General features: G+C 47.5%; 1 protein-coding gene across 1 annotated transcript; it reads right to left on the bottom strand.

Moving 5' to 3' along the window:
• Positions 1 to 47,147: 47,147 nt before the first annotated feature.
• LOC138295320 (uncharacterized) lies at positions 47,148 to 51,561 on the bottom strand. The gene is made up of 2 exons (XM_069233541.1): positions 49,539 to 51,561; positions 47,148 to 49,013 (listed from the first exon to the last, which is right to left on the bottom strand). Exons 1-2 carry the CDS (start codon positions 50,660 to 50,662, stop codon positions 48,902 to 48,904), a joined length of 1,236 nt encoding a protein of 411 aa, XP_069089642.1. The 5' UTR covers positions 50,663 to 51,561; the 3' UTR covers positions 47,148 to 48,901.
• Between the last annotated feature and the right edge of the window lie 20,528 nt (positions 51,562 to 72,089).

Below are 72,089 nucleotides of genomic sequence, written 5' to 3'. Positions count from 1 at the left end.
ATATTAAAAAAAGGGTCCGCTCCATCAGGCGGACACTACGGAGGGCGAACCTGTAGGACTTTTGCCCTGTAGAACTTTTACCCCTCCCCTCTCTCCTCTTTCCTATTTTCTACTGTTAGTTGGGTTTTGGGGATTAGTATTAGGTAAGTATAGGTAATTAGCTTAGTTAGTGTTAGGGAAGAGGGTGGGGGGTCCTTATTCTTTCTATCTTTATATTTTGTGTGGGTGGGTGGCAATGTTGGGATTCCTGTTAAAAAAAAAAAAATACAAAAAACTTTTTAAAAAAATAAATATATATATATGTTTGTTTAGGATAGTATAGTATGTGTGTAGGTTAGTAAGTGTTGTCCTGCATGTGTCCTGTCTCATAATGGTGGGTGGGGGGTTGATGTTTAGATCGTTTCGTTACATGTGTAGAGTAAGTTTAGCTTAGGTTAGTTAGGGACAGTTGTGGGTTAGTAGTAGTCAGGTTAGATTAGTGTAGGTTTACCTTTCCCTTAGTTGCCTCTTGTGTTACTCCATAGAAATAAATATATAGTTAACCCTTTACATGATGCGTTAGGTGCTACTTTATCATGGCCTTGACATCAGTGTAGCTGAATGTTTTAGTATGACATTTGTGTCCTATGCTCGCCATCCCCAGGAAATTGAGGTTTAACATGCCAGCTACCCGTGTGCTAACTTGGTAAGTATCCACCATTTGGGAGACCCACCATTGGTAGTGTGCATTGATCACCAAGGTTTTGTGTTGGTATGTATCCTACTTCACAAAGAGTGCTTCCAGACTTGTTATTGTGGGTAAATTGATAAGTCGGACAGCAGTGTGAAGTTCAGGGAGATCTTTGTAGATGAGGAGTTGTTCACACTCTTGTCTTGTTGCTTTCATTGCTGACCTACATCATGTGTGTACTGATTCTGCATGACTTCCCTTCATGGAAGTATACTCCGTAAGGGTGATTGATGCAGTGTAATTTGTTAATGTTTCCTTACATTTTGCGGCATTATTTCTTATTTTAGTATTGCATGGTGCCTACATTTCTCAGCCACCATTAGTTGTCTAGAATAGCTATAGATGGTGCATCATTCTGTCCAACACAGCATGATTGTGTGTGGTTAGTCCCTTCATCAGTTATTTACCTCAGTATGGTAAGGCTATGATGCAATCCTGGCCACTGCACAGATGTTTCAGAATACATGAAATCAGGACAGTAGTATTGAGAATCTACATGGTTGCCACACAGGCACTTTGGAGTTAGGTACTGCACAGTTGAAGTGTGAAATAACACAGAGACATATTAGGTGTGCAAGTGCTATTTATTTATAGGTGCTGTAGTGCAAAATGTCCATTCACCATGTTTGCTGAGTCCGTTCTGGTGCATTCTTACATGGTGATCCTACAGAAGGGGTGTGGACGATGCTCCTGACATGCTGGGGTGATGTCACAGACAGTGCAGAGGGACAGGAATTGGCAAATAGTAGGAGAGAGACATTCACTGGCAATGGGGACAAGTCATACAGTGGATTGCCGAACAGTCATTGAGTGTAGTTGTAGTGAGACTGGCATTTGACAAAACGTAGGACCTTGGTCAAAGTAGGCCATGGTGCAGGGACTAGTGCTTCCGGGTACTCTTCCGTGTGAATGTTATCTGTTCCATGTCTTCTTCTTCTGATGTGTGTGTTGCCTGGTTTGTCCTTGTTGTTGTTGGTTGTAAAGGGGCAACACACACCTCAGTGTTAGAAGACATGGAGGCAGACATCCCAGGGGCTGCTCCCTGTGGAGTTATGAAGGGCAGTACTGCAGCAAGGAGGGCCTGCTGGTTTTTGAGAATGGCAGCCACATCACGATGGTAGGCAGCCAGGTCGGCCCTGAGGGGTTCTATGTTGCATTCGTGCACACGTTGACTGGATTGCAGTTGTAGTTGTTGTGTCAACTGGATGACAGCTGTGCAAATTTCCTTCTGTGTTTTGACAAGTTCCTGCAAGAGAGATGTTCGGGCTTGCATAGCAGCTGCCTGATCAGCAGAAGACATCATGCACGAACGCACCCCCTCAAGGCTGGCTGCCATAGTTTGCATCCCCACCCGCACCTCCTTGGCCAGCTCCCGCTGTACCCCAACAATGGTTCTTTCGAAGCTGGTGCCAGTGTCGTCAGAGTCCTCAGCTGTGTTGGAGCTGGCAGGTCTTACAATTGGGGTGGCGGGTGGTTCTCCTGTGGTGGCTGCTTCTTCTGTGCTCCTCCTTGTGACTGAAGGTGGGGTTTGGAGGCTTTCAAGGACCATTTGGATGGTCTCCTGTGGAATGTTTATGGGCTCGTCATCCATGTCATCAGGGAAATCAGGGACAGGCATATCGGCAGGAGATCCATGTTCCTCTGCAATGAAACAGGGTACAATTATTGTGTCTGTGTTGTGACAATTTTGCACTAAGATACAAGCCTTTGGATGCCTTAACTTTGTGCTCTGTTTTTGTCTTGGTATCTGCTGTCCTTCATATGGGCATTGTTGTAGGCCTATGGCCCACCTGTGTGTCACATGTATGATATGGAGCTATCAGACTTGTCTGCCTGATCACCTCTAGGTGTTGCTTTGTAAAAATTTAGGAATAGGCATGTTTTTGTCCTACTCCTCCCTCCGTGTTTAACTATTCTTATGGAGGGACATTTTGTTGGGTGGGCTCTCATTATCCTACATGAGATTACTGGCTTTCTAGGCAGCAGGATAGCTAATGGTGTGGGGGACTAAGTCTGACACACTTGTAATTAACTCTGTCACCCTGATTCTTTCTTTTTGCTCTGGCTAACTAGCAGTGCCTCTGGTCTCCCACAGCAAAGGAATGTTTAGACATCCGAGCGCATGACATCTTTGGAACTTCTCAGGGAAGTCGTGGTCACTCAGATCCTACACAATTCTCTCTTTTCCAGTATGTTCTCATACACAAATGACAAAGACAGTATTTGTTTAATATGATGATTTCATTGTACAACTGACTTGTACATATTTAGGTGTGAGCCACAATAACCAAAACAATACAAACTGTTAGAATTGAAATAGTCAGCAGGAGAGTAAAACATTAGTACAAAGCTATCATGGTGCCTAACTGTTTCTACTATCCCTCTGCTTGTTCTATTTATAGCACAGCATGTTAAGCTTGGAGCTTGCCTGTCTGAATCACTGGGGAGACCTCATCCCTCATATCAGAGCAATGGCCTGTGATCTGCTTCTGCATCTGCAGCAAGGCAGGCAGCGTCTAGTTGTGGTTCTCTGTTTGGAAACTCCCTCTTGCGTGTCTTGGGACAAGGAAGTGATTTTATAAGTCATATGTCATTGTGATGACAAAGTGTCCCTACGCAGGAATGCCAAATCTTAACCCCTACCACGTCTATCGGCAATGTTCCAGACTGTGGGGGTGATTCTAATCCTGGCGGGCGGCGGAGGCCGCCCGCCAGAATTCCGCCCCCATAATACCGCTCCGCGGTCAGAAGACCGCGGAGGGTATTATGAGTTTTTCCCTGGGCTGGCGGGCGGTCTCCAAAAGACCGCCCGCCAGCCCAGGGAAAAACTCCCTTCCCACGAGGATGCCGGCTCGTAATCGAGCCGGCGGAGTGGGAAGGTGCGACGGGTGCAGTAGCACCCGTCGCGTATTTCAGTGTCTGCAAGGCAGACACTGAAATACCTTGCGGGGCCCTCTTACGGGGGCCCCTGCCGTGCCCATGCCATTGGCATGGGCACGGCAGGGGCCCCCCCTACCGCCATCCTGTTCATGGCGGCTTTCCCGCCATGAACAGGATGGCGGTAGGGGGGGTCAGAATCCCCCATGGCGGCGCAGCAAGCTGCGCCGCCATGGGGGATTCTGAGGGCAGCGGTAAACCGGCGGGAGACCGCCGGTTTACCCTTTCTGACCGCGGCCAAAGCGCCGCGGTCAGAATGCCCTGCGGGGCACCGCCGGCCTGATTCCTTGACTGGGGCACAGACTGAATATGTTCTGGCAAACTCCAGTGCTGAAGTAGGCAAAACAGTGTGATTTGACTAATTAACAACACCGTAGGACTGGCTTTTTGCTAAATTAACTGATTGGAAGGCCAATAAAAAGCATTTAGTGCAAAGTGCTCTGAGGCTCTTAGATGTGAGCAAATGAGTAAAAGTACATTCAGGGTAAGGTGCACAAAGGCCTAAAGCCTGAAGCTAATGCGCAAAGTATACGTTACACTTACAACACTACACTTTGACTGACTGTGGGTGTTGTGAATGCCCTGGCAGCACACTTGCCTCTCAGGACCTGCCCCAAACATTTTTTATTCACATTGCCCGAAATGTACATGTGACGTGGCATATCATATGCATATCAATGTTAGGATGTGGTATGGATGTAAACATTGTTGATGTTTGAAGATGATGTTGGGTCATGTGTGTTTAATTGGATTGGCCTGTTTATCATATGAAGGTTCTATTTGGTTGTCAGACTGTGCAGGTGTGTTTCAGTGACCAGTTGCCTGTGTCCCCTCCTCAATGTTGTTGTCTGAGCAGTATGACATTAGTGATGTAGCCTTGTTAGCCAGGCACGTGAGAGACCCTGACGTATGCCACATGTGTGTGTCCTTAGTGCTGTGTGGCTCCTATTGCTGTTTACTTTGGCTTATATATGTGTCAAGTATGGACATTCGGCATTTGAGTGTACTGGTGCCTTTGTCTTATTTCTATGAATAGTTGCAGATGTCATCCTCACCCCCTAATTTAGGCATGTATGTTCCATGGGGAGGTTCCTGCCATTTGGTACTATAGCTGCACAGAGATGAGAGGTGTTATTGTCAACTGTTGTGGCAGTTACATTGCAGTTGTTGTTTTGGCTACTGCATTACTGATAGGGACCTAGTTGATGTAGGATAGATTTTGCAAGACATGTGCCTGGATGTGAGTTTGACGTAGTGGCCTTGCCACCTGTCGCTGCTTTCCCTTGGCTCTATTGTTGTACTTACAGGATGGCCCCATGGGACTGTTGTTGGTGCTGTATTTTGTCGTGCCCCAGATTCAGTCTGTGCTGGCCATGCCCCCCTGCCGTGCCCCTTTACCCATGCCACTTCATATATGTGCTGACTTACATGCATTGTGTAGTAGGTATCCGCCCCCTGCTTACAGTCCCCATTATTGCATTTTAATTCCCCATGCGACTTACCCTGCATGTGCGTCGTGTCATGGTAGTCTGCGCTGTCCTGTCCTTGAATCCCTGTGACAATCTCCTCCGGGATGACGGCTGCGACCATCTCCTCCATGTGGTCCAGGGCCTCCTGTTGTGCTGGACTCCCCCCTCCAGTCTGGATTGCTGCCTTCCTGTTCCTGGCCATTTTTTCTTTTGTCCTACGTTTGCAGTCATGCCAGCGTTTCTTACACTCGGTGACTGTGCGGCGTTCTTCAGCCACACTGTTGATCTTGTCCACAATTTGTTTCCATATGGCCTCTCTCCTACTGATAGGCAATTTAGAGGTGATGAACAATTGGTGCTGGTGTTCCGTCACCTCTTTCACCAGGATTTCCTGCTCCTCTGTACTGAAGCGACACTTTCTTTTTTTTCTAAAAATGTCCTGGTTCCGGTATGGATCCTCCTGGCTGGTTCCTGGTCTGCTGTCATCCTCCTGGGGTCTGTAGTGGCATCTGGGATCCATTTTGGCTCTCCTCTGCTGAAAGGGCAGTTTTCGCGCTAAAATTTGACGCAATAGCGTAAAAAAAACGCTTTCCGGGTTGCGCTGTTGTAAATCGACCCACAGTGATTTGCGTCGCGTTAACGTTGGTTTCCTTTACGACGGAACGCCGCTGTGTGCGTCACGAAATAATGACTCCCACCTGTTGGTTGCGCCGCCGTACGTCAAAGTATAAATTTGACGCCCGCACGGCGCTTCGAAATGGCGTTAGCCGGCGCTAATTTTTGGGACGCAAAACTGCATTAGCGCAGTTTTGCGTCAAAAAGTATAAATATGGCCCAAAGTATTTAGACCAAATATGAAAAAGCACGTTGATTAATCTGACATCTTCATGCACCAAGTAAATAAAGATAGGAGGGAGAAAAGGCAGAACATACCCTTTGTGCCCTGCACCAATCATGCCCCTGGCCTAATGCAAATTGAAACCGCACTAGAGATATCAAAAGCGATCAGGTAAAATAATTGTAAACTGTAACCATAGTTCTAATAACACTTCTACTCTTCTGTGTGATCTTGGGCAGCTCAGCTCCACATCAGTCAAAACTGGGAGCATTTACATTGAAGAAGCTCTTGGTGTTACAGACTATTTAATACATGGGATTCAGTGATACCTGTATAAACAGCAATAAATAATTTCTATATAATCGGCTACTTCTAATGCATCAAGTCACCGATTATAAATAAAAAATGCCAGAACTCAACTTTTATAAGGTTATTACAGTCGAGTTCTGACTCACAATGCCTTCTGACAGAGCCTGCAGCCAAGGTAAAAGGCAGGTCAGGACACAGAGCATAAATAAAGCAGCTATTTAAAGCAACAAATGGAAGATTGCTTTTCTTTCTACCACTTTATTTTAATAGCGTACAGTGACAGAAGCTACATACTAAGGCAGTGGTTCCCAACCTTTTGACTCCTGAACACCCCCAGTGAACCACTACTGGTAGTTGGGGATCCCCACGCAATTTGTACAATTTAAATTTCAAACATTAAAACAGTAATTCACAAAAATACACAAATAAATACTTGAATTACTAAAGATATAGGGGGGTCATTATGACCCTGGCGGTCCTACCCCACCACACCGGCAGTAGCGGCTAGACCACCGACAGAGTAGCGGTGCAGGACCGCCAAATAATGACATTGCAAGTGAACTGGCTGCATCGCAGCCAGTTCAACACCTGTATCGCCTGGGGGGTGGGACCGCCTGGCCGAAGGTTGCCAGCAGCATTTTGAGTATCCTTGCTGCCAGGGATTCTGTGGCAGCAGCCCCGTCACGAAATTCCTGGCGGTAAGGATACTGAAGACAGGAATACTCATGTCTGTCACCAATACTCCTGCCTGTCGCCACTACAGGACACCCCTGTCCCTCCATGTAGGAGCCCCCATTCCCCTGACCCCATCAGAAGCCTCTCACCCCTCCAAGCAGTGATGCCCCCTCCCCGATGCCCGTTCTGTACCCCCCAATCAGCATTCTGAAACCCTTCTCCCCCGATACCCGTTCGTAACCCCCTGCACCCATCCACTCACGCACACACCACACTTGCATACATGCATGAACACATCCACGCTCACTCATTCACACACACACATGCACTCACAGCCACGACCCCCGACCCCCCCACATACACGCACACATACTTGCCCCAGCCCCTTGCATTCACACAAGCACACAGACACTTGCACGCACATAACACTCAACAACCCCCCTCACCTGTCGGTCAAGCACCTTACCTGGTGGTCGCGGTGCTCATCCGGGAGGGAACGGGGTCCATGGCGCATGCTCTGCCACCAGCGCCCCACCAACACAACACCGCCAGGCCGTATACAATGTAGTAATACGGCAGGTGGTGTTGTGGTGACTTAGCCGTGGTGACGGAGCAAGCTCCACTAGACCCCTGACCGCCAGTATGGCTGCTGGTGACTTGCCCACCAAACAGTGGTTTGGTCTTATTGAGGAAAGCTGAATCCTCAGCTCAGATTCTACAAATCACAAGCGATTTCTGTTTTTATTTTTTAGGTACATAAGATCTGAGAAGACTCTCATCTCTCCACAGCCTCTCTGTCACATGTAATTAATTTGTTTTATAGCACCTTTCATACCAGTGTAGGGTGTCAGAGCACTTTACAGGGGACTACAAGGTGTAGGATTCACGTCATCCAAACTGGTAGGAACTTTCTAATAGTACTTGGTCTGGAGAAGCACAAACTCAAGATTCAGAACATAACACAGTAGTTAGTATTGACTTTAATAATAAGAATATATTTCTACACAAGCAAACCTTTTTTAGCAGCATAAAGAAAATGAAAGACAGGGAAAGAAAACATAACTTTCTAATTTGTGGCAAGCAGTTTGAATGCAGCTCTTTGATGGCATTTCATAGCTTACTGTGCTAGATTATGATTCTAACTTATAAACTACACAGTAACAAAAGAATGTCTGTGACAGAATTAGTAACCCACTGTGCTATGCACATAAAATAGTTTTCTTTGCATGATACATGTTCCTTGCAGCAGGCATATTAACCATCTGTGCTACCTTAGATGAGTCAAAACTGCCACTAGATAAAACTCCAAGCTCTCTCCAGCTGGTAAATTAATCCAAGTATCAGGTACTGACATAGAGAGTTATCTTGTCTTTTTTTTATTTTTGCCCGAAAGCTGCTGGATGTACAAGGAACTTTGCAGTGCTTTTAAAACTGCTGCACAAAGGAAGGAATAAATATAAAAATCCATGTGTTTCTAGAAGTGCCTTTCTGCGGGCCCAGGCCTGAGAATCCCCTGGGGATGTGTCACAGACCCCTGGAGAGCCTCAGACCACAGACTGGTAACCACTGCACTAAGGTTTTAAGTGGTTTGTGGGAAAGTTGATGGTGTTACCATATATAAAATGGGCTACCGTACCCCCTCGCATAGATGACAAGGATACTGCAATTCACTTTGAAGTTCCATATTTTATAAACAAACATTGGCAAAGCCAATAGGTCTCGCCTATGCAGAGCTATTGGCTTTGCCAATGTGTTTTAGCCATGTTGTATACTAGCATGGCTACTGTTTAGCATGGCTATAAGTTAATGGCGTATAGAAGAAGGACGTGTCACAGAGTGCCATTGATTGATGTGGTATAGAGTGTTGAGGAGTGAGTAAAGTGTTGTAGAGTGGAGTAGTGTCATAGAGTGGTGTAGAGTGTCATAGAGTGGAGAGGCAAAAAGAAGAGTGGAGTGGCGTAGAGTGGAGTAAAGGGGTGTAGAGAGTTGAATAGAGTGTTGTTGAGCATAGTACATTGTTGTATAGTGGAGTGGCATGGAGTGTCGTAGAGTGGAGTGGCATAGAGTTGAGTAGAGTATCATAGATTGTCTAAAAAGACCGCAAATATGGCTATTGTTCAAATAATAAACAAACCTGAATAAACATATCTAGGCTAAAGTGCAAGGTGGCAGGCCTAGTGTGCTAAAATAATGTGTATGGAGCTATAACTAAAATGGCTACACAACAGCATAGAATGTCGTGGAGTGGAGTAGCATGGAGTAAAGTAGTGTGTCATGAAATAGAGTAGAGTAAAGGGGCATGGAGTGGCATAGAAGCAGTCGTGTAGAGAGTTACAGAGTTTAGTAAAGTATCCTAGAGAGGCACAGAGTGAAGTAGAGTTTAATGGAGCAGAGTGTCAGAGTGGAGTATCATGAGTGTAATGTTGTAGAGTGAAGTGTGGTAGAGTGGCTGAGTGAAGTCGTGCAGAGTACAGTGGGGCTGAGTAGATTTGCATAGAGTGCATTGATTTTCAGTAAAGTGGTATAGAGTGCATTGGTTTGGAATAGAGTGCACTACTCTAGTGGTGAAGAGTAAAGGGGCACAGAGTGGAGTGGCACAGCATAGATTGCAGTGTCATAGAGTGCAGTGGTACAGAGAGCTGTGTCTTAGAGTGATGTGGTGCATGGTAGAGTGGAGTGATGCAGAGTAGAGTGACGAAGAGTGTAGTGGCATAGACTGCATTGATGCAGAGTGCAGTAGAGTGGCATAGAGATGGGCGGCGGCGAGTAGAGTACATCGATACAGAGTATAGTGGCACAGAGTTCAGAGGTGCAGTGTTGCAGGGTAGAATGTCATAAAGGACAGAGGTGTAGAGTAGAGTGTCATAGAGTGCACTGTCCTAGAGTGCAGTGGCATAGAGTGGTGTAGAGCACAGAGGTGCAGAGTAGAATAGAGTGGCGTAATGTGCAGTGTTGCAGAGAAGAGGGGCATAGAGTGCAGTGGTGTAGAGTGATGTAGAGAGCAGTGGTGTAGAGTGCAGTGGTGCAGAGTAGATAGAGTGGTATACAGTGCAGAGGTGTAGAGAAGAGTGCTGCAGCAAAGTACGGTGGTATATGCTAGAGTGGTATAGAGTGCATTGTAATAGACTGCAGTGGTGTAGAGTGGAGTGGCCTAGACTGGAGTGGGGCATTGGCACAGAGTAGAGTGGTACAGAGTAGAGTAGAGAGGTGCAGGATGGAGTGGTACAGAGTAGAGTAGAGTGGAGTTGAGTGACATAAAGGGGTGTATGCATAGTGTGGTATCACACTGCCATTACAGGCAACAAATCTTCAATTGAAATGACCCCCTACATTTTCACAGACATACAGTTTTACTGTTAAAAGTATACAGCACACAGATGTTAATGGCTGGAAAGGTCATTACCAAGTGTATTATTTTGGTTTGATCATCTTATAATATTTGTTTCCCCCACACTTATATTTTTAAGTATCTGCACATTTCATTTACATACATTTAAAGTTTGTTGTGTAGGCAGCATGATTGACATATATGTCCTCTCACTTTGAAGCCAACAAAGAAAGATAAACACCAAGCTCCATGGGAAGACAGAGCCTGTCATTTGACCTTGGTCTTTGAAAGCACGGCAAGTGAAACAAGATAAGAACAAGATTCAAAGGCCTGTTTACAGAAATTGAACACTGGTGGAAGTATAGAATAAACAAGGGATGCTCTACAGGAGGGACAAACTCAAGCTGGACAGCCTAATACAAATAGAGCTAACAAATAGAAACCAAGCAAATGTGAGTGTTACAAACCACAAAGCCAAAAGTAAGGAATGGGTGGAATACATTCCCAGGGAAGCTTTCCAAATGTCCCCTTAATGAATTTAGCAAACCAGATAGATGTGCAGGTGTAGGAAATTAGCCTCTTTCTAGCATGGTTATCCCCCATTTTTGGCCTGTTTGCCAGACTGTGGCGGTCAGTATTAACACAGTGGTAAACTCCGCCGACCGCCATGGCGGCGGTAAACAGAAGACCGCCATTGGCAGTGAATAGAAACCTGCCATATAATGAACCAAAATCCCAACCTCGCCAAATATCATTAGACCACCAGTCACCGCCATGACCTTGTCGGCAGAAATGCTGGACCTTCCACCCCGCCACAGCCGAGCACATTGACATCCTGCCCTCCAAATAATGATGCACAAATCACCTTGGCGGACAGTGGAGGCCGGACGACCATTGGCGGTGCCGACCGTCACGGGTGGCAAGTGGACTTAAAAGCAAGAAGTGTACACATTGGATAAGCTTGAAACCCACCTGACACACATCCATAACCCCATAAAACACTCATAGACACACCCCACAATCCTTTGCGACGAAACCAGGCCAAAGAAGACGGAGAGCACTAGAAGCAGACACCGAATGCCACAATACACGAGACGCACACTGACCCACAGAAGAGCACCCTCACTGCATTTCCAGTCCAACACCATTCACCACACTCACCATGTCACCCCCCAAACATCCACTCTTCACAGTAAGGGAGCTAAGGACCATGGTGGATGAGATCCTGAAGGTGGAGCCACAAATATTTGGGGCTCAGGTGTAGTATACACCCCTCGCAAGGAAGATGGAGCTATGGCAGACCACTGTCAACACGGTCAATGAAGTGGGACCCATCCACGCATCAGAGACGACATCCGCAAGAGATGGAATGACCTGCAGGGCAAGGTCAGGGCCATGGCATCCAGGCACCACATTGCAGTCCAGAAGACTGAGGGAGGACCACCACCAACACCATCCGAATACACCGACTGGGAGGAAAAGGTACTGGCCATCTTGCACCCTGAGGGACTCACTGGAGGAATGGATTTGGGTAAGTCGTCTACATTTACCCCATATACACCATACCTGTAATGCATGCAGCACCCCACCCCACCCACACCCACCAGGACTAATACCCCACCCAGACAACAGCCACTGAGTCCACCCCCTGCATGACCACAAACCCACAAACAGGCCCACATCCCTCCCCCTGTGCACAGCCACCTACCCCTGCAAGGATTCACAATGGAACTACACCCCCCCAATGCAACTCCACACCCTAAGCAAAATGCAGTGAAAACCTCACAACGGCACCCTGGATAGCCACAAAAAGTGACACCAGCACAAAATAGCCCAGTCCTGTGCACCCCAACCGTTCATGCATTTGTAACAGACATGTCTATGTCCCCCAACAGGCATAACCACCCATGCCACCCTCACGGATGGGACAAGGAGTGCCAGTGCCCCCCATGAAGACAGAGGCACCTCACAGGACACTGGGGAAGGATGTCACCATGCAGCAGCCCCACCCAGGATACCCCTGACACCCCTACCACCCAGTCAAGAACAGCAGCCCAGGGCAAGCGTTCCCACACCAGTGTATCCAGGCCACAGACTGGTGAAACACAGGTACAGAGGCCACAGTCTCCCCCTCCCAACATGCAAGAAGGTGAGGGACCCAGTACAAGTGGTACCGCCAGACCTGTGCAGGGGACACAGGCACAGTGGGCTAGGGCAAGTGCTAGGGCCTCAGTGGGCCAGGGGGGAGGCCACAGGATGGATGCAGCAGCCCTGGGCGTGATATCTGAGGTATTGGGGGCCTACCAGCATACCCATGACAGGTTGGCACAGATAGTATCCACCCTGGAGCACAGTCAGAGGATGCAGCAGGAACACCACCAACAGGCCATGGCCAGCATAGCAGGAGCACTGCTGCAGCTGGTACAACCCCAGTCTGAGACCCACACAGGACAGGAGAACCCCACTACAGCACCAGGCACAGGCCAGACAATTACACCATCATCAGCAACGTCCCAGGAACTACCCTTAGAGGAAACCCAAGGGCCAACCATGTCATCCCCTCAAGGTCAACTGCAGGTGCCCAAACGGGCCCTCAGGCCAAGATATGGCACTGGAACCCCTGCAAAAAACAAGGCCCCCTTCAAGAAGTAACTCTGCAACAATCTGCACAGCAACCATCCCACTCAATCAATCACCACACAGTGTGAAGAACTAATGTAGGCATAGATGGACCCATCAATACTACCAACAAGGCTGCCACCATGTTGGCATTGAGGACAACCACCCATGACGCCCTCGCCTCTACGGACTACATCCTCCTTGGAGACCTCAACTTCCACCTGGAGAACAACAACGACGCCAGCACCGCATCACTGACCACCAACCTCTCCAACCTCGGACTCAGACAACTGGTCAACACACCCACCCACATCGCCGGCCACACGCTAGAACCAGTCTTCACTGCAAGCAGCCACATCTCCTTCAGCCACACCACCGAACTCCACTGGACCGACCACCACTGCGTCCACTTCACATTCAAGAAACACACCGAGCACCACCGCACCCCACTACCTCCGCACCACCGCTGGGGCAAAGTCACCGAAGACCAACTAACCAGCGCCCTCGCCCAGAACCCGCCTACCGACCCTACCGACTCGGACACCGCCGCCATCAACCTCCAACAGTGGATTCTCAACTGCGCGAACACCCTTGCACCACTCAAGAGGCCCACAGTCAACAAAGAAAAGAAAAAAGCAGCCTGGTTCACAGACAAACTCATCACCTCCAAACGCACCTGCCAGAAACTTAAGAAAAAATGGCTTCTCGAACGCACACCTGACAGCCTGGCAAACCACAAGGAAGCCACCCGCAAGCTTCACCAACTAATCCGACTCGCCAAACGCTCCCACTTCACAGACCGCCTAAACAACAACGCACACGACAGCAAGGAGCTCTTCTGCATCGTGAAGGAGCTCTCCAACCCAAGCGCCAACGTCAACGACGTCCCACCATCCCAAAAACTCTGCGACGCACTCTCCACCTTCTTCTACCAGAAGATCGCCGCCATCCACGACAGCCTTAACACCACACCTCCGCCAGACCCCACCCCGACAACTCCTCCTACGCCGACCGCCTTACCTCCTGGACCCACGTAGATGACACCAAAACTCGAAAGATCATGAACTCCATCCACTCAGGTTCACAGTAAAACCACACTGACACACACTCACAAATAGGCCAAAAGTGGGGCTAACCATGCTAGAAAGAGGCTACTTCCCTACAGCAATGCATCCAGTTTCCCTAATCTGCAGTTCACATATAATGGCAACCAGGAATGCCATCCTAATCGATAACCAATTTAGATTAGTCTGTTCAAGAGGCTCAAAGGGGAGTTATTGTAACACACGTATGCCTATGGAGAGATCCCATGTTGGAATAGGGTTAGACACCCTTCAATCAATCAATCAGCAATTTATATAGCTTTGCTTATCACCCATGGGCTCTCAAGGCGCTGTCATGGTGGTGCTGATCAGTCGAAGATCCAGGTCTTGAGGTCTTTCTTGAACTAATTCAGCGAGGGGGCCTAACTAAGGTGAATTGGTAGCATGTTCCAGGTCTGCGCTGCGAGGTAGGAGGAGGCTCTGCCTCCCACTGTGCTTTTCCTGATTCTGCAGGTGGCGGCGAGGGCAAGTTGAGAAGATTGGAGTTGTTTAGTGGGGGTGTAGAAAGATAGGCGGTGGTTGAGGTAGGCCAGTCCAATTTTGTACAGGGCCTTGTAGGCGTGTGTCAGGAGCTTGAATGTGATGTGTTTGTTGATGGGGAGCCAGTGCAGGTCACTAAGGTGGGCAGAGATGTGACTGTGGCAGGTGATGTCTAGGATGAGTCTGGCTGCTGCGTTCTGAATTCTCTGGAGTCTTGCTTGGAACTTCATGATTTCAGCATAGAGAGCATTGCTGTAGTCGAGTTTGCTGCTGACAAGTAGATCTTGCCTCGGTGGGGATCCACTTGAAGATCGGAGAGTGTGGAAGCATGACGATGAGACAGTGTTGACTTGGAAGGTCATGGACAGCATGGAGTCCAGGATGATGCCCAGGTTGTTTCCTTTGTTTGTGGGTAACGGGACACTTCCACAGGCAGCTGGCCACCAGGATCTGTCCCAGGCGGAGGGAGTAGAGCCCAGGATGAGGATCTATGTCTTGTCCGAGTTAAGCTTGAGGGAGTTGTTCTTCATGCAGTCGGCGACTGCTCTCATCCCATTGTGGCTGTTGATGGTTTATTGGTGAGGGAGAGAATTAGCTGTGTGTTTTCCACGTAGGAGACTATGTTGAGGCTGTCTGAGGATTTTAGCGAGCGGAGCCATGTAGATTTTGAAGAGGGTTGGGCTCAGGGAGGAGCCCTGGGGTACTCCACAGCAGGTTTCTGTTGGTTCCGAGATGAACGGCAGCAGTCTGACTGACTGGGTCCTTCAAGTGATGAAGGAGTATATCCATTCCAAGGCCTTGCTGCGGATGCTGGCGTCATGATGTCTGTGGCATAGGGTGCTGTGGGATACGGTGTTGAAAGCAGAGAAGAGGTCAAGGAGGATGAGGGCAGCCGTGTCTCCGTGCCCAGTATGGTGCGGATGTCATCCATGGCTGTGAGGAGGGCAGTTTCTGTGCTGTGGTTGCTCCTGAAACCAGATTCGGACGGGTCTAGGATGTGGTTTGACTCGAGGAATTCTGTGGGCTCCGTGTTGATGGCCTTTCCAGTTACCTTGGCTGGGAAGGGGAGAAGGGAAATGGGTGTGTAGTTTTTCATATCGCTAGGATCGGCAGAGGGTTTCATTAGTAGTGGGTTGATCTCTGCCCGTTTCCAGTCATTCGAGAAGGTGGAGGTTTCGATGGAGCTGTTGATTGTCCGGCACAGCTTGGAGGCGATGGTGGCGCTGGCTCGGTTAAAGATGTGGTGTGGGCATGGGTCAGAGGGTGACCTTGAGCGGACAGAGTTCATGAGCTTTCAGGTGTCTATCATTGATATCGGGGTTCATTGGCCCAGAGTCGGCTGTTGGGTGAGGTCTGTGGTGGTGCTGGTGAGCTGTGAAGGTGGGATTTGGCTCTCAAACCCTTTGTATATATCCTGGATTTTACTGTGGAAAAATGTGGTGTGGTTGTCACAGAGGTCTTGAGAGGGGGGGATGTCTGTGGTGTCCGTGCTGGGGCTCGTGAATACCTTGACCATGCTAAAAAGCTCCTTGCTGTTGTGCATATTGGTGCTGATGTGTTTCTGGATGGCAGCCTTTCTAGAGGCTCTGATGCGTTGGTGGTGCATGGTGACTGAGTCTTTGTATGCTGTGCGGTCTGCCATGTTTTTGCTGTTCCTCCGTTTTCAATCGAGTCGTCTGCAGGTCCGTTTAGAATTTTGGAGGTCAGTTGTGAACCAGTTGGGTTTTTTGCAGTGCTGGTTTCCCATGCTTTTTCTTATGGGGGCTACAGTGTTTGCGCAGTCGGTGATCTAGTGGGGGAGGTTGCGAGCCGAGTCATTTGCATCTGTGGTTTCAGGTGGAAGGGAGTGCCTGAATTCATCAGTGAGCTGGGCTTCAGTGACCTTGCTCTATTTCCTACAGGGGGGTGGGGGCATGGTGGCATATGGTGGTCTTGGTGAATGTGAAGTGGACGCAGTGGTGCTCGGTCCAGAGGTGTTCGGAGGTGTGAGAAAGGGAGAAGTTGTTTCCTGCTGAGAAGACAGGGTCAGGGGTGTGTCCTGCTCAGTGAGTGGGGAGGGTGAGCAGTTGCTTGAGTCCGAGGGTGGCGAGGTTGTCCAGGAGGGATGTGGTGTTTGGCTTGTTGCGGTTTTGGAGGTGAAAGTTAAGGTCACCAAGAAGGGTGTAGTCGGTAGAGGATAGGGTGTGGGGGCAATGAGGTCAGCAATAGCTTTGCTGAACTAGGGGTGCAGTCTGGGAGGTCTGTAGACGAGGGTGGTATGGGAAGAGGTGTTTGGGTCGGTCTGGATTTGGGGGTGCAGGTGTTTGGAGGCAGTTGTCTGGATTTGGGCCTGGTGATGGCTGTAAGACGGAGTGTGTTCCTGTAGATGATGGCGATGCCTCCTCCTGGTGTTTGTGGACGATTTGTTTGCCATCTGGGATAGTGGTGGCAATGCCTGGGCTGAAATGGGGGTTACCAAGTCTCAGTGAGGAAGGCAACATCAGAGGCGATTGAGGTCTTTTTTCTAAAACCTCTAAGACCCTCTGTACAAGTGGAACTCTCTGTGCACACCCTTTCCACCATTAAAAGCTTTAATAGCTGACTATTGAGCAGACAAAGTGGTGGGGGATCACCCCAGGAGAAACTCTTTTTTAAGAAACTCAAGTATCTGAAAAGCTTCCAGCAAGCATGGATCTTACTCTTTAGAATCTTTCTGAAAAGAGATTCAATGCTTTATATAAGAAGACGGAGTTAATAGCATTCCTTGGGGCTCGGATGTCTTGGGCCACATCTAAGGAACAATCCACAGACTGTAAGCCTACCCATTAATTTGGGGAGTTGAAGCTGGATCAACAGTAAGCGGGGAAACTGAAAAGGGGAAAGCTGGAGAGACAGACAGAGATAATTTCCCTGTGCCAGTGACATCAAGAGGGAGAACCTTGGACGTCAGAGCCAGAAGGGTACTATCAGCATAACTGATGCCCTCTACTGCCAAATCTTCTGAAACAGTGTTGGAAGGAGGGTAGGTGATGGGAAGGCATAGAGTATGCCCTGGGACCAATGTATCACTAGCACCTCTATTGCTTATGCCTGTGGACCGCCTGTCTCTGAACAGAACACTGGTAGCATTGAATTCTGTTGTGATGCAAATAGGTCTGCCCAGGGTGTGATGAAGTGTTGGTAAATCTGGTTTAGTTCCTGGGCAGGTAAATGATACATCACCAAAGATGGAAGGGTTCTGCTTAAGCTGTCTTTTCGGAAATTTAACTGGCCTTGACTGTACACTGCCCTAAGGACAAGGAGGTTTGTTTCATCCCAAGCAAAGATTTTTGTAGCAAACACACTTAATCCCTCACTCTTGGCTCCCTCTTCGTGATTTAGATAGCATTTAGCTACCTGGTTGTGCGTCTTGACGTCTTGACTATCAGATTGGCTCCCTTCGAAAGTAGAGAATAAGCTTGCAGGGCCTGCAGGCTGCTTCTAATTCTCTTCAGTTGGAGGATTGTAAACTTTCCACCTTTGACCATTGTATTTTTGTCTCCTGATCCCTCAAAGTTGCGCCTCATCCCCACTGGCTGGCGTCTGTCATCAGCTGGACTGCAGGAGAAACCCATAGAGGAACACCCCTGGAAAGATTGTCTTACCATAACCACCATGCCAATGGGTTCCAGATGTGGTTGGTGATCGGAATTAGAGTCTTGAAGTTCAATGAACTCGAGGATAAATGTTGGAGATTGTGGTTCACCAAGGGCTTCACGTGAAAACATGCCCAAGGAACAACTGCTGTTGTTGCAGCCTTTAATTTTTGCACTCTACCTCATCCCTTTGTTGACATAGTGGATATGGTGGCCTGGGCTAACAAATGGGAGAGCTGAGTTTGAATTGTTGCAATCCTGGCATGTGGATCAAAGATTTACCCGAGAATGGTGACGAATTGGGCCCCATAAACTTCTTGCACTGCGTCGGATGGAAATAAGACTTCTGAATGCCTCTACAGCACGCCTGTGACCTTCTGCAAATTGTCTTGCAACAATCACACAACAGACAATCATCCAAATAAAGAAATCATGACAAGCCATTTAGCTGAAGGCATGCAGCATCTGGTTCTAATACCTTGGTATAAACTCTGGGAGACTATCGCTAGTCTGAGCGGAAGTGGTTTAAACTAGAAATGATCTACTTCCTCCATTAGGTGCAGGAACTGTTGGTTGTCTTGGTGAATTGGGACATGAAAAAAGGTGTTTTATAGTTCCAGCATCAGCCTAAAATTGCCTTTGGGAATCAGTGGGATTGAGCGTAGAGAGATAATGCCAAATAAATCAATGGATACATATTTGTTTAAAGCCTTCACATCCAAAACAGGATGAAACTTCCCATCTGGCTATGGAACCAGGAAAAAGGTAAAACAGAACTGTAGGAGGCTGGCCTGGCTTGTAGTGGGTACCAGAGGTACATACACCTTGTGCCAGATCCAGTTATCCCTTATTAGTGTAGAAGAGGTGTTTCTAGCAGCTTAGGCTGATAGAAGGTAGCTATGGCAAAGCAGCTTAGGCTGAACTAGGACACATGTAAAGCTCCTACTATACCACTGGTGTCATTTGCACAATATCATAAGAAAACACAATACACAGTTACTAAAAATAAAGGTACATTTATTTTTATGACAATATGCCAAAAGTATCTCAGTGAGTACCCTCAGTATGAGGATAAGTTATATACATAAGATATATGTACACAAACCAAAATTAGGTAAGTAATAGCAAGAAAAGTAATGGAAACAGTGTAGAATTACAATAGATTGCAATAGGAGCACATAGGTATAGGGGCAACACAAACCATATACTCCAAAAGTGGAATGCGAACCACGAATGGACCCTTAACCTATGTGAGCTTGTAGAGGGTCGCTGGGACTGTAAGAAAACGGTGAGGGTTAGAAAAATAGCCCACCCCCAAGACCCTGAAAGGTAGGTGTAAAGTGCACCTACTACCCCCAGAGAGCACAGAAGTCGTGATAGGGGGATTCTGCAGGAAGAACAAACACCAGCAATGCAACAACAGTGGATTTCCGGACCTGAGTACCTGTAAGACAAGGGGACCAAGTCGAATAGTCGCGACAGTGCCGACAGTGGGCAGGAGCCCAGGAAATGCCAGCTGAGGGTGCAAGGAAGCTGCCACCGGTTGGAAGAAACTTAGAGTTCTGCAAGAAAGAAGAGGACTAGGAACTTCTTCTTTGGAGGATGGATGTCCCACGTCGCGATGAAGCTTGCAGACGTGTTCCCACGTAGAAAGACTGCAAACAAGCCTTGCTAGCTGCAAGAGTCGCGGTAGAGGTTTTTGGGTGCTGCTGTGGCCCAGGAGGGACCAGGATGTCGCCACTTGGAGGAGGAGACAGAGGGGGTGCCCAGCACCAGCAAAAGTACCTGAACAGGCACTTGGAAGGAAAGTGAACCGGAGTCCACGCAAAGTCACAAAAGGGAGTCCCACTACGCCGGAGGACAACTCAGAAGGTTGTGCACTGCAGGAAGGAGTGCCGGGGACACAGGCTTGGCTGTGCACGAAGGAAATCCTGGAAGAGCGCACAGGAGCCAGAGCAGCTGCAAATCACGCGGTACCCAGCAATGCAGTCTAGCGTGGGGAGGCAAGGACTTACCTCCACCAAACTTGGACTGAAGAGTCACTGGACTGTGGGAGTCACTTGGACAGAGTTGCTGAGTTCCAGGGACCACGCTCGTCAGGATGAGAGGGGACTCAGAGGACCAGTGATGCAGTCTTTTGATGCCTGCGTTAGCAGGGGGAAGATTCCGTCGACCCACAGGAGATTTCTTCGGAGCTTCCGGTGCAGGGTGAAGGGAGGCTACTCCCAGAGCATGCACCACCTGAAAACAGTCGAGAAAGCCGGCAGGATGAGGCGCTACAATGTTGCTGGCACTCGTTTGGCTACTTTGTTGCAGTTTTGCAGGCGTCCTGAGCAGTCAGTGGTCGATCCTTTGGTAAAAGGTGAAGAGGAAGATGCAGAAGAACTCTGGTGAGCTCTTGCATTTGTTATCTAAAGAATTCCCCAAAGCAGAGACCCTAAATAGCCAGAAAAGGAGGTTTGGCTACCAAGGAAGGAGGATTGGCTGCCAAGAGAGGTAAGAGCCTATCAGAAGGAGCATCTGACGTCACCTGCTGGAACTGGCCACTCAGAGCAGTCCAGTGTGCCCCCAGCACCTTTGTTTCCAAGATGGCAGAGGTCTGGGACACACTGGAGGAGCTCTGTGCACCTTCCCTGGGAGGTGCAGGTCAGGGGAGTGGTCACTCCCCTTTCCTTTGTCCAGTTTCACGCCAGAGCAGGGCTGGGGGATCCCTGAACCGGTGTAGACTGGCTTATGCAGAGATGGGCACCATCTGTGCCCATCAAAGCATTTCCAGAGGCTGGGGAGGCTACTCCTCTCCAGCCTTCACACCAATTTCCAAAGGGAGAGAGTGTAACACCCTCTCTCAGAGGAAATCCTCTGTTCTGCCTTCCTGGGCCAGGGCTGCCTGGACCCCAAGAGAGCAGAAACCTGTCTGAGGGGTTGGCAGCAGCTGCAGTGGAGACCCCAGAAAGGCAGTTTGGCAGTACCCGGGTACTGTGCTAGAGACCCGGGGGATCATGGAATTGTCAATTCCATGATCTTAGACATGTTACATGGCCATATTCGGAGTTACCATTGTGACGCTATACATAGGATGTATAGCTACATATACCTATGTATAGTGCGCACGTGTAATGGTGTCCCCGCACTCACAAAGTCTGGGGAATTTGCCCTGAACAATATGGGGGCACCTTGGCTAGTGCCAGGGTACCCACACACTAAGTAACTTTGCACCCAACCTTCACCAGTTGAAGGTTAGACATATAGGTGACTTATAAGTTACTTAAGTGCAGTGGTAAATTGCTGTGAAGTAACATGGACGTTATTTCACTCAGGCTGCACTGGCAGGCCTGTGTAAGAATTGTCAGAGCTCCCTATGGGTGGCAAAAGAAATGCTGCAGCCCATAGGGATCTCCTGGAACCCCAATACCCTGGGTACCTCATTACCATATACTAGGGAATTATATGGGTGTACCAGTATGCCAATGTGAATTGGTAAATGTAGTCACTAGCCTGTTAGTGACAAACTTGGAAAGCAGAGAGAGCATAACCACTGAGGTTCTGGTTAGCAGAGCCTCAGTGAGACAGTTTGTCATCACACAGGGAACACATACAGGGCACACTTATGAGCACTGGGGCCTGGCTGGCAGGGTCCCAGTGATACATAACAAACATACTTACAACATAGGGTCTTCACTATGAGCACTGGGCCCTGGCTAACAGGATCCCAGTGAGACAGTGAAAACACCCTGACATATACTCACAAACAGGCCAAAGGAGGGGGTAACAAGGCTAGAAAGAGGCTACTTTCCTACACAACCCCCCAAATGAAGGACAAAAAGGCTAACCTTGGCCAGTTGAGACTTTATTATCTAAGTGGTGATAAGTGGAGAGTAGCTCTGCAGTAGACTGGTTACTCCCTTTATCATTGACTATATGGTTACTTCCCTGTGGGGATGTAAACCACCCTGTTTGAAGTTTTTTAGTTAGCCAACAATGTGAAGATATATTCCTAGAGTTCCTATTAGTAAGGTTTAGTTTAGAGCAGTGGGAATTGTCCACTGGACCTATTCAAATTGATGAGAATGCCAGACAGGGATGCTGTCTCAGTAAAGCCATAGCTGGGCAAAACCTTTGTCATATGGCTGGAAGAGAGAACAGGGATGCTGTTTCTCTTGATTTGGAGCAGGGCAGGGATGCTGTCCTATGAGCTCCACACTAGGGCAGGGCTTCTGTCCTAAGTGTTGTGAGGTAGTGCAGGGTTTCTGCACTAACGTTTCTCTGGGAGGGTTGGAGGGATGCTCCATGTTAACTAAAATGGTGCCCTTTTCCTCACCAATATTAGTTATCCCACAGAGAGGTACTTTTACCTCAGGGAGTTCGGCTGTGGCAGCTGATGGTTACCTTGGAACAGGTGCCACCCCAGGAGAGGTTTCTCCCACCACAGGAATGGTATCCTGAATGGTAGGGTGGGTAGGGGATACTTTGATACCCTTTTTACCTGTTGTTGGAGAAGGATCCTGTATTTTCAGGTCTATTTCTCTCCTTTGCTTTTTCATTTCAGTAGAAATGAGAGGAAGCAATTCCTCAGGGATACCCAGCATGGCTGCATGGGTATGAAACTCTATCTCAGCCCCACCTGAGGTCTCTAGGTCATTACCTAAGAGACAGGCTACAGGTAAGCTAGGTGGCACTACCACCTGCTTAGGGCCAGTAACTCCACCCCAACTAAGCTGAACTATAGCTAAGGGAGGAAACTTAGTGGAGTTATGAACATCAATAATCTTGTACTGTTGTCCAATGATGTGTTGTTCAGGAGGCACTAGGTTTTTAGTCACCAAAGTTATACTGGCACCTGTGACCCTATAGGCCTGGGTCTCAACACCATTTATTGAAACTGTCTGCCTGTACTTATCCATTGTACGGAGACAAGCAGCCAGTGTGCCACTAGGTGTGACAGAAACTGTCTTGGGACTGACTACCCCAGTTTCTATGATGGACCCATAAGTGAACCCAACTACACCCTTACTTTGACTGTTGCCAGCAGTCCCACCACTATTACTGCTACTGCTAGGGGGACTAGAGTTTGATGTATTAGTGGCGGTTGGATCAGGGGGTTTACCTGGACAGGACTTATCGCCTTGCCAATGGCCTTTATTTTTACACACATAGCACCAAGGTTTTTTAATGTGTGTATGTTGTGAAGAAGAGGAAGAATTTGATTTACCCCCATCCCCTGAAGAGTGTTTAGGATTTGAAGAAGGATCTTTGGTTTTACCCTTATCCCCATGCTTATCCTGAGATTTCTCACCATCTTTTTTCTTGCCATCCTTGTCACCCCCTGTATGAACTTTTCTGTTCACTCTTGTTCTGACCCATTTGTCTGCCTTCTTTCCCAATTCTTGGGGAGAGGTCAGATCTGAGTCCACTAGATATTGGTGCAACAAATCAGACACACAGTTATTCAGACTATGCTCTCTCAGAATAAGATTATACAGGCTTTCATAGTCAGATACCTTACTGCCATGTAACCACCCTTTCAAGGCCTTCACTGAACAGTCTGCAAAGTCTGTCCAGTCTTGTGAGGACTCTTTTCTGGTGTCTCTGAACTTAATCCTGTATTGTTCAGTGGTTAAGCCAAATCCATCCAAGAGTGCATACTTCAAAACTGCAAAAGTGTGAGCATCACTTTCTCTAACAGTAAGGAGCCTATCCCTACCCTTTCCAGTGAAAGATAGCCACAATATAGCAGCCCACTGCCTTTGAGGGACCCCCTGTACCATGCAGGCCCTCTCAAGTGCAGCAAACCACTTGTTGATGTCATCCCTCTCCTTGTAAGGGGGGACTATCTTGTGCAGATTCCTGGAATCATGCTCTCTAACAGGATTACTATCAGGAATACTGCTGCTGCCACCATGGGGTCCTAACCCCAATCTCTGTCTTTCCGTCTCCAGGTCTAGGGATTCCCTATCTAAGGCCAGCTGCTGCTGTTTAAGCTTCAGTCTGGTCTCTTCAACCCTCAACATTTTGAGTTCCCTTTCTAACAAGTTATCCTCAGGGTGGGTGGGTTGGGAATGCTTAGACACATATGCCAAACTGGAAACAACAGAGGGGGATCTGTCCCTAACTGACTGGACCCTAGCAACTTGGCCTCTAGGAATAAATACTTCCCTACTGTGATGGGAACCTCTAGTACTACCAGCATTACTAGTTGTTCTGCTAGGGGGCAGATCCTGTTCAGAACCCTCCCCACCTTCTTCAAGGTGCTCCCTTGAGTCAGAATGGGAACCTTCTATTAACCTCTCATCTGATGTGCCTGCTTGGTACTCATCATTTACAATAAAGCATGTTAAACAGAAACTTTTGTAGGGTTCTTTCCTATCACTAAACCTCTATCTAAGCAGAGACTCCTTAGGCTCTTGTAATTTAAATTGTCATAAGTAGTATTGACCATTTTAAGAGTAGAATCTACCACAAACATAATAACAGGAGGTTTAGAGATAGTGAGAAGGAAGAAAAAGTTTCAGAACTTTTTAAAGAACAGAGAAAAAAAACTTTTTCTAACTTTTAGAAAACTTTTTGAAGTTTTAGAAAACTTTTCAGAACTTTGTAAAAAGTTTGAGAGAAGAAAAGCAAAACTTTTTGGTTAAGTGTACATACACTGAACTGTTTTGTATATGATTCTCGTATGAAGAGTACACAATGACAAAGTGGTAAGTAGTTACAAGTACTTATCCCACCGCTGCACAACCAATGTAGGAGGCTGGCCTGGCTTGTAGTGGGTACCAGAGGTACTTACACCTTGTGCCAGGTCCAGTTATCCCTTATTAGTGTAGAAGAGGTGTTTCTAGCAGCTTAGATTGATAGAAGGTAGCTATGGCAAAGCAGCTTAAGCTGAACTAGGAGACATGTAAAGATCCGACTATACCACTGGTGTCATATGCACAATAGCATAAGAAAACACAATACACAGAGTTACTAAAAATAAAGGTACTTTATTTTTATGACAATATGCCAAAAGTATCTCAGTGAGTACCCTCAGAATGAGGATAAGTTATATACATAAGATATATGTACACAAACCAAAATTAGGTAAGTAATGGCAAGAAAAGTAATGCAAACAGTGTAGAATTACAATAGATTGCAATAGGAGCACATAGGTATAGGGGCAACACAAACCATATACTCCAAAAGTGGAATGCGAACCACGAATGGACCCCAAACCTATGTGAGCTTGTAGAGGGTCGCTGGGACTGTAAGAAAACAGTGAGGGTTAGAAAAATAGCCCACCCCAAGACCCTGAAAGGTAGGTGTAAAGTGCACCTACTACCCCCAGAGAGCACAGAAGTTGTGATAGGGGGATTCTGCAGGAAGAACAAACACAGTGGATTTCCGGACCTGAGTACCTGTAAGACAAGGGGACCAAGTCCAATAGTCGCGACAGTGTCGAGAGTGGGCAGGAACCCAGGAAATGCCAGCTGAGGGTGCAAGGAAGCTGCCACCGGTTGGAAGAAACTTGGAGTTCTGGAAGAAAAAAGAGGACTATGAACTTCTTCTTTGGAGGATGGATGTCCCACGTCGCGATAAAGCTTGCAGAGGTGTTCCCACGCAGAAATACCGCAAACAAGCCTTGCTAGCTGCAAGGGTTGCGGTAGAGGTTTTTGGGTGCTGCTGTGGCCCAGGAGGGACCAGGATATAGCCACTTGGAGGAGACAGAAGGGGTGTCCAGCAACTTAGGGAGCCCTCACAGAAGCAGCCAGCACCTGTAAAAGTACCTGAACAGGCACTTGTAAGGAAAGTGAACCGGAGTCCATGCAAAGTCACAAAAGGGAGTCCCACAACGCCAGAGGACAACTCAGAAGGTTGTGCACTGCAGGAAGGAGTGCCGGCGACCCAGGCTTGGCTGTGCACAAAGGAAATCGTGGAAGAGTGCACAGGAGCCAGAGCAGCTGCAAATCACGCGGTACCCAGCAATGCAGTCTAGCGTAGGGAGGCAAGGACTTACCTCCAGCAAACTTGGACTGAAGAGTCACTGGACTGTGGGAGTCACTTGGACAGAGTTGCTGAGTTCCAGGGACCACGCTCGTCAGGATGAGAGGGGACCCAAAGGACCAGTGATGCAGTCTTTTGGTGCCTGCATTAGCAGGGGGAAGATTCCGTTGACCCACGGGAGATTTCTTCGGAGCTTCTGGTGCAGGGTGAAGGCAGGCTACCCCCAGAGCATGCCCCACCTGGAAACAGTCAAGAAAGCCGTCAGGATGAGGTGCTACAATGTTGCTGGTAGTCGTTTGGCTACTTTGTTGCGGTTTTGCAGGCATTCTGAGCAGTCAGCAGTCGATCCTTTGGTAGAAGGTGAAGAGGGAGATGCAGAGGAACTCTGGTGAGCTCTTGCATTCGTTATCTGAAGAATTCCCCAAAGCAGAGACCCTAAATAGCCAGAAAAGGAGGTTTGGCTACCAAGGAAGGAGGATTGGCTACCAAGAGAGGTAAGAGCCTATCAGAAGGAGCATCTGACGTCACCTGCTGGCACTGGCCACTCAGAGCAGTCCAGTGTGCCCCCAGCACCTCTGTTTCCAAGATGGCAGAGGTCTGGGACACACTGGAGGAGCTCTGGGCACCTCCCCTGGGAAGTGCAGGTCAGGGGAGTGGTCACTCCCCTTTACTTTGTCCAGTTTCGCGCCAGAGCAGGGCTGGGGAATCCCTGAACCGGTGTAGACTGGCTTATGCAGAGATGGGCATCATCTGTGCCCATCAAAGCGTTTCAAGAGGCTGGGGGAGGCTACTCCTCCCCAGCCTTCACACCTATTTCCAAAGGGAGAGGGTGTAACACCCTCTCTCAGAGGGAATCCTTTGTTCTGCCTTCCTGGGCCAAGGCTGCCTGGACCCCAGGAGGGCAGAAACTTGTCTGAGGGGTGGGCAGCAGCTGCAGTGGAGACCCCGGAAAGGCAGTTTGGCAGTACCCGGGTACTGTGCTAGAGACCCGGGGGATCATGGAATTGTCCCCCCAATACCAGAATGGTATTGGTGACAATTCCATGATCTTAGACATGTTACATGGCCGTGTTCAGAGTTACCATTGTGACGCTATACATAGGTAGTGACCTATGTATAGTGCACGCGTGTAATGGTGTCCCCGCACTCACAAAGTCAGGGGAATTTGCCCTGAATGATGTGGGGGCACCTTGGCTAGTGCCAGGGTGCCCACCCACTCGGTAACTTTGCACCCAACCTTCACCAGTTGAAGGTTAGACATATAGGTGATGTGAGAAACTGGGGCTGATTGCAGAGGCCCCATAACTTTTTGCCCCCATTTTCCACTTTATGCTGGTGTTTTCCTGACTCTGATGGTGCCCTGGGTACTGCTAACCAGTCCCAGGGCCTGTGCTCTGTGTAAAATGGATATGCAAATTAGGCTAATTATAATTGGCTAAGTTAACCTACCTATAAATCCCTAGTATATGGTAGGGCATGTAGGTTTAGGGACCACAGCATAGGTGGTGCACACCTAGGTGCATTGCTGAGGTGCCCAGTGTCATTTTAAAAGCAAGCCTGCCTTGCTGGCTGCTTTTAAATTAAAGTTATATGCAAATTCGACTTTGGAATTAAAGGTACTTCCAAAGTCTTAAACTACCTTATTTTTACATATAAGTCACCCCTTAGGTGTGCCCTATGTGCCCCTAGGGCTGGGTGCCATGTAACTATAAGCAGGGACTTTATAAAAATAGATTTATAAGCCCTGGTGAGGTAAAAACAGCCAAATTCGTTTTTCCCTCATTGAAGTAAATGGCCTTCATAGGCTAGAATGGGCAGACTTTATTTTAAATTTTAAAGTCTCCTTAAATGTTACATACCAAGAATTTGGTATCAAATTGATTGTTATAATAAATCCCACAACTTCCAGTTGTTGGATTTAATATAACTAGTTCAGGTAAAAAGTTTAGACTTTACCTAAAAAGTTGCCAATTTCAGCTCTGCATTGTTTTTGCTGCTGTGCTCTGATTGGCTAGCCTGCAGCAGCTTCTGCCAGGCTACTTTAATGAGGTGTGAAGTGGCCTGGCTTCACACAAAGGAATGTGCTTGGGGGAGAGAATCTCCCCTCAGCAGATGGTAAGGCAGGAAGGGGGAGGGCTGCCAAACTGGTCTTCAAAGGCAGAGAAGGACATTTGCAGCACCCAGCAACACCCCCACATCCTGCAACCCCAGACAATTAGGTGCCCCCTTGATTAGATTAGGAGAGGGCAGGAGAGGGGTGTGTTTATGATTTTTAGCCACACCAGTGGGTGGGCTCAGCCAGATGTAACCTCCAAAAATCAGATTCAGCCATGTTGGATTTTTAGAGACTGTTGCCTTTTGGGATGGATTTTTGCCACACTTCCCAGGAAGTGGTCATCACAGGGGGACGACCCTGTCCCTGATTGGAGAACCAGGGCCCCCCTGCTTTTCACCCAGGAGCAAGGATAAAACTGGCAGACCTGCACCCACGCCTCAGATCCCCTCCAGAAATCAACAAGAAAGGAACTAAAGAAGAAGAAGGACTGCCCTGCTGGACCCCTGGCCTGCACCTGGAACCTGCACTCAGAAGGACTGCACCAGCTGCACACTTAGGCTTCACCACAAGAAGGACTTTGCCTGGCTTCAACTGGTTCAAGGAGGGACTCCCTGTTTGCTACAGGTGAAAAATTGCTAAACCAGAGTCCCCTGCACCAACTCCTGAAGAAAGCGACCAGTTGACCACTGGCCAGTGGCCAAAAAGGAGTTTGCGCCAGGTGCATTCTGGGAGTTGAAGTCTGCACCCCCCAAGGACCATCACAGAACTTCTGGACCCTTGGGGGGAGCTGTGGACCCCAAAAGAACCTTAAAAGAACATCTGGGTGAAGCCCCAGAAGTTTGGAAAAGATTGGAGAATTTTTGAAAAAAAGCTCCATAAAGTGACCGACCCGACGCGGAAATTCTAGCCGGCATGCCTCAACCGCGACCCGGCCAGACTTCGTGGTTCGTCCCGGTAAAGAAAAACATCCAAAAAAGAGACTAAGTCCGAACGTAAAAAGTTGACCGGGACCTCCCAGCCATCGTATCCGAGAAGGGCTCCATGGACGTCGGATCAAGATCCAGGTTTACCCCGGTCGAAGGATTTTCATCTCGAAAAAACTACTAAGTCCGAAGGTAAAAATCACCACCGAGGAAACCGACTTCGCGTATCCGGACAAGGGCTCCAGGAGGTCGGATTCAACTGGCAGGTTCGTCCCGGGGAAGAAAAACATCAAAAAAGAGACTAAGTTGGAAGGTAACTTTTTAACCGAGGCCTCCCGCGACTTGTAGCCGAGCAGGGCTCCATCGCGGTCGGCCTGAAAGTTTGACTTTGCCCCGGTCCTGGTGCAACCAGATGACCCGATTAGCGCTTTTTGTTTCTAAGCGCTAGAAAATAATAATACTTTAAAAATTCATATCTCCGGTTCCCCTGAACCGATTTTAATCGTTTTTTGTGTCATTTTAAAGATAAAAATATAAGCTATTTTTATAAATTGGTTTTGGATTTTTAAACTGTTTCCTGTGTTTTATTTAATTACTGTTTTGTGATATTTGAATGCTTTACACTTTGTCTCCTAAGTTAAGCCTTGACGCTCGATGCCAAGCTACCAAGGGTAGAGCTGGGATTAATTTACTGAGACCTAACTGTACCTATGTGGAGGTTAGTGGCTTGTTGCTAGGTGTAGGTACCTACCTGCCCTACCAATAACCCATTTTCCAACATAATTGGAAGCAGCGACGGGATCCTGTACTTGTGTTCAATATCACGTTACAGTTTTGAGTAAAACAAATTAAAAATCCTTTCAATTGTCCTAGTGCAAAAATAGTTTTTTTTAAAAATTTGGATTAATTTCAATTATTGATTTTTTGTAATTTTTCTAAATTCTTGTTACCAATTTTTGCAAAAAGTTTTTGTTGACACAAAACTAGGGAACCATGGAGCTTGATCTGGCTAGCCTACCCACACTGACAGTAGTCCAGCTTAGGGGGTTGTGTATTGAAAGAGGGTTGCCTGCAACCACTGATCTCAGGAAGCAAATCCTGATCACATCCCTGACAGCATGGGCTGAGGCCCAAGAGGTAGAGTCAGAAGAAGCTCCAGAGGAGGGAGAAAGAAGGGAGGATGCAAGCTCTAACCACTCAGGGGAGGGAAGGCATCTGAGCCCAAGTGAGGATGAGGAAGAACGGTCCTCAGTAAACACAGTCACTAGGGGCAGATCCAAAGCTAGTGGTGGGAAGGGGGTCCTTTCAGGAGGAGAGAACCCATCCATCAGAGAAAGAGAGCTGGAGGCCCAGCTAGCATACATAGCTTTGGAAGCAGAGAAGCTGGCCCTAGAAAAGCAAAAGTGGGCATACAAAGAAAAAAGAGATGGAAGCAGCGATAAAGAAGCTGAGGTGTCCATGGGTGGGGGAGTTTGCCCCAGATTACCCAAGGGGGTAGTTCCTGCTTATGTAGAGGGGGATGACATAGATAAGTGGCTAGGGGCCTTTGAGAGGGCACTCCAAATGAGAAGGGTTAGCCCTCAATACTGGGGTTCCCTTTTGTGGGAGTTGGTCCCCAACTCAGGGAGGGATAGGCTTCTGACCTTAAGGGGGGAGGAGGCAGATTCATACCCTAGTATGAAGAGGTGCTTAGCCAAGAAGTTTGGTCTGACCCCAGAGCAATATAGAATGAAGTTCAGGGACACCCAGAAGGTCAGTACCCAGTCTTGGGTTGACTTTGTGGACATTTCACTAAAGGCACTAGAGGGCTGGATTATTGGTAACAAAGTAGATACTTATGAGGGGTTATACAATCTGATCATGAGAGAGCACATCTTGACCAATTGTATCCAAGAAAGGTTACGCCAGCATCTAGTGGACTCTAAGCAGACCAACCCTAGAGAGCTAGGGGAGGCAGCTGATGAGTGGTTGAGAACCAGGGTGGTTGTCAAGTCCCAGGGGGGAGACTCCAAGAAGGGGGGGACAGGTCCCCAAAAACCTAAAGAGGGAGGTGGTAAGCCCACCACAGAGACTCCCTCTGTACCCCAGAACCCTAAGAAGGAGGAGAGTAAATCCCACTCCCACTCTGACAAGCAGAGACAGGGAGACCCAGGGTTAAAAAAACTCTTGGACAGTAGGGCTTGCTTTGACTGTCAGCTGACAGGTCACTTCAGAGGAGATGCAGCCTGTCCAAAGAAGGTGGTTAGCACTGGGCTGTCCAGTGTAGCCATAGAGGAGGATTCCTCAGATGATGAAGTCCTCCTAGCATTGTGCTGGGAGACAGGACCAGATGGTAAGCTGGTGATCCCTGAGGGTGGGAGTAGGCACTTCCACCACATTCAAGTGAATGGGATCTCTACCACTGGCCTGAGGGACACCTGTGCCAGTCACACTATAGTGAGTGACCGGTTAGTGACCCCAGACATGTATGTCCCAGGAAAGACAAAGAAAGTCAGGATAGCCACAGGGGAGGTCACCTCCAAACCTGTAGCCATAGTGCCCCTAGAGAGGGAGGGTATCCTTGACTGGATTAGGGTGGTAGTCAGTGCTGACCTCCCCCTAGATTGTATCCTGGGCAATGACCTCCCAGAGGTGAGTCTGGTCACAGATGGGGTGGTCGCCCATGGCGCCCCCCCAACCCAAAGTCCTGGGGAGTCAGTCCCTACAGTTAGGAGACAGGGGTCCCCAAGAAAAGGAAAGAAGAAAAGGAAGGGTAGGCCACTCTTAAAGAGAGTTCCAGGGAGCCAAGGGCCCTCTGCCCCAGTAAGGGGGGAGCCCAGAGTTGGCACTGGTGAGGCCTCACCTGACCCCAAGGAAGTCCTGAGTAGTCAGGCAGCTGTCCAGATGCAAGGTGTTGCCCCTGCACTGACAGAAAGGAGAGTGGAAGGAGGGTGTCTGCCACAGGAGGTGGTAGCCCCCCACTCTAGACAGCATGAGGGGTGCCAGGACCCCAAAGTTGCCCCTAAAGCAGCTCAGCCACCTGTCAGTGGAGAGCTTAGGGTGTGGTTCTGGGTACTGACAGCTGTCAGTAGCCTCTGCTGGGTGCTAGCCTTCCTGGCAGCACTGTACTTGGCCTGGGAGGCAGACCCCAGGGCCAATAGCAAAGTAGGCCCCCTGACCCTATTGGTCATGGTGGGGTTGCTCAAGTGTTGGGTGACCTCTTTGGGTAAGCTAGGTGTTGCCCTAGCAAAGTTAGGAGTAGGGGAGGTGGGCACCTCACTACCCAAGTTGGCAGAGAGAGAGGAGGAAGACCCCCCTAGAGGGAAGTTTCAGTTTGAGTTGGGTCCTTTTACTGTTGGGATGGCTTCACTACCCAGAGGGAGTGACCCTGACAGGAGGATATAAGGCAGAGTAGGCCCTGCAAAGGGACAGCCAGTTTTCTTCACTGTCTTCCTCGCCTAACAAGCCAGGAAGACTCTCCCAGGGTTGGGCTGAGTCTCCTGGGTGTGTGGGCTGGGGGGGGTTGTGTGAGAAACTGGGGCTGATTGCAGAGGCCCCATAACTTTTTGCCCCCATTTTCCACTTTATGCTGGTGTTTTCCTGACTCTGATGGTGCCCTGGGTACTGCTAACCAGTCCCAGGGCCTGTGCTCTGTGTAAAATGGATATGCAAATTAGGCTAATTATAATTGGCTAAGTTAACCTACCTATAAGTCCCTAGTATATGGTAGGGCATGTAGGTTTAGGGACCACAGCATAGGTGGTGCACACCTAGGTGCATTGCTGAGGTGCCCAGTGTCATTTTAAAAGCAAGCCTGCCTTGCTGGCTGCTTTTAAATTAAAGTTATATGCAAATTCGACTTTGGAATTAAAGGTACTTCCAAAGTCTTAAACTACCTTATTTTTACATATAAGTCACCCCTAAGGTGTGCCCTATGTGCCCCTAGGGCTGGGTGCCATGTAACTATAAGCAGGGACTTTATAAAAATAGATTTATAAGCCCTGGTGAGGTAAAAACAGCCAAATTCGTTTTTCCCTCATTGAAGTAAATGGCCTTCATAGGCTAGAATGGGCAGACTTTATTTTAAATTTTAAGTCTCCTTAAATGTTACATACCAAGAATTTGGTATCAAATTGATTGTTATAATAAATCCCACAACTTCCAGTTGTTGGATTTAATATAACTAGTTCAGGTAAAAAGTTTAGACTTTACCTAAAAAGTTGCCAATTTCAGCTCTGCATTGTTTTTGCTGCTGTGCTCTGATTGGCCAGCCTGCAGCAGCTTCTGCCAGGCTACTTTAATGAGGTGTGAAGTGGCCTGGCTTCACACAAAGGAATGTGCTTGGGGGAGAGAATCTCCCCTCAGCAGATGGTGAGGCAGGAAGGGGGAGGGCTGCCAAACTGGTCTTCAAAGGCAGAGAAGGACATTTGCAGCACCCAGCAACACCCCCACATCCTGCAACCCCAGACAATTAGGTGCCCCCTTGATTAGATTAGGAGAGGGCAGGAGAGGGGTGTGTTTATGATTTTTAGCCACACCAGTGGGTGGGCTCTGCCAGATGTAACCTCCAAAAATCAGATTCAGCCATGTTGGATTTTTAGAGACTGTTGCCTTTTGGGATGGATTTTTGCCACACTTCCCAGGAAGTGGTCATCACAGGGGGACGACCCTGTCCCTGATTGGAGAACCAGGGCCCCCCTGCTTTTCACCCAGGAGCAAGGATAAAACTGGCAGACCTGCACCCACGCCTCAGATCCCCTCCAGAAATCAACAAGAAAGGAACTAAAGAAGAAGAAGGACTGCCCTGCTGGACCCCTGGCCTGCACCTGGAACCTGCACTCAGAAGGACTGCACCAGCTGCACACTTGGGCTTCACCACAAGAAGGACTTTGCCTGGCTTCAACTGGTTCAAGGAGGGACTCCCTGTTTGCTACAGGTGAAAAATTGCTAAACCAGAGTCCCCTGCACCAAATCCTGAAGAAAGCGACCAGTTGACCACTGCCCAGTGGCCAAAAAGGAGTTTGCGCCAGGTGCATTCTGGGAGTTGAAGTCCGCACCCCCCAAGGACCATCACAGAACTTCTGGACCCTTGGGGGGAGCTGTGGACCCCAAAAGAACCTTAAAAGAACATCTGGGTGAAGCCCCAGAAGTTTGGAAAAGATTGGAGAGTTTTTGAAAAAAAGCTCCATAAAGTGACCGACCCGACGCGGAAATTCTAGCCGGCTTGCCTCAACCGCGACCCGGCCAGACTTCGTGGTTCGTCCCGGTAAAGAAAAACATCCAAAAAAGAGACTAAGTCCGAACGTAAAAAGTTGACCGGGACCTCCCAGCCATCGTATCCGAGAAGGGCTCCATGGACGTCAGATCAAGATCCAGGTTTACCCCGGTCGAAGGATTTTCATCTCGAAAAAACGACTAAGTCCGAAAGTAAAAATCACCACCGAGGAAACCGACTTCGCGTATCCGGACAAGGGCTCCAGGAGGTCGGATTCAACTGTCAGGTTCGTCCCGGGGAAGAAAAACATCAAAAAAGAGACTAAGTCAGAAGGTAACTTTTTAACCGAGGCCTCCCGCGACTTGTAGCCGAGCAGGGCTCCATCGCGGTCGGCCTGAAAGTTTGACTTTGCCCCGGTCCTGGTGCAACCAGATGACCCGATTGGCGCTTTTTGTTTCTAAGCGCTAGAAAATAATAATACTTTAAAAATTCATATCTCCGGTTCCCCTGAACCGATTTTAATCGTTTTTGTGTCATTTTAAAGATAAAAATATAAGCTATTTTTATAAATTGGTTTTGGATTTTTAAACTGTTTCCTGTGTTTTATTTAATTACTGTTTTGTGATATTTGAATGCTTTACACTTTGTCTCCTAAGTTAAGCCTTGACGCTCGATGCCAAGCTACCAAGGGTAGAGCTGGGATTAATTTACTGAGACCTAACTGTACCTATGTGGAGGTTAGTGGCTTGTTGCTAGGTGTAGGTACCTACCTGCCCTACCAATAACCCATTTTCCAACAGGTGACTTATAAGTTACTTAAGTGCAGTGGTAAATGGCTGTGAAATAACATGGACGTTATTTCACTCAGGCTGCACTGGCAGGTCTGTGTAAGAATTGTCAGAGCTCCCTATGGGTGGCAAAAGAAATGCTGCAGCCCATAGGGATCTCCTGGAACCCCAATATCCTGGGTATCTCAGTACCATATACTAGGGAATTATATGGGTGTACCAGTATGTCAATGTGAATTGGTAAATTTAGTCACTAGCCTGTTAGTAACAAATTTGGAAAGCAGAGAGAGCATAACCACTGAGGTTCTGGTTAGCAGAGCCTCAGTGAGACAGTTAGGCATTACACAGGGAACACATACAGGGCACATACATTTGAGCACTGGGGTCCTGGCTAGCAGGGTCCCAGTGACACATAACAAACATACTTACAACATAGGGTCTTCACTATGAGCACTCTGCCCTTGCTAGCAGGATCCCAGTGAGACAGTGAAAACACCCAGACATATACTCACAAATAGGCCAAAAGTGGGGGTAACAAGGCTAGAAAGAGGCTACTTTCCTACAAGAACCCATTCCCTTTATGATTCTTCAGGACAGGTACTATTGCTTTCTTGCTGTACCAAAGGAGCATCAATTGTCTTTTGCACTAGTAACAAGGTAGGCAGGAACTGATCAGAGGCTTTGTCATATAAGTATGGGGTACTTTTACCATCCTTGATGATATTGAGTACCAACTGTCTGAGACCAAAATCTGCCATTGATAGAAACCCACCTCACCCCAAACTTGTGATAGTCATTTTTGAGGCTGCCTTGGCTCTTGGCGAATAACTGGCTGGACTTTTTGCCAAGTGCAGCTACCCGACCACGGGTCAGTCATGAAAGTGATGTTTGTCCTGTTGCTTGTGCTATGTCACAAAAGATTTCTTGTTCCTAAACAACTTTAAAGGGTTGAGGATCTTTTTCTCATCAACTATCTTCTGGACCATGTCATCAAGTTCTGTCCCAAAGAGTAATTGAGCATTCTACTGCAGCTCCCAACAATGATAAACCTGCCCTCATAGTGTCAAAAGATATTTCTGACAAAATTGTGACACTTGTTCCATCTTTGCAAAAAATGGGTGCCGGATCCTCCTTCTCATGGAGACAGTTGAATAGCTGTTGACAATCTTTCGACAACAACTACAGCAACCAATGAGTTGACTGTGGCATTCCATAAAAATGTGATTGGAATGCTCTTTTGCATATTGATGTCCAGTACACACAGAAAAAGGCATCCCGCACTCACAAAGTCTGGTAAAATGAGCCTGGAGTTGGTGGGGCACCTCTGCTAGTGCCCTCAAACACAGGTACTTTGTACCCTGCCCTCTGGGCTAGAAGGCCTGCCATAGGGGTGACTTATAATTGACCTAGTGCAGTGAAAGGTGGCAGTGAAAGGGTGCCTGCACCTTTTCACGCAGGCTGCAACGGCAGCCTGCAGAACCCTTTGATTGGGCTCCCTATAGGTGGCAAAATATAAGCTGCAGCCCATAGGAATCCCCTGCAACCCCAATGCCGTGGGTTCATAGGAACCATATACTAGGAACTAACAGTAGAGCACCAGTGTGCCAAATGTGGGATGAAATGCAGTGTTTTGGGAGAGAGAGCATAATCACTGGGGTCCAGGTTAGCAGGAGCCCAGTGAACACAGTCAAACACACTTACATCAGGCAGAAAAAGGGGGTAACCATACCAAAAAAGAGGGTACTTTCCTACACAACCCCTCCCAAATGAAGGACAAGAAGGCTAACCTTGCCCAGATGAGTCTTCCTTGTCTAAGTGGAAATATGTGGAGAGTCTATCTGCATTGGAGTGGTTACTCCCAGGTCTATGTTCCACTGAAAAGTCCATCACCCGGTAGGGAAATGGGCCACCTTTAACAATTTGGAGTTTTCTCCTTTTATCTGTTTAAGCCATAAGAGAGGTTTGTGGACTGTCTGATCAATGAAGTGAGTACCAGGGAGGTATGGTCTCAACATTTCAAGGCCCAGACCACAGCAAAGTCCTCCCTCCCCATGGCTGACCAACTCTTTTCTCTGGGGGTCAACCTTTTGCTAATGATAGCTACTGGTTGATCCTGGCCCTCTGTATTCTGCTGTGAGAGAACTGACCCAACCCCTCCCTCTGAAGCATCAGTTTGTACTATGAACTTCTTGGAGTAGTTAGGGTTTTTTAGAAGAGGTGCTGAGCACATGGCCTGTTTGAGTTCCTCAGAAGCTTTTTTTTTACAGCTTGCTGTCCATAATATTGGCATTTCCTTAGATGAGAGGTCATCGAGAGGGGCTACAATGGAGCCATAGTTCTTAATGAACCTCCTGTAATACCCAGTGAGGCCTAAGAAGGCTCTGGCCTGAGTTTGTGCAGTAGGGGGAGCCCAATCCAAAATGGTTTGGATTTTCCTCTGTAGTGGCTGAATCTGTTCCCCATCTACTAGGTGTCCCAGATAAACCACCATCCCCTGCCCTATCTGGCACTTTAAAGGATTGATAGTGAGCCCTGCTTTTTGCAGAGCCTCCAAAACATTCTAGAGGTGGACCATGTGGTCATCCCAGGTAGATCTAAAGACAGCTATATCCGCTAGACATACTGCACTATAGGCTTCCAGGCCTTGGAGGACTATGTTCACCAGCATCCGAAAAGTGTCAGGTGCATTTTTCAGACCAAAGGGCTTTACTGTGAATTGATAGTGCCCTCAAATGGTTGAAAATGTAGTTTTGGGTTTAGCCTTACTGCTTAATCTGCCAATAGCCAGCAGTAAGGTAAAAAGTGCTAAGGTACTTTGCAGATGCCAGTGTATCTAATAGCTCTTCTGCCCTGGGGATAGGATAAGCATCAGTTTTGGTTACTGTATTGAGCCCTCTATAGTCAACACAAAACCTCATTTCTCTTTTCCCACTGGCACACTGACATCAGGCAGAAAATGGAGGTAACCATGGCACAAAGTGGGTACTTTCCTAGAGGGGATTTGGAACCAGAACCACTGGGCTATCCCAGGGGCTACCAGAGTGATCAATGACTCCTAGGTCCAGCATCTTTTGCACTTCTGCTTTGATGCAGTCCCTTACATGGTCAGGCTGCCTGTAGATTTTACTCTTAACAGGTAGGCTGCCCCCTGGTCAATGGTGCGTTCACACCATGTGGTCTGTCCAGGTGTAAGGGAAACTGTTCTGAGAACTGCCCTAAGAGATTTCTGCAGTCTTCTTATTGAGATTCAGAAAGGAAATCTGATAAGACTACCCCCTCAACTGAGCTATCAGAATTGGAAAAGAGATCAGGGAGCGATCACTCTCTTCTTCCTGTCCTACATCAGTGGCCATGAGCAGGGTTAAATCAGCCATGTTATAGTAGGGCTTTAGGTGGTTCACATGAAGTAACCTGAGGGGACTTCTTGGAATGCCAAGGTCTACTAAATAAGTAACCTCACCCTTCTTTTCCACAATGGTGTGTGGTCCACTCCACTTGTCCTAGAGTGCCTTGGGAGCCACAGGCTCCAGGACTCACACGTTCTATCCTGGTTGGTACACAGTTGGGACAGCCTTCTGGTCATGCCATTGCTTTTGGAGCTCTTGGCCTGAAGGTTTTTAGTGGCCTTTTTCATGTACTCAGCCATCCTTGATCTGAGGCCAAGCACATTGTCCACAATGTCTTGTTTGGGAGCTTTTAAAGGTTGTTCCCAACCCTCCTTCACAAGAGCAAGTGGACGTCTTACGGTGTGTCCAAAGAGGAGTTCAAAGGGGCTGTAGCCCACTCCTTTCTCAGATACCTCCCTATAAGAAAAAAGGAGGCATGGCAACAAGACATCCCATCTCGTCCTGAGTTTTTCAGGGAGTCCCATGATCATGCCTTTGAGAGTTTTGTTAAATCTCTCAACAAACCCATTTGGCTGTGGATAATAAGGTGGTGAACTTGTAGATAACACTACACTCCTTCCACATTGCTTTGAGATATGCAGACATGAAGTTACTACCTCTGTCTGATACCACCTCCTTAGGGAAACCCACTTTGGAAAAAATTCCCAGGAGGGCTTTTGCCACTGCAGGAGCTGTAGTGGTCCTTAAGGGAATAGCTTCAGGATACCTAGTGGCATGGTCCACTACAAGTAGGATGAATCTGTTTCCTGAAGCTGTTGGAGGGTCAAGGGGGTCAATAATGTCAACCCCTACCCTCTCAAAGGGCACCCCAACCACTGGAAGTGGAATTAAGGGGGCCTTAGGTGTGCCACCAGTCTTGCCACTGGCTTGGCAGGTCACACAGGAGTGACAGAACTCCTCTGTGTCCTCTGACATATGAGGCCAGTGAAACAGTGGAACAAGTCTGTCCCATGTTTTACTTTGGCCCAAATGCCCAACCAAAGGAATGTCATGAGCCAAAGTCAAAAGAAACTCCCTATGCTGCAAAGGGATGACCATTCTCCTGGAAGCACCAGGTTTAGGGTCCCTTGTCTCAGTAGAGAGAAGGTTGTCTTCCCAATAGATTTTGTGGGTATCAGTGACATACCCATTTTGCTGTTTGGCAGCTTGCTGTCTGAGACCCTCACGTGTGGGACAGGTCTCCTATGTCACACTCAGCTCTTCCCTAGCAGCCCCCTCTGCACCCAAAAGCTCAGCAGTGTCAGCAGCCAGCTTCTCTGGTGTAGGTTCTGCACAGGGAGAGGATTCCTCTTCCTCAAAAGGGGAATCTTCTGGAGAGGGAGGGATAGTGGGCAAGGATTTATCCTTTCTACCCCTAGCTTTTGGGAGCACTTGGTCCATTTTTCCAGGATCCAAGTTTCCCTGTCCTCTTTGCTTCTGGGCCTGAGCCCTTGTGGGAGCAAATATATGCCCTGGAATGACCAGCATTGCTGCATGAGCCTCCAACTCCACTTCAGCCCAAGCTGATGTTTCCAAATCATTTCCTAGTAAGCAGTCTACAGGTAAATCAGTGGCTACCACAACTTTCTTTGGGCCAGTAACCCCCTCCCAGTTGAGATTCACAACAGGCATGGGGTGGCTAAGAGTGTTGTTTTGAGCATCAGTCACTTGGTACTGCTGACCAAGTAGGTATTTTTCAGGGGCAACCAGTTTATCTATCACCATGGTCACACTGGTTCCTGTGTCCCTGTAGGCCTCAACCTCAACACCATTTATTATGGGTAGTTGCTTGTACTTACCCATATTAAGGGGACAAGCAACTAAGGTGTCAATACCACCATCAGAGTCTAAAACAGCCTCTGTGGTCTCCCTAACAAGACCAGCCCCCACTACATTATCAATGGTGAGCCCTGCTACACCCTTTGTATAGCTATTTGTAGTGTTCTTCCCACCACCACTGCTATTACTAGGGGCACTAGGGACGCAGTGGCGGATGTGGTGGTGGGAGCATTGATGTTTTTCTTTGGGCAGGTGGGATCACTTGCCCAATGGCCTTCACTTTTACATAAATAACACCATGGCTTCTTTTGATTGTGAGAAGAGGATTTGGACCCACCTCCCCCAGTAGATTTTTGTGGGCCTGATGAAGACTCAGAATTCTTTTTGTCTTTGTCCCCACCCTTGTCATGAGACTTACCATCCTCACCCCCTGTATGAGCTTTTCTGCTCACCCTTGTTCTGACCCATTTGTGTACCTTCTTTCCCAATTCTTGGGGAGAGGTCAGATCTGAGTCTACCAAGTATTGATACAACAAGTCTGACACACAATTATTCAAGTTATGCTCTCTCAAAAATAGATTATAAAGGCTTTCATAATCAGTCACCTTACTTCCATGTAACCATCCCTCCTAGGCCTTTACTGAACAGTCTACAAAGTCTGTCCAGTCTTGAGAAGACTCTTTTCTGGTATCTCCGAACTCTATCCTGTATTGTTCAGTGGTTAAGCCAAATCCATCTAAGAGTGCATCGTTCAAAACTTTGTAATTGTTGGCATCACTCTCCTTGACAGTAAGGAGTCTGTCCCTACCTTTGCCAGTGAAAGATAGCCACATTATAGCAGCCCACTGCCTTTGAGGGACTAACTGTACCATACAGGCCCTCTCAAGTGCAGTAAACCACTAGTTAATGTCATCCCCCTCCTTGTAAGGGGGGGCAATCTTATGCAGGTTTCTTGAATCTGTTTCTGTAACAGGATGACTATCAAGATTGCTGCTGTTGCTGCCACCATGGGAAACTAACCCCAACCTCTGCCTTTCTCTCTCTACATCTAAGGATTCCCTATCTAAGGCCAACTATTGCTGCTTTAGCCTCAGCCTGGCCTCTTCTAACCTCAGCTTTCTGAGTTCCCTGTCTAGGGTATTGTCTTCAGGGTGGGAGGCTTGCGAAACCTCTGATGCAGAGGAAATGTGAGAATATGCAGAAGTGGACCTTTCTCTGACTGCCTGAACCCTAGTGACCTGGCCTTTGGGAGTGAAAGGTGTCCTACTGCTGTGTGACCCCCTCCCACTACCAGCTTCACTAGGTGGCCTGTTAAATGAAAGGTCTTTGGAAGTACCCTCCCCAGAATTCTAAGGACCCATCCCTGAATCTATCTGGGTACCCCCCTCCTCTACCTCCTGATCCTGGGTTTGACCATTCTGATTCTGGTCACTTTTAAGGAGAAGGTTAAGAAGGAGATCCTTGGTAGGGTTCTTACCAATCTCCAAACTTCTTTCTCTAAAGAGACCCCTCAAACTTTTAAAGTTAAGATTTAAAGGTAAGACTGTCATAAGTTGTTTTCACAACTTTGGGAATAGCCTCTACCATAGACATGGTGAAAAGAAAGAGGTTAGGGGTAAGAGAAAAAGTTTTCAGCTTTCAAGAACAGAAAGAAAAAAAATGTTCATACTTTTTAGAAACTTTAAAAAAAGTTTTTAGGGTGAAAGTAAGACTGTTAAGTTTACTTGTGTATATTTCTAAGTATTAGGAATATGGTTTTCTTATGAAAAGCACCAATGACAAAGTGGTAAAGCAGTTACAAGTACTTATCCCACTGCTGCACCACCAATGTAGGAGGCTGACCTGGCTTGTAGTGGGTACCAATGGTACTTACACCTTATACCAGGTCCAGTTATCCCTTATTAGTAGAGTGTAGTAGTGTTCTAGCAGCTTAGGCTGATAGAGGTAGCTATAGCAGAGCAGCCAAAGCTGATCTAGGAGACATGCAAAGCTCCTGCAATACCACTATATCATAAATGGTACAATATCATAAGAAAGACAATACTCATAGTTAATAAAAATAAAGGTACTTTATTTTAGTGACAATGGGGGTGATTATGACCTTGGCGGACGGCGGAGGCAGTTTGCACCCGTCGCGTATTTCAGTGCCTCTTACGGGGGCCCCTGCAGTGCCCATGCCATTGGCATGGGCACTGCAGGGGCCCCCAGGGGCCCCGCGGCACCCCCTGCCGCCATCCTGTTCCTGGCGGTAGGGGGTGTCAGAATCCCCATGGCGGCGGAGCGCGCTTCACCGCCATGGAGGATTCCCCCGAGCAGCGGGAAGTCGGCGGGAGACCGCCGACTTTCCGCTTCTGACCGCGGCTGAACCGCCGCGGTCAGAATGCTTGTGGGAGCACCGCCAGCCTGTTGGCGGTGCTCCCGTGGTCGGTGGCCCTGGCGGCCACCGGCCGCCAGGGTCAGAATGACCCCCAATGTGCCAAAAATATTTCAGTGAATATACTCCCTTAGGGGGTGAGTAAAATACACAAAATATACACAAATAACCAAATCAGGTAATTAAAACAGTCAGAAAGTAGTGCAAACACTGTAAAACACAATAGAATGCAGTAGGCCTAGAGGCAATACAAACCATATACTAAGTAAGTGGAATGCGAACCACAAATGCACCCCTAGGCAAGTGTAGTGTGTAGAGGGTCACTGGGAGTGTGAGAAAACACTAAGGGTGTAAAGGAGACCCCACCCCACGACCCAGGAAAGTAGGAGTAAAGCACTACCATTTACCCAAAAAACACACTAAAGTCGTGATAAAGGATTTTGCAAGGAACACAACTGACTGTTGCTCCGAAGCTTACTGGTCATTCTGCCCGTGATTGGTCGGTAGATCCACAGTGGCGGGATGCCAGAAGGTCAAATGTGCCACTGTCAGCACTTGCGGCGTTCAGCGTTTGGAAGGAGAAAGCGGGTGACAAAACAACTGCCGAGAACCAGCCAGCGGTGGAAAACGAGGAGCGGAGCCCACCTGTGAACCAGCGCCGGCGGTACCGTCCGGGTATCGGAGAAGAAACCGGAAGACGACTGCCAGATAACCCTGTTCCAGGTGACCGGGAGGACGAAACGCAGCATCCCGCCACGCTTCAGGAGAAGCGTGGCTATTCAGGTGCGTGGGACTACGTCCCTGAATGAGTGCAAGTACAAAAGAGATAAAGGAGCGGAGTGAGAAGGGAGGGGGAAGGGGGAAAAAGGTAACACGGGGAGAAGGGAGGGGGACGGACAAACACCGAAAAACATAAATGCACGAGCACTGGGGAGAAGGGAAGGGGTGAGAGAGAGAAACGAACAAGGACAAGGTAGAGATACAAAAACTTACCTTCGGGCACCATAGACCACCGTCACCTTTAAGGGGCCAGCCAAGACCCGAGCACAGGAACGGTTGAGCGCTGGAAGGAAAATACAAAGACAGAAAGAATAGGAATTAGACCACTAAGAAACAGAAGGAAAAAGCACGTACTAACCTGAGCTAATGTGAGAAATGTAACCTTCTCAAGAACAGTAAGAAAGGGACAACAAAGAAAGTATAAGGAAACAAAAGAGATACTAGTACCTCAGTCACTTACAGCTATTATTCTCGTCTCTCCACATGCGCTTCCCGAGGAACGACTGTGAACAAGAGAGACAGAAAGAGACGAGTAAAGACCAAACCTCAAGAACATCCCACCACCTAAAATCCAGCCACTCAAGACTGAAACAAACTTACCTGCTTTACGCCATATTCAATATCTTCAATAAAGTTCCTTTGTTTTTTTAAGACTATAACGCAGTCTGGAGTGGTTCCTCCACACCCACACGGTTACAAGTGGTGTCAGAAGTGGGATTTATTTTTGTGGAGACACCGCCACCATGGAAGAAAAGGCAACAATGGCAGACGTAATCGCTCAGTTGGCAGAAGGGCAACGGCATCTCCAGTTAATATGGGAACAACAAATGAAAGAAGCCAAAGAGGAACGAGAGACGCTACAAACAGCCCTTAAGAGCCAGGCAACTATTATGGCCAATAACCAACTGGTACATGAGACAGCATTGGGTAAACTTATCGATACCATCGCTCATACAAAAGTACACCCCACGGTACCGAGTAGTGTGTTGCAACGATATCAGGAGCAGGAAGACCCCGACTCTTTCTTCACAAACTTTGAAAGGGTGACCAGCACTGCCAACTGGCCAGATGATAAATGGGGTCAGTACATCGCCCCCCTACTCACCGGCCATTTACGAACAACATATCAAGCTATTAACCCGAGTGGTAATCTTCCATACAAAGACCTTAAGATAACCATTTTAGAAAGAGTAGGTTTGGATAGTGAGAGTTATCGCACCAGGGTTAGACAAATGAAATGGCAGCATCAGGAGAACCCCCGTACCTTATATTATAGAGTCCAACATGCAGCCGGGAGGTGGTTACATCCCACAGCGAACACAAGAGAAGACATGTTTGACATCATAGTCTTGGAACAGTACTTAGATGCTTTACCACCTACCACCCGGAAGTGGGTACAACAACATCCTGGACTCACGAATGAAACAGCCATAGAACTTGCCTGTGCTTATCATAGAGGCTCGGACTTCTGGGCTACCGTTAGTCGGCCCCCTCCACCTCCGGCCTGACCGGCCATACCTAGAATGCATCTGCCACGGCCTGTAGGGAATCCCGGAACTGACCAATCACAAGCAGCTGGTCCGGGTCCCTCTGGATACACAAGCCATGATCCCCAGTGTTATCACTGTTCAGAGTGGGGCCATATTGCCCGGCATTGTCCTAAAAAAAAAGATACAGAGAAGCCCACGGAGATAGGCATGACCAAGGGGAGAGTATTCTGGACTGGAGGGGATGAACCTAAATATATCCTCCCTCTCATCGTCAATGAAGTAGAAAGGATGGCTCTAATCGTTTCGGGATGTAGCCAGAGCGTGATCAGGGATGATGTAGTATTGCCAGGGCAGGAAGATACAGAGACTCAGGCACTCATTACCTGTGTACATGGTGATCAACGGTTTTATCCCATGGCGAAAATCAAGTTGAAATGGAGAGAACAAACTGAGACCCTTCGGGTAGGGGTGCACTCCAGCCTCGATGAGGATATAATCCTCGGGACATAATATGAGGATTTTTCCTCCTTGTTAGAGAAAGCCGGACAAGAGCACCTTCTGAGGGATTGGTGGATGGAAGCACCTAGTGGAATGGTCTCAGAGGAACGCAAAAGTGTACGAATTGCCCTCAGCAGGAGACAAAAAAGAGAGCAACGACGTTCCTATACACAGAACTGCCCATCCCAAGACGGTTCTATTGGAATTGGGAAGGTTTGCACAATCACCGGAGATTTCCGGCAGAATCAAAATGAGGATCCTACCTTAAAACACGCATGGCAGCAGGCCGAGTCCGGGGCAGCACAAGGGGTAGGTCCCCAATTCTTGATTCGTAATAATCTCTTATATAGAAATCCCACGCCCACTAGAGGAAATGACCTACAATTGGTAGTACCTAGAAGTCACCGTCAACAAGTGTTGCAATTAGCACATGGGGATAATGGGGAAGGGCACTTGGGAAGGAAGAAAACGGCAGAAGCAGTCCTTAGATGATTTTATTGGCCAGGGGTTTATGGCGAGATATGTAAGCATTGCTCTGAGTGTCCCAAATGCGAGTTGTACAACCCGTCTCCACAAAAACCCATTCCCCTTCAACCTCTTCCCATTATTGATATTCCGTTTACCCGGGTTGGAATGGACCTTATCGGTCCCCTTACCCCTTCCACTGGGGTAGACAGTATGTTCTAGTCTTGGGGGACTATGCCACACGATATCCCGAGGCCATACCCCTTCCCAGTATACACACTAAAGCTATCTCTCAGGTTATGATAGAGTTCTTTTCCAGGGTGGGTTTCCCGAAAGAGATATTGACTGACCAAGGGACTCCTTTTATGCCCAGATTAATGGCTGAAGTATGTCGACTACTGGGGGTGAAACAGATCCGTACCTCAGTATATCATCCGCAAACAGATGGGCAAGTAGAAAGATACAACAAAACCATTAAATCCTTACTCAGAAAAAGTATATCTGAGGCTGGGAAGGACTGGGAAAATAAACTACCATTGGTTTTATATGCTATCCGTACACATGTACAAGCGTCCCTAGGCCATAGTCCTTTTGAGATGTTGTTTGGCCAACAGCCACGCACACTGTTAGATATGTTAGCCGAACAGTGGGAGGACACAGAAGAGGAAGTAAAAGACCTCTTAACCTACACCAGGGATTTAAGAGAAAATCTTCATACAGTATGGGAAGAAGCCCATACTGCCCTACAGGAAGCACAGGATAAGCAGAAGCAAAGATATGATACCCGAAGTACTGTTTGCACCTTATCAGTAGGAGACAAAGCTCTAGTCTTACTCCCTAGCACTGACAATAAGTTATTGGCCAAATGGCAGGGACCATTTGAAGCAATAGCACAGATCAACCCCACCACCTATAAGCTAGCCATTCCCCAAGGAAGTGGTAGGGAGCAAATGTATCACATCAATCTACTTAAAAAATGGCTAGAACCCAAAGGAGACAATTCTGTTCACTTTATCAACTCCGACATTACTGATGACATCCCGTATCCCAAGATAACTCCCCAGGATCGGTCCAACCAGGTACAACCATGGATCAATCCCGATCTTACTAAAGGGAATCACAACCAACTTACTTGTTTAGTACAGCACAATCAAGATGTCTTCTCTAAATATCCAGGTAGAACCACCCTAGTCCAACATCCCATCCGCCTGAAAACGAATACTGTCTCACGACAGAGGCCAAACCGCATCTGTAGTGCTTTCCTCTTATTTAGTTTCTAAGCACTAACATAACACAACAGAAATGCACTTCTGAGGTCAAAGAAGACTTTTATTGTTATTTTATTCTTCCCCAACCACAATGTTTATGAATGAATGACGAATTAGTAGCTTTCAAGTCCGCGTTAATCAAACAAAATATATCAGTTTGCAATATACACAGCAGGTTATATTTATAAGATATTGAATGCAAAGCAAAACAAATACTTCACCGTGTGGGAACTATTTACAGCTTCATCTTTCTAAGGTCTGCAAGCTGAGGACCCCTGTCAGCCGCGAGAAAGAGAGATTCATCTACCCACACGGGATTGCTGGCAGCCTGCGCCAAGCTCCAGCACGAGGTCCGGCAGATTCGAATCTGACTCTCTGCAGCCTGTTACATTCGTTACAAAGGTGTGCCCCCTCCTCTCAGACCTGGGAAACTGAGCAAGCCTTTTGGAGACTGGCCAGGTCTCCAAGACTACTCCTGTTCCCAAGCTCAAGGGAAGAGAAACGACGCCCATGTACTCTCTCTTATCAGGTCTAGTCTACTGTGAGAGCAAAACATCTTGGTTCTCTGGTGCAAAAACACAGCTTGGAAAAATACAGAACTCCACGTTAAAGGCAATGGGCAGCTAACCTAAATATCAAATGCAATGTCATGTTAAAGGCAATAGGCAGCTAACCTAAATATCAAATGCAATGTCTAGTGTCATGTCAAAGCCAATAGGCATCTAAGCTGAATACAAAATGCAATGTCTTATATCATGTCAAAGCCCATAGGCAGCTGAGCTGAATATAAAATGCAATGTATAATATCATGTCAAAGCCAATAGGCAGCGGAGCTGAATACAAAGTGTAATGTATAATATCATGTCAAAGCCAATAGGCAGCGGAGCTGAATATCATGTCAAAGCCAATAGGCAGTTAAGCTGAATACAAAGTGTAATATATGATATCATGTCAAAGCCAATAGGCAGCGGAGCTGAATACAAAATGTAATATATGATATCATGTCAAAGCCAATAGGCAGAATATCTAATAGCATGTCAAAGTCAATAGGCAGCTAAACTGAATACATCATGTCAAAGTCAACAGGCATGCAATGTCAAAGCCAATAGGCGGCTAGACTGGATACAGCATGTCAAAGCCAATAGGCAGAATACAGAATGTAATGGCTAATGCAATGTCAAAGCCCATAGGCGGCTAAACTGAATACAGAAAGCAATGGCTAATGCCATGTCAAAGCCAATAGGCACAATACAGAATGTAATGACTAATGCAATGTCAAAGCCCATAGGCGGCTAAACTGAACAAAACATACCATGTGCTACTGGTGAACATTGAGCAACTAATATGCGCAGTGGTGAAACACAAAGTCATTGGTCAAAACAAAACTTTATCAAATGGCAGGACATTCCGCCCTTTGACCAATGAATTTTTGTTTCACATATCTCATATTTCAAAAAAAAAAAAAAAAAAAAAAAACATCAGCACAAAAAAAACATTATGATCAAAGCAATCCCTGTAAAGCAATAGAAGTGAATTAACACATTGATTTCATAACCTTTCACATCAGATACATCTACATAGAAAAGACTGGGCAATTTTTTTTTTTTTTTTCTCTGAATGAGTCTCTAATTCAACAGTGTTAGCAATTTGATGTGGCATGAGTTCTGCTCATGTAAAGGTGCACGGTCCACCTGAAAGGTTTTCTGGAAGGTAAGCAAAAGTCAGAGTTCCATACGAGAGGGGAAAAAAAAAAAAACACAGCAAACAAGTTGAACTTGAACTGAAGGCGCAGTTTGCGCAAAATGGATCCATGGTGCTGGCACTTTACTCAGCCAGGTTCAGGTTGGGGATTCGGTCCCTTCCCCGACCCCACACGCACACACCGGAAGGGGGACCACACAGCGCACTCAGGGACAGTGGCGAAACGTGGTCGGATCTGCAAAAGAAACAAGTATGACTTTTCTTGCAAATAACATTTTTCATTTAAACTGCACCCTTCCTCTTTCTTTCCCTGTTTTATAATCAGCAGGACGTTTTTGAGGCCCTTTGTTATATTTTCTGCAGGTTCTGGAGGGTCACTTGGGGCTTCAGCCCACACATCAGTACTGAGGTTTTTATCTGCTGCGCCACAGCTTCCTTTTTCTTGCACTATCAGAAGGGCTGGGGCAGACTCATTCTTTACCAAACCTCCATTCACTGCACTTTTGTCAATTTGGGCCATTCTGTCTCCAATTTGTATGAATGAATCAGATTCTTTTCTAGGTATCAGCATAATTTCGATTTTTCCTTGGTAATTTGCAGCAATCACTCTCCCTAAACCTGATCAATTTGCCATTTCTGTTCTGGTAACTTTCCTCTCCCCAACTGCTCTGTGACTGCTTGCATGACAGATTGCTTTTGTGCGTGCTGCACAGTTTTTATCAAATCTAGGGGAATGTGCATCTCTCTCATCTCTGCTCACCTGTAAGTGGCCTTTTCACATTTCTGGGGCACCCACATAGCCATCCCCACTAAGGCAGAATTCTGGGTGAACACTTCTCTCTCTGCATTTTTCTCATTACCTTCTGCAAGGTAATTGAACCAGTTAGGTGCTAAAACATTATCAAAGAACCAAAAATTAGCATAAAAATGACACATCTCACGTAGCTCTTGCTTTAAAATCTGACACACATTATACAACGCTGTTCCTTCTACGGTGCCAGAAAACAACATTTCAGTCAATGAATCATTAGTAAAACAAACATGCTTTTTATCTTCAGTGGACACGAATTCAAATGGTGCACACAGTTTCATCGGTAATTCTTTTATCTGTGGTACTCTAGCCCTGTCTTGCAAGTACCAGATCCATTGTATGATTCTAGCTAGGGGCACTATTTTCTTTCCTTGTTCTTGATTTACATGTACATCAGTTTTTCCTTCTTGCACTGCGCAGAAACTTAATGTCTGCATTATTTCATTTGCCAAATCACAAGCGCGCAACTGCATATAATTTTTCACAGTGACTATATACAAAAGTGTTAGGATTTCACTCAAATGAGGGCTATTCTTTTTCCAAAAATCAAACAAGCTAATGAAACTCGGGGTGTCTTGCTCTAAAATCCTTCGTTTTACTTGTGCATTTTGCAACGGTAACTCGTAAATCACATTCTGACTCTCGTCCGTGTTATCAGTTAAGGAATGCATATTGTCTGCCAAAAACCCTGGCTCACATGGAAACTCAGTGCAGCTCGGAGCTGTCTTAACCCCCTCATTACTGGAATGGGACAAGAAAGATTCTTCAAAAACAGCCTTTTTATAACTTTCAGTCGGGCTAATTTGCTCACGTAAATTCCTATTTTCATGTTCCAACTTCCTACATTTCTCCTGCATTTCTCTGTAAGCAGATAAAGGTATCCAGACCTTTCTGTCATCATTACTTCCAAAAGACACGTTTTCTACATATATACAACGGGAATTATTTCTCAAAGCATTATCAGGCCTTTTAGCTACACATGCATTTTCTTCTGTAATTCCCCAAACAGAAAACAATTCACAGTTTTTCTTAGCACCATCAGGCAGTTCATCAACACATGTATTCTCAGACATGGTCTGCCGTGCTACTGTGATTCCCCAAACAGAAAACAATTTCTGTAATTCTCCAAACAACAAAAAACAATTACACTTTTAAAGTGTGCACTTAGAAATCTACTAACTCGTCAAACCCCTTCTTAATCACCTCTTAATGACCGACACCCCACGACTCCAGGTACCAATTGTAGTGCTTTCCTCTTATTTAGTTTCTAAGCACTAACATAACACAACAGAAATGCACTTCTGAGGTCAAAGAAGACTTTTATTGTTATTTTATTCTTCCCCAACCACAATGTTTATGAATGAATGACGAATTAGTAGCTTTCAAGTCCGCGTTAATCAAACAAAATATATCAGTTTGCAATATACACAGCAGGTTATATTTATAAGATATTGAATGCAAAGCAAAACAAATACTTCACCGTGTGGGAACTATTTACAGCTTCATCTTTCTAAGGTCTGCAAGCTGAGGACCCCTGTCAGCCGCGAGAAAGAGAGATTCATCTACCCACACGGGATTGCTGGCAGCCTGCGCCAAGCTCCAGCACGAGGTCCGGCAGATTCGAATCTGACTCTCTGCAGCCTGTTACATTCGTTACAAAGGTGTGCCCCCTCCTCTCAGACCTGGGAAACTGAGCAAGCCTTTTGGAGACTGGCCAGGTCTCCAAGACTACTCCTGTTCCCAAGCTCAAGGGAAGAGAAACGACGCCCATGTACTCTCTCTTATCAGGTCTAGTCTACTGTGAGAGCAAAACATCTTGGTTCTCTGGTGCAAAAACACAGCTTGGAAAAATACAGAACTCCACGTTAAAGGCAATGGGCAGCTAACCTAAATATCAAATGCAATGTCATGTTAAAGGCAATAGGCAGCTAACCTAAATATCAAATGCAATGTCTAGTGTCATGTCAAAGCCAATAGGCATCTAAGCTGAATACAAAATGCAATGTCTTATATCATGTCAAAGCCCATAGGCAGCTGAGCTGAATATAAAATGCAATGTATAATATCATGTCAAAGCCAATAGGCAGCGGAGCTGAATACAAAGTGTAATGTATAATATCATGTCAAAGCCAATAGGCAGCGGAGCTGAATATCATGTCAAAGCCAATAGGCAGTTAAGCTGAATACAAAGTGTAATATATGATATCATGTCAAAGCCAATAGGCAGCGGAGCTGAATACAAAATGTAATATATGATATCATGTCAAAGCCAATAGGCAGAATATCTAATAGCATGTCAAAGTCAATAGGCAGCTAAACTGAATACATCATGTCAAAGTCAATAGGCATGCAATGTCAAAGCCAATAGGCGGCTAGACTGGATACAGCATGTCAAAGCCAATAGGCAGAATACAGAATGTAATGGCTAATGCAATGTCAAAGCCCATAGGCGGCTAAACTGAATACAGAAAGCAATGGCTAATGCCATGTCAAAGCCAATAGGCACAATACAGAATGTAATGACTAATGCAATGTCAAAGCCCATAGGCGGCTAAACTGAACAAAACATACCATGTGCTACTGGTGAACATTGAGCAACTAATATGCGCAGTGGTGAAACACAAAGTCATTGGTCAAAACAAAACTTTATCAAATGGCAGGACAGCATCCCTGTAGCAAAGCAAAAGATAATTGAAAAAGAAGTCCAAACCATGTTGGCAGCGGGTATCATAGAGCCATCAACCAGCCCTTGGTGCTCGCCAGTCGTATTGGTACCCAAGTCAGATGGCAGTACTCGGTTTTGTGTAGATTATAGGGGTGTTAAAAACGTAACCTATTTTGATGCCTATCCCATGCCTAGAATCGACGAACTGATTGAGAGATTAGGCCAAGCCAAGTACCTATCCACCCTAGATCTTACGAAGGGTTATTGGCAGATACCCCTAAGAAGGGAAGACAAAGAAAAAACAGCATTTGCTACCCCTTCGGGATTATATCAATTTACTGTCCTTCCTTTTGGGCTCCATGGGGCCCCCGCCACCTTTCAAAGGCTCATGGACGAAATCCTACGACCTTTTCAGCAATATGCCGCTGCCTATCTCAATGACATTGTTATATATAGCAATTCCTGGGAGGAGCACATGACACATCTAGGTACCATATTGCATGCGCTACGAAAGGCCTACTTAACTGCCAATCCTGACAAATGTAAACTCGGACAGACTAGTATCAAATATCTGGGCTATGTTGTGGGGAACGGTAGGATTAGCCCACAAGTAGAAAAAGTAGAGGCCATCTCTAGAAGGGAATTTCCCAAGAGAAAACAAGACATTAGGGCTTTCCTGGGTTTGATTGGCTATTATCGGCGCTTTATTCCTCATTTCTCCACAATTGCGGAATCTCTTACTAATATGCTGAAAAACTCCTGTCCCAACACCCTTGGGCCCCCCTCTGTGACTGCAGTACGTAGTTTTGATCAGCTAAAAAATGCTCTCACGTCTGAACCTGTGCTATGTTGTCCCGATTTTGGTAAACCTTTTGTATTATTTACTGATGCCTCCGACGTGGGGCTTGGGGCGGTGTTATCCCAACCACAGGATGATGATTCCGTCCACACTGTATTGTACATCAGCAGGAAACTTCTACAGCGGGAATGTCATTATCCAGCTATAGAGAAGGAGTGTTTGGCGATTAAATGGGTGATTGAATCTCTCAGATATTACTTGTCGGGCAGGACTTTTACCCTGATTACTGATCATGCTCCTCTGACCTGGCTTGCCCATCATAAGGACACTAACTCCCGTGTTCTCCAATGGTTCCTTTCCTTACCGCCGTTCTCCTTTCGGATCCAGCATCTGCCAGGGAAACATTTGGTGGCCGCAAATTTCCTGTCCCGTTATCCGGCTTTGGAGCGCCTCGACAGGCCGCTCTCTAGGGGGAGCGTAAGTGACGGGCTGGAACCAGTTCGTCCGCACATGGCTCTCACTTGTGCTGACTCTGCCCCTGTTGCTCTGAAGTTTCCTGGTCACTCTGCCCGTGATTGGTCGGTAGATCTGCAGTGGCGGGATGCCAGAAGGTCAAATGTGCCACTGTCAGCACTTGTGGCGTTCAGAGGTTGGAAGAAGAAAGCGGGTGACAAAACAACTGCCGAGAACCAGCCAGGGGAGGAAGACGAGGAGCGGAGCCCACCTGTGAACCAGCGCTGGCTGTACCATCCGGGTATCGGAGAAGAAACCGGAAGACTACTGCCAGATAACCCTGTTGCAGGCAACCGGGAGGACAAAATGCAGCATCCCGCCACGCTTCAGGAGAAGTGTGGCTATTCAGGTGCGTGGGACTACGTCCCTGAATGAGTGCAAGTACAAAAGAGATAAAGGAGCGGAGTGAGAAGGGAGGGGGAAGGGGGAAAAAGGTAACACGGGGAGGGGGACGGACAAACACCGAAAAACATAAATGCACGAGCACTGGGGAGAAGGGAAGGGGTGAGGGAGAGAAATGAACAAGGACAAGGTAGAGATACAAAAACTTACCTTCGGGCACAATAGACCACCGTCACCTTTAAGGGGCCAGCCAAGACCCGAGCACAGGAACGGTTGAGCGCTGGAAGGAAAATACAAAGACAGAAAGAATAGGAATTAGACCACTAAGAAAAAGAAGGAAAAAGCACGTACTAACCTGAGCTAATGTGAGAAATGTAACCTTGTCAAGAACAGTAAGACAGGGACAACAAAGAAAGTATAAGGAAACAAAAGAGATACTAGTACCACGGTCACTTACAGCTATTATTCTCTTCTCGCCACATGCGCTTCCCGGGGAACGACCTGTGAACAAGAGAGACAGAAAGAGACGAGTAAAGACCAAACCTCAAGAACATCCCACCACCTAAAATCCAGCCACTCAAGACTGAAACAAACTTACCTGCTTTACGCCACATTCAATATCTTCAATAAAGTTCCATTGTTTTTAAGACTATAACGCAGTCTGGAGTGGTTCCTCCACACCCACACGTTTACAGAGGGGGACCAAGTCCAAGAGTCGCTAAAGTGTCCAGGGGCGGCAGGAGCCCACTAACCCCCGGATGAAGGTGCAAAATGACTGCCTCCGGTTGGTAGAAGATGCTGGTTTTGAACCAACAAAAGGAGGTAGGAGGTTCTGCTTTGTGCAAAAGGTGTCCCATGGCATGCTGGTGGATGCAGAGTTGTTTCCCTGCAAAATACCACAAACAAGCCTTGCTACCTGCAAGAGTCGCAGTTGAAAAAAAGGGTGCTGCCCAGGCCTGGGAAGGACCAGGATGTCGCCACTAAGGAGGGGAGACAGAGGGGGCCCATAGCAACGTAGAGAGCCCACTGGATGGAGGGAAGCACCCGCAGGAGTCCTTGAACACGGTTTCAAGAAGACTGAACACGGCGGTCGTCTCAACACTGCAAGGAGAGGTCCCACGACACTGGAGGTCAACTCAGGGAGCCAAGCATTGCAGGATGGAGTGCTGAGGACCTAGGCTCGGCTGTGCATGCAGGATTTCTTGGAAATGTGCACAGAAGCCCTTGTAGCTGCAGATCACATGGTGCACAGGATTACTGTCTGGGGAGGGGAGGCAAGGACTTACCTCCTCCAAATTCAGAAAGTTGGACCTTTGGACAGTCTGGGTCACTTGGGTCCACCACCTGTGTTCCAGGGTCCATGCTCGTCAGGATGAGAGGGGACCCAGAGTACCGATGAGGCTGAAGTTTGGTGCCTGCTGAAGCAGGGGAAAGACTCTATCAACCCATGGGAGATTTCTTCGTGGCTTCCAGTGCAGGGTGAAGGCAGGCAGCCCCCAGAGCACGCACCACCAGGAAACAGTCGAGAAAGCTGGCAGGATTACAATGTCGCTGGTAGTCTTCTGGCTACTTTGTTGCAGTTTTGCAGGCGTCCCGGAGCACTTAGCGGTAGCTCCTTGGCAGAAGACAAAGAGAGAAGTGCAGAGGAGTCCTGGTAGATTCTTGCAAGTCGTAATCTGAAGAGAAGCCCACAGTAGAGATCCTAAATAGCCCTCAGAGGAGGATTGGCTACCTACCCAGGTATGCACCTATCAGGAGGGGTCTCTGACATCACCTGCTGGCACTGGCAACTCAGAGGCCCCCAGAGTGTCCCTACACCTTGGAAAACAAGATGGCTGAAGTCTGGGACACACTGGAGGAGCTCTGAGGTGGTGATGGACAGGGGAGTGGTCACTCCCCTTTTCTTTGTCCAGTTTCGTGCCAGAGCAGGGACTAGGGGTCCATGAACTGTTGTAGACTGTACCTTGTACCCAGGATGGCAAAAATCTTTGGTCTGGCCCTGGGCTGGGGGGGCAGATAGATACTTATGTAGTAGAGACAAATAAGCAAGTATGTGAGCTCTGGACGTGGTGAAAGAGTGGAGAAAGATAAGAAGTGAATGAAACAGGTATATGTACCCAATTACACTGGGACAGAACAGGGCAAGAGACAAGCAGGTGGAAACTTGCAGTACTTTACTACTACTTTCCTGGGCTCTGGGGTTGGGTATTTTACTCACCTTTGTGGTTTTCCTAATCTCCCTGTGATTCTCTACACACTACTCTTGTCTAGGGGGGTATTTTTGATTCGCATTTCACTTTCTTAGTATATGGTTTGTGTTGCCCCCAGAACTATTTTCTCCTATAGCATTTTATAGCATTTCCTATTGTTTGCACTATCCTATGTCTAATTACTTACCTTATTTTGGTGTCTAGTGTATATATTGTGTATAATACTTATCTCCAGAAGGAGTTTTGTCTCTAAGATATTTTTGGCCTTGTGTCAGTGTAGGAAAGTACCATCTTGCCTGGCATGTTACCCCCATTTTTCACTGTATATATGTTGTTTTAGTTGTATGTGTCACTGGGACCCTGGTAACCCAGGGCCCCAGTGCTCATAAGTGTGCCTGAATGTGTTACCTGTGTAGTGACTAACTGTCTCACTGAGGCTCTGCTAATCAGAACCTCAGTGGTTATGCTCTCTCATTTCTTTCCAAATTGTCACTGACAGGCTAGTGACCATTTTTACCAATTTACATTGGCTTACTGGAACACCCTTATAATTCCCTAGTATATGGTACTGAGGTACCCAGGGTATTGGGGTTCCAGGAGATCCCTATGGGCTGCAGCATTTCTTTTGCCACCCATAGGGAGCTCTGACAATTCTTACACAGGCCTGCCACTGCAGCCTGAGTGAAATAACGTCCACGTTATTTCACAGCCATTTTACACTGCACTTAAGTAACTTATAAGTCACCTATATGTCTAACCTTTACCTGGTAAAGGTTAGGTGCAAAGTTACTTAGTGTGAGGGCACCCTGGCACTAGCCAAGGTGCCCCCACATTGTTCAGAGCCAATTCACTGAACTTTGTGAGTGCGGGGACACCATTACACGCGTGCACTACATATAGGTCACTACCTATATGTAGCTTCACCATGGTAACTCCGAATATGGCCATGTAACATGTCTATGATCATGGAATTGCCCCCTCTATGCCATCCTGGCATTGTTGGTACAATTCCATGATCCCAGTGGTCTGTAGCACAGACCCTGGTACTGCCAGACTGCCCTTCCTGGGGTTTCTCTGCAGCTGCTGCTGCTGCCAACCCCTCAGACAGGCAGCTGCCCTCCTGGGGTCCAGCCAGGCCTGGCCCAGGATGGCAGAACAAAGAACTTCCTCTGAGAGAGGGTGTGACACCCTCTCCCTTTGGAAAATGGTGTGAAGGCAGGGGAGGAGTAGCCTCCCCCAGCCTCTGGAAATGCTTTGTTGGGCACAGATGTGCCCAATTCTGCATAAGCCAGTCTACACCGGTTCAGGGACCCCTTAGCCCCTGCTCTGGCGCGAAACTGGACAAAGGAAAGGGGAGTGACCACTCCCCTGACCTGCACCTCCCCTGGGAGGTGTCCAGAGCTCCTCCAGTGTGCTCCAGACCTCTGCCATCTTGGAAACAGAGGTGCTGCTGGCACACTGGACTGCTCTGAGTGGCCAGTGCCACCAGGTGACGTCAGAGACTCCTTGTGATAGGCTCCTTCAGGTGTTAGTAGCCTTTCCTCTCTCCTAGGTAGCCAAACCCTCTTTTCTGGCTATTTAGGGTCTCTGTCTCTGGGGAAACTTTAGATAACGAATGCATGAGCTCAGCCGAGTTCCTCTGCATCTCCCTCTTCACCTTCTGATAAGGAATCGACCGCTGACCGCGCTGGAAGCCTGCAAACCTGCAACATAGTAGCAAAGACGACTACTGCAACTCTGTAAAGCTGATCCTGCCGCCTTCTCGACTGTTTTCCTGCTTGTGCATGCTGTGGGGGTAGTCTGCCTCCTCTCTGCACCAGAAGCTCCGAAGAAATCTCCCGTGGGTCGACGGAATCTTCCCCCTGCAACCGCAGGCACCAAAAAGCTGCATTACCGGTCCCTTGGGTCTCCTCTCAGCACGACGAGCGAGGTCCCTCGAATCCAGCGACACCGTCCAAGTGACCCCCACAGTCCAGTGACTCTTCAGCCCAAGTTTGGTGGAGGTAAGTCCTTGCCTCACCTCGCTGGGCTGCATTGCTGGGAACCGCGACTTTGCAAGCTACTCCGGCCCCTGTGCACTTCCGGCGGAAATCCTTCGTGCACAGCCAAGCCTGGGTCCACGGCACTCTAACCTGCATTGCACGACTTTCTAAGTTGGTCTCCGGCGACGTGGGACTCCTTTGTGCAACTTCGGCGAGCACCGTTTCACGCATCCTCGTAGTGCCTGTTTCTGGCACTTCTCCAGGTGCTACCTGCTTCAGTGAGGGCTCTTTGTCTTGCTCGACGTCCCCTCTCTCTGCAGGTCCAATTTGCGACCTCCTGGTCCCTCCTGGGCCCCAGCAGCGTCCAAAAACGCCAAACGCACGATTTGCGTGTAGCAAGGCTTGTTGGCGTCCATCCGGCGGGAAAACACTTCTGCACGACTCTCCAAGGCGTGGGGGATCCATCCTCCAAAGGGGAAGTCTCTAGCCCTTGTCGTTCCTGCAGTATTCACAGTTCTTCAGCCTAGTAAGAGCTTCTTTGCACCAACCGCTGGCATTTCTTGGGCATCTGCCCATCTCCGAGTTGCTTGTGACTTTTGGACTTGGTCCCCTTGTTCCACAGGTACCCTCAGTCAGGAATCCATCGTTGTTGCATTGCTGATTTGTGTTTTCCTTGCATTTTCCCTCTAACACGACTATTTTGTCCTTAGGGGAACTTTAGTGCACTTTGCACTCACTTTTCAGGGTCTTGGGGAGGGTTATTTTTCCAACTCTCACTATTTTCTAATAGTCCCAGCGACCCTCTACAAGGTCACATAGGTTTGGGGTCCATTCGTGGTTCGCATTCCACTTTTGGAGTATATGGTTTGTGTTGCCCCTATCCCTATGTTTCCCCATTGCATCCTATTGTAACTATACATTGTTTGCACTGTTTTCTAAGACTATACTGCATATTTTTGCTATTGTATATATATATCTTGTGTATATTTCCTATCCTCTCACTGAGGGTACACTCTAAGATACTTTGGCATATTGTCATAAAAATAAAGTACCTTTATTTTTAGTATAACTGTGTATTGTGTTTTCTTATGATATTGTGCATATGACACTAAGTGGTACTGTAGTAGCTTCACACGTCTCCTAGTTCAGCCTAAGCTGCTCTGCTAAGCTACCATTATCTATCAGCCTAAGCTGCTAGACACCCTATACACTAATAAGGGATAACTGGGCCTGGTGCAAGGTGCAAGTACCCCTTGGTACTCACTACAAGCCAGTCCAGCCTCCTACAGTCAGTAAAATAAACTACCTTTATTTTTGGTAATACTGAGTATTGTCTTTACTTGTGTATAAGTATTGTGTAACTATAGTGGTATTGCAGGAGCTTTGCATATCTCCTAGTTCAGCCTAAGCTGCTCTGCTACAGCTACCTCTATCAGCCTAAGCTGCTAGAACACTACTACATTTCACTAATAAGGGATAACTGTACCTGGTATAAGGTGTAAGTACCCAAGATACCCACTACAAACCAGGCCAACCTCCTACACCCTCCTCGATGATCTCCATTGGTACGTTTTCTGCTGAGTGGTATCTTCCCTTGCATTCCCCCGTCTCTTTTCCTTCCTTGTTGTGATGGTGTGAAGTACAGCCTCCAAACTGTACACAGTTGAATCTGTAACTAAGTTTGCTTTATTGTAATGGTCTGTATATCACTGTGTTTGGTTCTCTGTGCTGTATCTTGTATTGTTGTCTAAAATCTCAATAAAAATAAATTCAAAAAAGAGAAAGTAAAGGAGTGAAAAATATTTTTTTAAAGTAGGAAAGAAGTGAATGGGGAGTAGTAGAAGCTGGCCAGAGAGGTAGTAAGATAAAGAAATAAATATCTAATAGAGAAAGGGAGAATACTCGGACAGAATGTACAATAGTGGGAGGACTACAAAATATCAGCAGAGAGGTGTGTTGTTTTATTATTTCCATACTAGGCATGCCTGTTCACACCACGAGGTGGAAACATCTCTTTATTGGTATAGCAGGAGCCTATCCTTTGAAAAATGTGCATGTGAAAAGCAGCAATTAAATACAAATCAAGTGGCTGCACCTGGGCTGCAGGATTTGACATCAGGAGTTCAGGCACTGACACGTGTCCTTAGAGTGAAAGAAGGGACTTTGACAGTGCTGACATTGATTATCACCTTAGAGAGAATGATGTCAGAACTGGCAGATACTACCTTTACAATCCTCTCTGTGAGTTAAGCTCCCTCTCTAGATCCATCTGTAACCAACATGTCACACGTGACTTAACTTCCCATGGTCTGTGAGCAATGAAAGCTTGTTCTAGTTTTCCTTCTGAATCTGTTCTGCAGTGAAAGGAAGTTTGTGCTTGCTGACTTCTGTGAGAGGAGGAATCTGTTCAGAGTGCACATCCCTTGGTGTGCACAGCTGTAGTGTCTGGCATTCCTGTGGAACTGCAACCCTCCCCTGCTCCTATGACTCGCTGGCCGAGGCAGGGGAGACTCCATGGATGCCAGTTAGTGTTTCCAGTCCCTCTTGTCGCGAGTTGCAGGGTGGGAGACATGATGCCTGGGATGTAATTCGCACGTCATTTCCAAGTAAAAAATGTTGCAAAGGCAAGTGGGTATTTAGCAGGGACAGACTTGTAGTTTCCCTCTTTATTGGATGCATCATCGTGACACTGGGACCCGGAAGCAGCACAGGGACCGCTGAACAATTGCAAAGTTTGTCTGTGTTCTCCTTCATCTTCAGATGCAGCTCCAGGCTCCCTACTCCAAACTGAGTTCAAGTTGGGGTGACTTCTTTATTAGCAGGCCCAATTTTGGGTGTATTTCCCTGTTTAGCCTTGAGTTATTGGATGTATAGGATCCCTATATAGATTTGTGCCCAGGCGTAACTGAGTAATTCTCCAATTTCCTAGTCAGAAACAATGCCTGATGGACCAAATTCAATTTTCATTTAGCTAACTCCCATTGCTAGTTGATTGGCGTGGTAACTTCAGGACCAGTAGAGTAGCTTACTTCAGTTTATAGAGGCAGCGGGTATGCATAAATGTGGCTTCCTGGTAGAGCCCAATTTATGATCACTTCCCTGCCTTTGCGTCCCCATCTGCGCTGTCGGTTTCCATTATCCACCCTTTCTGGCATGGGATTGCTGCAGTCCGTGGGCAGTTGCTGTTCTGGAGCAGCATGGTCAATTTCCAAGAAAGGCAGCGGCCTGGGCCAAGAACAGGGATCTTCAGTACGCTGGTGAGGCATGAGGCCATTTAGGGGGCTTCCTGTGTATTGCTGCTGTTCCCTCTTTGTGCTTTGTAATACCTGCCTGCTCTGTTTTTTTCCTTCTTTCATGATACTCTCTCAGCTCTGCCATATATATTTACAATTGAACTTGCCCCATATCTGATAGGACTGTAGGGATGCCTGTGGTTCAAATACGAGTGAGAAAAAGGATAAGTAGGGATCCAGAGCTTACCCAGTTACTCAGGCTAGTCCTAGCCAAGCTGCAGGGTGAGAAAGGGTCTTCAGAGTTGTAGGAGGCTGGACTGGCTTGTAGTGAGTACCAAGGGGTACTTGCACCTTGCACCAGGCCCAGTTATCCCTTATTAGTGTATAGGGTGTCTAGCAGCTTAGGCTGATAGATAATGGTAGCTTAGCAGAGCAGCTTAGGCTGAACTAGGAGACGTGTGAAGCTACCACAGTACCACTTAGTGTTATATGCACAATATCATAAGAAAACACAATACACAGTTATACTAAAAATAAAGGTACTTTATTTTTATGACAATATGCCAAAGTATCTTAGAGTGTACCCTCAGTGAGAGGATAGGAAATATACACAAGATATATATACACAATAGCAAAAATATGCAGTATAGTCTTAGAAAACAGTGCAAACAATGTATAGTTACAATAGGATGCAATGGGGAAACATAGGGATAGGGGCAACACAAACCATATACTCCAAAAGTGGAATGTGAACCACGAATGGACCCCAAACCTATGTGACCTTGTAGAGGGTCGCTGGGACTATTAGAAAATAGTGAGAGTTAGAAAAATAACCCTCCCCAAGACCCTGAAAAGTGAGTGCAAAGTGCACTAAAGTTCCCCTAAGGACAAAATAGTCGTGTTAGAGGGAAAATGCAAGGAAAACACAAATCAGCAATGCAACAACGATGGATTCCTGACTGAGGGTACCTGTGGAACAAGGGGACCAAGTCCAAAAGTCACAAGCAACTCGGAGATGGGCAGATGCCCAAGAAATGCCAGCGGTTGGTGCAAAGAAGCTCTTACTAGGCTGAAGAACTGTGAATACTGCAGGAACGACAAGGGCTAGAGACTTCCCCTTTGGAGGATGGATCCCCCACGCCTTGGAGAGTCGTGCAGAAGTGTTTTCCCGCCGGATGGACGCCAACAAGCCTTGCTACACGCAAATCGTGCGTTTGGCGTTTTTGGACGCTGCTGGGGCCCAGGAGGGACCAGGAGGTCGCAAATTGGACCTGCAGAGAGAGGGGACGTCGAGCAAGACAAAGAGCCCTCACTGAAGCAGGTAGCACCCGGAGAAGTGCCAGAAACAGGCACTACGAGGATGCGTGAAACGGTGCTCGCCGAAGTTGCACAAAGGAGTCCCACGTCGCCGGAGACCAACTTAGAAAGTCGTGCAATGCAGGTTAGAGTGCCGTGGACCCAGGCTTGGCTGTGCACGAAGGATTTCCGCCGGAAGTGCACAGGGGCCGGAGTAGCTTGCAAAGTCGCGGTTCCCAGCAATGCAGCCCAGTGAGGTGAGGCAAGGACTTACCTCCACCAAACTTGGGCTGAAGAGTCACTGGACTGTGGGGGTCACTTGGACGGTGTCGCTGGATTCGAGGGACCTCGCTCGTCGTGCTGAGAGGAGACCCAAGGGACCGGTAATGCAGCTTTTTGGTGCCTGCGGTTGCAGGGGGAAGATTCCGTCGACCCACGGGAGATTTCTTCGGAGCTTCTGGTGCAGAGAGGAGGCAGACTACCCCCACAGCATGCACAAGCAGGAAAACAGTCGAGAAGGCGGCAGGATCAGCGTTACAGAGTTGCAGTAGTCGTCTTTGCTACTATGTTGCAGGTTTGCAGGCTTCCAGCGCGGTCAGCGGTCGATTCCTTATCAGAAGGTGAAGAGGGAGATGCAGAGGAACTCGGCTGAGCTCATGCATTCGTTATCTAAAGTTTCCCCAGAGACCCTAAATAGCCAGAAAAGAGGGTTTGGCTACCTAGGAGAGAGGAAAGGCTACTAACACCTGAAGGAGCCTATCACAAGGAGTCTCTGACGTCACCTGGTGGCACTGGCCACTCAGAGAAGTCCAGTGTGCCAGCAGCACCTCTGTTTCCAAGATGGCAGAGGTCTGGAGCACACTGGAGGAGCTCTGGACACCTCCCAGGGGAGGTGCAGGTCAGGGGAGTGGTCACTCCCCTTTCCTTTGTCCAGTTTCGCGCCAGAGCAGGGGCTAAGGGGTCCCTGAACCGGTGTAGACTGACTTAAGCAGAATTGGGCACATCTGTGCCCAACAAAGCATTTCCAGAGGCTGGGGGAGGCTACTCCTCCCCTGCCTTCACACCATTTTCCAAAGGGAGAGGGTGTCACACCCTCTCTCAGAGGAAGTTCTTTGTTCTGCCATCCTGGGCCAGGCCTGGCTGGACCCCAGGAGGGCAGCTGCCTGTCTGAGGGGTTGGCAGCAGCAGCAGCTGCAGAGAAACCCCAGGAAGGGCAGTCTGGCAGTACCAGGGTCTGTGCTACAGACCACTGGGATCATGGAATTGTACCAACAATGCCAGGATGGCATAGAGGGGGCAATTCCATGATCATAGACATGTTACATGGCCATATTCGGAGTTACCATGGTGAAGCTACATATAGGTAGTGACCTATATGTAGTGCACGCGTGTAATGGTGTCCCCGCACTCACAAAGTTCAGTGAATTGGCTCTGAACAATGTGGGGGCACCTTGGCTAGTGCCAGGGTGCCCTCACACTAAGTAACTTTGCACCTAACCTTTACCAGGTAAAGGTTAGACATATAGGTGACTTATAAGTTACTTAAGTGCAGTGTAAAATGGCTGTGAAATAACGTGGACGTTATTTCACTCAGGCTGCAGTGGCAGGCCTGTGTAAGAATTGTCAGAGCTCCCTATGGGTGGCAAAAGAAATGCTGCAGCCCATAGGGATCTCCTGGAACCCCAATACCCTGGGTACCTCAGTACCATATACTAGGGAATTATAAGGGTGTTCCAGTAAGCCAATGTAAATTGGTAAAAATGGTCACTAGCCTGTCAGTGACAATTTGGAAAGAAATGAGAGAGCATAACCACTGAGGTTCTGATTAGCAGAGCCTCAGTGAGACAGTTAGTCACTACACAGGTAACACATTCAGGCACACTTATGAGCACTGGGGCCCTGGGTTACCAGGGTCCCAGTGACACATACAACTAAAACAACATATATACAGTGAAAAATGGGGGTAACATGCCAGGCAAGATGGTACTTTCCTACACAACCCCCCCCCAAACGAAGGACAATAAGACTAGCCATTACCTGATGAGTCTTCATTGTCTAAGTGGAAATATCTGGAGAGTCCATCTGCATTGGAGTGGCTACTCCCAGGTCTATGTTCCACTGTATAGTCCATTCCCTGTAGGGATATGGACCACCTCAACAATTTAGGATTTTCACCTTTCATTTGTTTTAGCCAAAGTAGAGGTTTGTGGTCTGTCTGAACAATGAAGTGAGTGCCAAACAGGTATGGCCTCAACTTCTTCAGAGCCCAGACCACAGCAAAGGCCTCCCTCTCAATGGCAGACCAACGCTTTTCTCTAGGGGTCAACCTTCTACTAATAAAAGCAACAGGTTGATCCTGGCCCTCAGAATTAAGTTGTGATAGGACTGCCCCTACTCCTAATTCAGATGCATCAGTTTGGACATAGAATTTTTTAGAGTAACAAGGGCTTTTCAGGACAGGTGCAGAGCACATGGCCTGCTTCAGCTCCTCAAAAGCTTTCTGACAGTTTGCTGTCCATAATACCTTTTTAGGCATTTTCTTGGATGTGAGGTCATTAAGAGGGGCTGCAATGGAGCCATAGTTCTTAATGAACCTCCTGTAATACCCAGTGAGGCCTAGGAAGGCTCTCACCTGAGTCTGAGTGGTAGGGGGAACCCAATCAATAATAGTTTGGATTTTCCCCTGAAGTGGTGCAATCTGTTCCCCACCAACAAGGTGTCCCAGATAAACCACCTTACCCTGCCCTATCTGGCACTTTGAAGCCAGAAGCTTTGATAGTGAGGCCTGCCTTTTGCAGGGCCTCCAAAACTTTCCAAAGGTGGACCAGGTGATCATCCCAGCTGGAGCTAAAGACAGCTATATCATCCAAATATGCTGCACTGAAAGCTTCCAGCCCTTGCAGGACTGTGTTCACCAACCTCTGAAAAGTGGCAGGTGCATTTTTCAAACCAAAAGGCATTACAGTAAACTGGTAATGTCCTCCAATGGTAGAAAATGCAGTCTTAGGTTTAGCATCTTCTGACAATTTGATCTGCCAATACCCTGCAGTCAAATCAAAAGTGCTTAGATACTTGGCAGATGCCAGTGTATCTATGAGCTCATCTGCCCTGGGTATAGGGTGAGCATCAGTTTTGGTTACCAAGTTGAGACCTCTATAGTCTACACAAAACCTCATTTCCTTCTTTCCATCTTTAGAATTGGGTTTTGGTACCAGTACCACAGGAGAAGCCCATGGACTGTCAGAGTGCTCAACCACTCCTAGTTCCAACATTTTCTGAACTTCTTGCTTTATGCAGTCCCTGACATGGTCAGGCTGCCTATAGATCTTACTTTTGACAGGTAAACTGTCTCCAGTATCTATAGTGTGCTGACACCAAGAAGTGGTGCCTGGCACAATGGAGAAGAGTTCTGAAAATTGTCCTAGGAGATTTATGCAATTATCTTTCTGCTCAGCAGTAAGACAATCAGCCAAAACTACACCTTCCACAAGAGCATCTTGTTCTGTGGAAGAGAAGAGATCAGGTAGAGGATCACTGTCTTCTTCCTGTCCCTCATCTGTTGCCATGAGCAGGGTGAGATCAGCCCTGTCATAGTAGGGTTTCAGGCGGTTGACATGGAGCACCCTAAGGGGACTCCTGGCAGTGCCTAAGTCAACCAAGTAGGTGACTTCACCCTTCTTTTCAACAATTGTGTGGGGTCCACTCCATTTATCTTGGAGTGCTCTTGGGGCCACAGGCTCCAAGACCCACACTTTCTGTCCTGGTTGGTACTGAACCAAAACAGCCTTCTGATCATGCCATTGCTTCTGGAGCTCTTGGCTGGCCTGAAGGTTTTTACTGGCCTTTTTCATGTACTCAGCCATCCTTGATCTGAGGCCAAGTACATAATCCACAATATCCTGCTTAGGAGCTTTTAAAGGTTGTTCCCAACCCTCCTTTACAAGTGTGAGTGGACCCCTAACAGGGTGTCCAAAAAGAAGTTCAAAGGGGCTGAAGCCCACTCCTTTCTGGGGTACCTCCCTGTAGGCAAAAAGGAGGCATGGTAGAAGGATATCCCATCTCCTGCGGAGTTTTTCAGGGAGTCCCATAATCATGCCTTTGAGAGTTTTATTAAATCTCTCCACCAGTCCATTTGTTTGTGGATGATAGGGTGTTGTGAACTTGTAAGTTACACCACACTCCTTCCACATGGCCTTTAAGTATGCAGACATGAAATTGCTTCCTCTGTCTGATACTACTTCCTTTGGGAAGCCCACCCTGGAAAATATTCCCAGGAGGGCCTTTGCCACTGCAGGAGCTGTAGTGGTCCTTAAAGGAATTGCTTCAGGATATCTTGTGGCATGGTCCACTACCACCAAGATAAACCTATTGCCTGAAGCAGTAGGAGGGTCCAGGGGGCCAACTATGTCAACCCCTACCCTTTCAAAGGGAACCCCAACCACAGGCAGTGGGATAAGGGGTGCCTTTGGAGTGCCACCTGTCTTGCCACTGGCTTGACATGTTTCACAGGACTTACAAAATTCTTTTGTGTCCTCAGACATCCTAGGCCAATGAAACAATGGTACCAATCTGTCCCAAGTTTTCATTTGACCCAGGTTCCCAGCTAAGGGAATGTCATGTGCCAGTGTTAGGAGGAACTTTCTGTACTCCTGAGGAATCACTAATCTCCTGGCAGCTCCAGGTTTAGGATCCCTATGCTCAGTGTACAAGAGGTTGTCCTCCCAGTAAACTCTGTGTGAGTCACTGACATCCCCATTAGCCTGTTTGACAGCTTGCTGTCTGAGACCCTCTAATGTGGGACAGGTTTGCTGTGCCACACTCAGCTCCTCTCTGGCAGGCCCCCCTTCACCCAAAAGCTCAGCAGTGTCTGCTTCCAGCTCCTCTGGTGTAGGTTCTGCACAGGGAGGGAATTCTTCTTCCTCAGAAGTAGAATCCACTGTAGAGGGAGGGCTAGTAGGAAGTGGTTTGCTTCTACTAGCCCTAGCTTTAGGGAGCACTTGGTCCATTGTTCCAGGATCCAAGCTTCCCTGTCCTTTTTGCTTTTTGGCCTGAGCCCTTGTCAAAGCAAAAATATGCCCTGGGATGCCCAGCATTGCTGCATGGGCCTCCAACTCCACATCTGACCAAGCTGATGTCTCCAAATCGTTCCCTAATAGACAGTCTACAGGTAAATCTGAGGCTACCACAACTTTCTTTGGACCAGATACCGCCCCCCAGTTGAGATTTACAACAGCCATGGGGTGGCTTTGTGTTATGTTGTGAGCATCGGTTACTTGGTACTGGTGTCCAAGTATGTGTTGTTCAGGGTGCACCAGTTTCTCAATCACCATTGTGACACTGGCACCTGTGTCCCTGTAGGCCTGGACCTCAACACCATTTATTAGGGTTAGTTGCTTGTACTTCTCCAAGTTATGGGGGCAAGCAACCAAAGTGGCTAAGTCAATAGCCCCTTCAGAGACTAAAGTAGCCTCTGTGGTCTCCCTAATCAGACCAACCCCAACTAAATTACCATCAGTGAGCCCAGCTACTCCCTTGGATTGGCTATTAGTAGGTTTGCTCCCACCACCACTGCTATTAGTAGGGACACTAGGTGTAGCAGTAGGGGTTGTAGTGGTAGGAGCTGCGGTGCCTTTCTTTGGACAACTGGGATCTGTTGTCCAATGGCCTTTTATTTTACATAAATAGCACCATGGTTTCTTTTCCTTGTTCTGATTAAAGGAGGATTTGGGCCCACCACCCCCACCAGAGTGTTTTTGTGGGCCTGATGAAGACTCATTTTTAGATTTGTCCCCACCCTTGTCAGAAGACTTACCATCCTTCTTTTTGTTGCCATCTTTGTCACCCCCTGTATGAACTTTTCTGTTCACTCTTGTTCTGACCCATTTGTCTGCCTTCTTTCCCAATTCTTGGGGAGAGGTCAGATCAGAGTCCACCAAGTACTGGTGCAACAAATCAGACACACAATTATTAAGAATATGCTCTCTCAGGATCAAGTTATACAGGCTGTCATAATCAGTAACTTTACTGCCATGTAACCACCCCTCCAAGGCCTTCACTGCCTGGTCAATGAAATCAACCCAGTCTTGTGAAGACTCCTTTTTGGTATCTCTGAACTTTATCCTGTACTGTTCACTGGTTAAGCCATAACCATCCAGGAGTGCATTCTTAAGAACTTGGAAATTGTTAGCATCATTTTCTTTTACAGTAAGGAGCCTATCCCTACCTTTTCCAGTAAATGATAGCCATAGGATAGCAGCCCACTGCTTTTGAGGGACATCCTGTACAACACAGGCCCTCTCAAGTGCAGCAAACCACTTGTTAATGTCATCCCCCTCCTTGTAAGGGGGAACTATCTTGTGCAGATTCCTGGAATCATGCTCTTTTGCAGGATGACTATGGGGAATACTGCTGCTGCCACCATGGGAATCTAAACCCATCTTCTGTCTTTCCCTCTCTATTTCTAAAGACTGTCTATCCAAATCCAGCTGTTGCTTCTTGAGCTTCAGTCTGGTTTGCTCCACTCTCAATCTATTGAGCTCCCTTTCTAACAATCTGTCATCAGGGTGGGTGGGAGGGACATTTCTAGATACAGAGGTATGATGGGAATGAACAGAAGGAGACCTGTCCCTTACAAGGGGCACCCTAGCAGCTTGGCTACCAGCATAATGTGAGAGCACATCATCAGTATGATGTGATTCAACCTCTGTACCAACTATGCTAGACTGTCTAGTAATGGGCAGGCTGAGAAGTTTCTTTCCTGAACCTTTTCCTGGGGGAGTCCCTGGATCAGATTGAGAACCATTAGCTACTTTTTCTACAGATTGGGCACTTATGGCCTTATCCTGTACCCTAAGCATATTAATTAACAGTTCTAAGGGAGAATTCTTCCCTACACTCAAACCTCTCTCTATGCAGAGACTCCTTGCTCCTTTCCAGCTAAGGTGATCATATGCAAGTTTGGACAGTTCAACTTTTTGGCCTGTGCCAGACATTTTTAGAGAGAGTTAAAGTGATAGACAAAGAGAAAAAAGTTTTCAGAACTTTTTGGAAAGACAGAAAAACTTTTTAAACTTTTAAGAACTTTTTGAAAGTTTAGAAGTACTTTTCAGCACTTAGAAAAGAGTGAAAAGAGGAAATGCAAAACTTTTTGGCTATGTGTATATACACTGACCTTGTTTTGTATATTTTTCTCTTGTGAAAAGTACAATGACAAGAGTGGTAAGTAGTCTCAAAGCACTTATCCCACCGCTGCAAAACCAATGTAGGAGGCTGGACTGGCTTGTAGTGAGTACCAAGGGGTACTTGCACCTTGCACCAGGCCCAGTTATCCCTTATTAGTGTATAGGGTGTCTAGCAGCTTAGGCTGATAGATAATGGTAGCTTAGCAGAGCAGCTTAGGCTGAACTAGGAGACGTGTGAAGCTACCACAGTACCACTTAGTGTTATATGCACAATATCATAAGAAAACACAATACACAGTTATACTAAAAATAAAGGTACTTTATTTTTATGACAATATGCCAAAGTATCTTAGAGTGTACCCTCAGTGAGAGGATAGGAAATATACACAAGATATATATACACAATAGCAAAAATATGCAGTATAGTCTTAGAAAACAGTGCAAACAATGTATAGTTACAATAGGATGCAATGGGGAAACATAGGGATAGGGGCAACACAAACCATATACTCCAAAAGTGGAATGCGAACCACGAATGGACCCCAAACCTATGTGACCTTGTAGAGGGTCGCTGGGACTATTAGAAAATAGTGAGAGTTGGAAAAATAACCCTCCCCAAGACCCTGAAAAGTGAGTGCAAAGTGCACTAAAGTTCCCCTAAGGACAAAATAGTCGTGTTAGAGGGAAAATGCAAGGAAAACACAAATCAGCAATGCAACAACGATGGATTCCTGACTGAGGGTACCTGTGGAACAAGGGGACCAAGTCCAAAAGTCACAAGCAACTCGGAGATGGGCAGATGCCCAAGAAATGCCAGCGGTTGGTGCAAAGAAGCTCTTACTAGGCTGAAGAACTGTGAATACTGCAGGAACGACAAGGGCTAGAGACTTCCCCTTTGGAGGATGGATCCCCCACGCCTTGGAGAGTCGTGCAGAAGTGTTTTCCCGCCGGATGGACGCCAACAAGCCTTGCTACACGCAAATCGTGCGTTTGGCGTTTTTGGACGCTGCTGGGGCCCAGGAGGGACCAGGAGGTCGCAAATTGGACCTGCAGAGAGAGGGGACGTCGAGCAAGACAAAGAGTCCTCACTGAAGCAGGTAGCACCCGGAGAAGTGCCAGAAACAGGCACTACGAGGATGCGTGAAACGGTGCTCGCCGAAGTTGCACAAAGGAGTCCCACGTCGCCGGAGACCAACTTAGAAAGTCGTGCAATGCAGGTTAGAGTGCCGTGGACCCAGGCTTGGCTGTGCACGAAGGATTTCCGCCGGAAGTGCACAGGGGCCGGAGTAGCTTGCAAAGTCGCGGTTCCCAGCAATGCAGCCCAGTGAGGTGAGGCAAGGACTTACCTCCACCAAACTTGGGCTGAAGAGTCACTGGACTGTGGGGGTCACTTGGACGGTGTCGCTGGATTCGAGGGACCTCGCTCGTCGTGCTGAGAGGAGACCCAAGGGACCGGTAATGCAGCTTTTTGGTGCCTGCGGTTGCAGGGGGAAGATTCCGTCGACCCACGGGAGATTTCTTCGGAGCTTCTGGTGCAGAGAGGAGGCAGACTACCCCCACAGCATGCACAAGCAGGAAAACAGTCGAGAAGGCGGCAGGATCAGCGTTACAGAGTTGCAGTAGTCGTCTTTGCTACTATGTTGCAGGTTTGCAGGCTTCCAGCGCGGTCAGCGGTCGATTCCTTATCAGAAGGTGAAGAGGGAGATGCAGAGGAACTCGGCTGAGCTCATGCATTCGTTATCTAAAGTTTCCCCAGAGACAGAGACCCTAAATAGCCAGAAAAGAGGGTTTGGCTACCTAGGAGAGAGGAAAGGCTACTAACACCTGAAGGAGCCTATCACAAGGAGTCTCTGACGTCACCTGGTGGCACTGGCCACTCAGAGCAGTCCAGTGTGCCAGCAGCACCTCTGTTTCCAAGATGGCAGAGGTCTGGAGCACACTGGAGGAGCTCTGGACACCTCCCAGGGGAGGTGCAGGTCAGGGGAGTGGTCACTCCCCTTTCCTTTGTCCAGTTTCGCGCCAGAGCAGGGGCTAAGGGGTCCCTGAACCGGTGTAGACTGGCTTATGCAGAATTGGGCACATCTGTGCCCAACAAAGCATTTCCAGAGGCTGGGGGAGGCTACTCCTCCCCTGCCTTCACACCATTTTCCAAAGGGAGAGGGTGTCACACCCTCTCTCAGAGGAAGTTCTTTGTTCTGCCATCCTGGGCCAGGCCTGGCTGGACCCCAGGAGGGCAGCTGCCTGTCTGAGGGGTTGGCAGCAGCAGCAGCTGCAGAGAA

The sequence above is a fragment of the Pleurodeles waltl genome, chromosome 5, assembly GCF_031143425.1.
Source record: "Pleurodeles waltl isolate 20211129_DDA chromosome 5, aPleWal1.hap1.20221129, whole genome shotgun sequence".
In the NCBI taxonomy this organism is placed as follows: domain Eukaryota; kingdom Metazoa; phylum Chordata; class Amphibia; order Caudata; family Salamandridae; genus Pleurodeles; species Pleurodeles waltl.
This window is presented reverse-complemented; position numbering and strand designations above follow the sequence as displayed.

What these genes read in the sequence shown, in the direction of transcription:
- LOC138295320 (XM_069233541.1), bottom strand. Translation starts at nt 50,662, where the DNA reads ATGTCTGAGAATACATGTGTTGATGAACTGCCTGATGGTGCTAAGAAA. An exon ending in TGTGAAAAGGCCACTTACAG is followed by an intron (nt 49,014 to 49,538) that starts GTGAGCAGAGAT and finishes TTTCTTTTGCAG; the next exon opens with ATCCGACCACGTTTCGCCAC.